This window comes from Typopeltis vanoorti, chromosome 17, assembly GCF_054136105.1.
Source record: "Typopeltis vanoorti isolate ZY-2024b chromosome 17, IOZ_Tvanoo_1.0, whole genome shotgun sequence".
NCBI lineage: Eukaryota > Metazoa > Arthropoda > Arachnida > Uropygi > Thelyphonidae > Typopeltis > Typopeltis vanoorti.
Window position 1 is genome coordinate 103,102,823 of NC_143565.1, and position 58,308 is coordinate 103,161,130.

Here is a 58,308-nt window from a genome sequence, read left to right on the forward strand (position 1 = left end):
CATACCAGAGTTCAAACTTAAATTAAATAACCAAGTAAGAGGCATTGACAATTCCTTTGCACATGAATGTGCAAAGGAATTGTCAAACCCAAGCTGATATTCTATCTAAACCTACAGCAGTGTTTGCATTTAAATTCTGAAATATACTAAGTACCTCTAATTTATTAACTTTGATTCTCATATTAGTTATTGCTACAGGTACAGAGATATCCTCACTTGGGTGATAGACTTTTGAAAAGTGATCACTTAGTAACTCTACTATTACAACTGAATTGGTTACCTCAATATCATCAGCACCCACTAAAGTTATCCTTCTGAAGTCATTCTTCCTTTTACTTGCCATATAGCAGAAGAACTCTTTGGGATTACCCTTGATCTCCTTGGCTAAGGTCTTCTCATAATCTGATTTAGCTTTTCTTATTATGCTGGTACAGGTGTCCCCACATGGGGGTGTCCAATACACAGTTCTTATTTTTCTATTTTTGCAGACAACTTTTCCACACCTCTGACTAAGTCAATCGATGTTTACTTCAGACTTTGCCACTCAATCTCAAGATTTGTTTTCAAACTATTTTACTTTCTTTTCCACCCCTCCAATAATACAATTGTCTATTTGAATCTATAGTTCACATCTGAGAAGCATTTTACTGTTATTCTTTTGATAACTTTAGTATACTTTTTTTTTCACACTCTTAAAGATATTTTGATGAAAGACAATGATTTATTTTTTAGTTATTTTCCACATATATCAAGACAGCATGGTTGGCCAAGCAGTTAGTGTGTTTAAGACACGGTATGATGAGATGTGTGTGTGATAAAAGGACCTCCCAGATGAGTCTTTGACTCCATGAGGTCTTGGGGTAATAATAATTATATATTATAATAATTATAATAATAATAATGTTGAAAACAAAGGTGAAAGTAGGGGGGGGGTGCCACACATGCTTCTCTCCATGGTTCAGTAATGTGCAACTTATTGATACTTTGACTGGTATGAAGGAAGACCATTCAGTTGTTTGTAGATTATATTTGAGATGTATTGTACAAAATTATGCTGATGTAGTGTAGGTTCAAGAGGATTTAAAAATAGATGAGTGAGATACCGTTTCAGTATTGTATTTTATTAAAATACAGACGGAAACTGTACTGCAAGAAGTGGATGAGGCACTGAATATTTGGGTAATATGGCTGAAGTAGACTCTCTAGTGAGCTTTTATATTCACCAGAACTTGTGATTAGTTCTGGCAATAATGGAAAATTGTGAAAATAATTATACGCTTCTTTTGGTCAGTGGCACACCCAGAGGGGGGACCAACCCGAGCACCCCCCCAAAGAAAAGGAAAAAACACTAGAAAAATTTCCATAAATCTTTTCCTAATTAAAATTCATTTTTTTATTTATGTTGTGTGCTACTTATGAATTAGCGATCACTGCAGATGCTCAGTTGTAGGTTGTATGTGATGTGTAGTGTGTATTCGCAAAATGTCTACTCAACTCGCCCCCCCCCCCAAAAAAAAAGGTTAAATCCTGAGTGCACCACTGCTTTTGGTAGTTAATGGGTTATAGTAAGACGGAAGATTTCTTTCTGGAAATTTTCCATCTTATTATAAACATTTTTGATTCAATATAGTTTCATATGGCATTTTTTAACCTTTATTTAAAAGGTGTTTTTATTATCAGATCTCAAGATCAGAAGTATTAGCCACTATGTCCCATTTTCAAACTTTCACAGCTTACTGTTGGAAGGCTTATCCTACTGCCTGAGGAAAACTACTATTAAAATATAAAAACAAATAAAGGTTGTTTTTTTTTGCCAGAAAGACAAATTTTCAGACTAGAACAGCAAAATATGATGGCATAGGCGACTTGCAGAAGTAGAATAGTATGCAAATACTGATGAAAATACAGCAAAAGATGTAGTTTCAATATCAGTTTAGCTTAAATATAAAGGATTTTTTTTTTTTTTTTGTTCATGATTCCCTTTATCAAATTTGAACAATTGCAGGCTTCAAAACATTACATCTTTCCGAAAAGTTCTCATTCTTTGTAAACGGTGATTTAAATTTTTTTTTTTTTTAAATGTTGAATTAGTAAAACTGTGCAAATAAATAAATATATAAAACATACAGTTTTTATTTTAAAATTTATTTTATCGTTGGTTCTTTTTAATCAATAACAAATTGATATAACTGTTGTATATTGCAAATTTTCATTATAGTTTCACGAAATTAATATTAATAAAGCATTACGCATTTCTTTAGCGTCAGCAAGTACTATTGGTAATTTTGTTTTCCCCTCCTAGAAATAATAAGAACAAATATCACTTTTAAAATTAGCAAACGAAATTCCTCGAATGTGTCTTTGACTCCAGAAGAGTAATAATAATGTGCCGTGTAGTAATAGTACCGACGGTGGATTGTGCAGTGTAGGCTGGCTTCCTGCGACAATTGTGGGAATTCTAGGGACGTGTTTAATAATAATAATAATTTAATTTAGTTTAATAATAATAAACCAGCAACATAATCAGTGCTTGATAAAACTATGTTTTAAATTTCACCTAATTTTATTTGAGGGTTATTTACAAGTCACTTAGAATTAACTCCGAAGCATTTTCTTGGACGATAACACTCGTTTGTAATTTAACTATCTAGGACATAACTATTTGTAATCAACGTTAACGAATCCTGTCTCATAGCAGCTCCTGGACTAAATTTTGAATTCTCACATTACGTTATTTTACGTAAATATTCAGATTCTATGAACTGGGTGGTTAGAACTGTGTTTGATACGTTACTTGGAGATTTCATTTAATTAAAATTCGAAATCTTCTTACCTATAGCTATTTGATTATGGAGTAATTTTATTAAAATATATAAAATATAAAATATATAAAATATAAAATATATATAAATAGCAAACAGAATTTTTGCTAATTTAGAAAAAAGAAGGCAAACTGCTTCTTGCAGTGCCGTCAATTGGAAGCGTCTTAAACATAGGAGAATGCTAGCTACTCCCCCCTATTTTCAGAAATACCAGGAGAAAGCGCCGAATATACCCACACCTCTACCCTCGCGGGTAGAGGAAATTTTGACTGTAGCTCTACCGTGCGACAACGGCAGCGGGAGCTAAGATACACATTGTGTGCAACGATAGACACAAACTGGACAGATCAGCCGAGCTAAAGCGATCAATGTTCAGACGTGTCCAATGACACACGCTTCCAGTTTACTTTGCTTGGAAAGTCTTATATATACTCAAGCAAACTGTTCTGCGCTTGCAAACGGTGTGAGGGTAGTTTTTGATATGTTTATCAACTTTACTTTAGAAATTTGTATAAATATTTTAAAAAACAGCGGGGAATCTTTAATTATTTTCACATGGTGAAATTTATTATCATGTATGTATTCAAAATATTTTATATTCTTGATAATATATCATGAATATTTTATCTTGAAAATATCTACGTAATGCTAACGGTATTTGGTTTTGCGTTTCTCGCCAGTACATATTGTCGCTAGTAGCGGCTTGCGCTATTAATACAGATTTACGAAATCTTTTGAAATAAATGAGGCTTCGTAGATAAATAAATACTGCATAAATCAAGCAAAAGATGAATAAACAATTGTGTAGAATGGGAATGAAAGAAATTGTATTACCAAAATGGGCATTGGACGTACTAGCGCTAAATGTATTCAAAGCAAGTTAACACGATATAATATGGGTCTGAAGAAAGGTTAGTCTCCCGTGATGATGAACATTGTGACTGATGGAGACCTACATTACAAGACCCTCAATAGCTAACTGCTTCGCCCATAATTCAAAATAACCAGTAATTCGGTATCGACAATGCCCTTTTGTTGGAAAGATCTGAGTTTGAATCCCGCTTAGGAGGGGAAAAAAACTTTACAGGAACTTTGCAACTGAAGGTGAGTTACATATGTTGGTGGTAGATGAAAAATTTTTAATTCCGCTAAATAGGTAGACCGAACTGAATAACATAATTTGCAAACAAAACCCTTGGCTATGGCTTTAAGTTCTTCGGCCATAGTTCAAAAAAATTACAAACTAAGCTGGAAAATGATACTGCATGAATACTAATATTGATTCTTCGGTATACCAGAATAATTCGTTTGCAGTTTACTTAGGCATTATGAAATACAATATAAGGGAGGGGAAAAGAAAAGAAAAAATCAGTAGGTGGCAGTTTGATTTGTGCAAGCTAACGTTATTGTTTTCTTGTTTGAAAGCAGTTACCAATGTGATTATTCCCACGGTGGAGAGAAAGAGAGAGACAAAGCTAAATTTTACAAAATCTCTGAGAATTATTTCTATCACATGGGGAAAATATGATTTCTGGTATTACCCTAATTTTTATTGATTCAATTAGTCTGAAAGGTTAACAGAAGTAGCGATAAAAAAAAGAAATACCATAATAAACGTACTGTTACTTATGCTGCATGCTTGCTTCCTTGTCGATTTAAAAAGTGTATCTTCTATCGTAGTCTAATTCTGAGATAAGATGTTTTATGAATGATGGCTATAACTGATTGAGGATGAAGCCTTGATTTTTGTCGCATACTGAATCATCTACGTAGCGTCTTTAAATTTTCGAATATAACCGTTGCAGTTGATTTGTGGCATTTTTGTCAGCTGCCATTTTACTTCTTGGTTTTCATGGAGTATGAAAATCTAGTTCGAATGATGGTAATTAGAAACTGTATAGTTCAATGGAAGTGGCGTGCGCGTCCTCAGTCGATGACTAGAGAGCTTTTTCTAAGCCTTTTCTGTACCAATTCTTGAGTTAGTCGAGCCGTCGCACGAACAAGCAGTTTTTTTTCTCCCGGAAAATAAAAAAAACTGACCATAGAAACCACCATATTTCAAACAGTAAACATAGTGCTAGGATTTAGGCGACGAAATGGCGGCACTTGTCACCGGCCTTTCTCCACGGGATGCCGTGTATAATTAGTGATAATCTTGGGCCAGGCATCTCTGATTGGCTATTGATGGAGATTGAATTATCTCCTGTCTCTAAAGGTTAGATGGGGGCTAAAAAAAAAGCCTCGCCTACTCGCTAAAGGAGAATTAAATACAAGATTAATAACGGAAAAACTCACGTAAAAAGATTATTTAATAGTATAATTTTCGCCTGCATGTCACAGGCATCTTCAATACATTTTAAGCTAAAATTAAACAATAACAATAAAAAATAAAAATAAACAATAAAAAAATGTACTGAAGATGCCTGTGACACGTAGGCGAAACTTATACTATTAAATAATCTTTTTACGTGAGTTTTTCCGTTATTAATTTTGTATTTATATGTCTGCTCACGGTATTCTCTTATTAAAAAAAAAAGAAGAATTAACGGCATTAGCTGAGTATTATTATTATTATTATTACAGACGTCCAGGGAGTTAGGGATTCATCATGGAATGCTACATATCACTCATACTAGTTGTCATTTCCCAGAGAAAACTTCCATATATATATATACAGTATATATATATATATATTAGGATAACCAAGCAATTTTATATGCTTGGTTATTTTAGCTCCTAATCCCAAGTATGCAAACAATTAAGTTTGCGCCTGAAACAAAGTTCAAGTCTAAAGATGGTACAACACCAGGGAAGCTCATTGTAAAGGTGGTTAAAGCTTTGATCACTATTCTTAGTATTTTCCCAGTATATATATATATATATACTGTTATGTTATATGATCCTTTCTCTATCATATCATTCTTCATTCCCTGTTTCCTAGTGTCTGCAGTCCACACATTGCCAGTCTATTCTCATAATCTATATTCCACGATCCTTTCCCCCCTCCACAATACTTGCATCATCTAGAAAACCAGGAGATTAAACCTGCGCACAATATATTCCACGTCAGTTTATATCCATGCTTTATAAATTGACTTCCTTCTCCTTACAAGTCATTTTGTTTGTTTATATGAGTTATATTTACAGCCTTTGTTATATGATCCTTAAACTTCAGGCCCCTATCTATCAAAACTACAAGATCGCTAACCTCATTAGTTGCTTCTAGAATAAACCCACCAGTGTGATATCACATTATCTCATCACACTAAAATATGTAACAGTAGTGTGATGAGATAATTAAATATCATCACCCCAAAGTGCATAACTCTTTGGGGTGATGATGATACAATGAACTGGTATATATTTTTATATGTTCATAATTCCAGCCTTTTAAATTTGTTTTCCATGTGCTGCTTGTTAGTCACAACCTGGTTATCTACCTACTTATGTTTGCATCATCAGCAAGCAGCTGTATGTCTCCCATCAAAACAAGCACAATATCATTAATGTACAGATTGAATAGCAATGGACCAAGAAGTAATCCATGGGTACGCTACTGGTCACGGTAATTCTTGCAATCCCCCCATACACCACTTTTTTATAACTGTCAGTCAGCCATCCTCTTATCCAAACAGTTTATAATTCAATCCAATCCCACATCTTTCATCTCATTCAGTAGTCTTCCATTCTGTATTCTGTGCCTTAGCATAGTGAGTAACTTACATTATAAAATATAAGTACTCAAACATGACCTTCCTATATGACCTTTAAAGGACAAGATTCAGTAAGAACCAAAATAGTAATAGATAACAAGATCTTAGAACAGGTGAGTTCATTTAACTACCTAGGATGTATGATCACATATGAAAATAAAAAAGATATAAACCTAAAAATTGCAAAATATTTAAAAATAACAGGTGTAATTAACTCTATATTTAAACCAGACTACAAGTATACCATACATTAGTCCTACCATTCTTATTGTACGGAAATGAAATCTGGACAATAAAACAAAAAGACAATAACAGCAGAAATGAAGTTTATGAGAAAAATTGCAAAATATACCCTATTTGATCACAAAAGAAACGAAGAAATTATGAAAGAATCAGTAATAGAAAAAATTAAAAAATATAAACATAAATGGATGGAACACGTTCAAAGAATGAAAATAGAAAGATTACCAAAACAAGCCTTAAAGTACAAGCCATTAGGAAAAAGAAAACCAAGAGACGTCCTCTTAAATGATTCAACGATGACTTCTAATATCGTAACAGGGGCCTAAATCCTTGATATGCATGATGATGATGACATGACCTTCCATGCAGTTCATTATGAAGTATAATTTCCCCATTTCTGCAAGATCGCGCTCAACAACTTTTCCAATATCTTTGCTACCGCTACGGGATATTAAGGATCGATAATTATGTATATCTTTACGGTGCCCTTGTGTAATGGACTTTTCGTAATTCTTTCCACTTCTGTGAAATCTCTTTGCTAAGACTCAAGTTATAGTTAGATCAAGGACACAGCCAATTCTGTTGAACATTCCCTTAGTATCTGTGTTGAAGAATTCACCTATAGCTGAATTCTATTTAGTTTATGTAACTGCTTTATGAATGCGGATGATATGCAAGTGACAGATGCAAATGATTGTTCCACTAATGAGTGCTCACTTTGCTATGAGCTGTATCCTACCTCATACACTTAAATCATTTAGTGTTGATGTAATATAGTTGCATATCACTTACTCCATTTAGACAGCTCTTAGCAAAGTGAGCACTCACTAGTAGAACAATCTTTCTGCATCTATTACTTGCATATCATCCTCATTCATCAGGGTTTTTTCTTTCACAATCATTCTTTCTTTACTTGCATCATAATGATAGATTTTTTTTTAGTTGTCCTTAGCATTCGTAACCAATGGCGGCTCATAAGAACTTGTAGTGGTGGGCTGTAGCAATAAAAGTTTAACAAAAATCAATATAATTGAAAAATTATATCATTTACTTGCTGAGTCAAGTTATACGCCTAAATACATTTGAATTTAAAAAGAAAAAAAACGTCAATAGATAATTATCTATTTATATTTAATTTCCATTCCTCATTCTTATAGTTCTTATAAGAACTGGGCGATGGACTGAGTCCTTGACTCTTTATCCCGTCATCTGAATGAAGAAAATCTGTGTGGATGGAGTGTTATTGAGCTAAAAAGCTCTAGTCATGGCTGGGTAACGGCAATAGCCGAGCCTCAGTTAAAACTTCATTGGCTACAGCATTACCATTTGTTACCCTGGAAGTCCTAAAAAGGACTTTAGCCCTCTCTACATCACTCATTCTTCATTCTTTTTTATTTACAAATTTATCTATGACATTATCAAGTTTTTCCTGCAGTTCCAGGCGTGAAAATTTTATATTTTGCAAATATTTGACAGAATTCTTCTCTTCGTTCATTTCTACAAAGATATAAATTAAATGCTAGTAAATGAACAATATTTATCTATGATAACCGGCCTGGTTGGTCGAGTGGTCAGTGTATTCGCTTTCCAGACAAAAGGCTGCGGGTTTGAATTCGGCCATGGGTATGGTTGTTTGTGATTGTCTGTGAAAATACTAGTGGTAGTGGGTGATAGATAACGTTGGTGTAGTTGTTAGATTAAGTGGTGGAGAGAGATAGTAGAGTAGGTGTCCTCCCTCGATGAGTCTTTGGACTCCCTGGAGGTGTCACGTAATAATAATAACGACAACGACGTTAATTTGTGTTGTTTGTGCGCGTTGTGTAGCAACGTATTTTGAGCTGCAATGCAATCAGCCCAAACTGCGTGTAAATCACGTGTAACCCCTACTACGTTATCCCCACTAGGTGGCGGTTTGGTGCGGTCTGCATTGAATGCAGCTCCAGCGTTGAGTATACTAGCTAGTACTGATACCAGCCCTAGCCCGCACAGCACATTGACTATTGCAAAATACAACTATTGCTACAAAATGAATTATATAAAATACTATCGAGCGGTATTCTATTGCAAACAAGAAAATAACGGTTTTTAGATAAATATATATAAATTTTAGAAAAATATATAAATATAAATATATTTTTGAGATAAATATATAAAAATTTAAGAACGGTGATAATAATACAGGAGCTTTCATTTATATTGGAGGGTTGCAGCTCTGCAGCGCTTATGGACGAGCCGCCACTGCTTGTAACATTTCTAGCCAGATATTTTAAATTTTATGACTAGTAATCTTTATACAAACGGAATTTCTTCCATTAAGACTTTTCTTTTTCTTGAGAATATCTTGGTTAATGAGATAATTTCACGGCCATTTCAGTACTGTCCTATTTATTTTCGAACACATGGGGTACATTCCGATATTGTACCATTGAAGGACTTTTAAATGCTTCTCATGTATTGTCGATATCTTTTCCTTCCAGCAACCGATACTATGTGACCCAGCCTGAGATTTTCTTCAGCTGGTCATCCACCTAGCCATTTCTCAGGTTAGTACAGTGTGTTTATTTTCAGTCACCAACCGGCGGCAGAACAGTCACTTCCTTAAATTATTATTAATATTATTCGTGACACCTCCAAAGACTCATCACGGGAGGACAACCACTGTAAAACTCTTCGTCTCCACTACTACACAGAACCTCTACTACCAATCATCTACAACGGCATCCACTGCCCACAACAATTAGTTTTTTTGTCTGTAAATTGCGTGTTCTGAAGGGCCGATTTCTTATGTGGGAGAAAAAAAAACCTGGTACCTCAAGTCACACATTCTTTGAGCTCTTCTATACATGCTTTTTAATAAAATTGTCTCCCAATAACTCAATAAATTCGATTGATTCTCGTGAGATTTTATCGCTACTAAATATATGTTCGAATAATTACAAATACCGGCCACTGTATCAGAAACCTTAAATGAGCGTAAACATTATTTACACAGCATATATGTAAAATACTTTGTCACGTGCACCATTTGTTCTAGACAAATGGTGCACGTGACAAAGTGAATTAAATTAAATTAAATTTATTTTAATTTAAGAATGCTGCTGGTCAGTAATCATCAATAATGCTGATCATAATGAGAGAAAAAAAAGGATCTTTCGAGTTGGATAAAGTTGTGGATTACGTTTGGCTGGGGCCAATTTTGAAAACAGCAGAAAAAAACTCAGCTAACGCCTTTTTGTTCCTGTATACGGAGTAGGTGAGGCTATTTTAACCCTATTTAACTTTTGGAGACTGAGTGGGCAGTTCAGTCTCCACTGGTATCGACCTCACAGTTAAACAAGCAATGAACAGAGCAACAAACTAGGTCAGATACGCGCTTAAAGACCACAGCAACCAACAATGGTACAACAATATAGAACAACTAAACAGAGAAGATCAACATATATGGAAAATCAGAGATAGCTGGATATCACTAATTAATCGGTAGGCAGTGAAGGTGGCGGCTAACAAGTGTCACCATCTCGTGGTTCCTAACCCAAACACAATACTTTTAATGTCTGAAAATAGTGTGGGTTCGACGGTCGATTTTCTTGAGTTTATGGGACAAAAAAACTCGAGTTTCAATGAGAAAAAACCCGTTTGCCCGTGCCAAAAAAAAGGCTTAGAAAATGTTCTTCTAGTCAGTCACTAGATTTGAACCTCAGGTCTTTCTTCGTGCGGTCAAGCGCCATAGAGTCCAAACGCCACTTCTAGTGAACCAAACAGGCGCTAAAAACAGCAGAGCTCACTGGTTTCTCAAAAGTGAGATATCTTGGGTACTTAATCAGTGGAAAAATAACTCGCTTGTCTAAGAGGCTTGTGGGTCTGTCAGGAACGAGATTGCCGTCGTCTGAGAAGACTTGTGTGTATATATATATATAGACAAACGGAACTTCCTATGTACAGCAATTATCTGAAGCATTTAATGAAGGCTTTCTCGACTTATCGATCTCACCGAATTATGCTCAGGGAATTAAAGAGGATCAGTATTAGTAGTTCCATGCCTACACGGAAACTACTGATTTCTGCGAAGAATCGGAAACTTCGTCTACAATGGTGTAAGGAACATTGTGACTGCACACAGGAAGAAAAGTCGTGGTACGAAGAGCCACAGTACACTTTGTTCTGTAGTGACAGTAAGCAGAGCGTTTGGGGGAACTCCATGAAGCAATGAACCCAGCTTGCCTTGTAAACACAACTCAAGTTTGTGGAGGTGGTGTCATTCTGTGTGTGGTATGTTCTGTTAGTACAGAATGGATCTCCTAATATTTCTGAAAGGTCGGGCGTCCTTCAAGGAATAGCTGAACATTGTTGTATCAAGTTCATCCTGCAACATTGATTTTTTATTCATCAAGGGATGGTTGTCATGGATAACAATGCTATTGCCCATCGCTCAAGAATTGTTCAGCAGTGGTTCATCGAGCGCAACAGCGACTTTCACCATCTTTGCTGGCCACCACAAATCCCATTGAGAATGTATGGAACATGTTAGAAAAAAAAATCCTCAAGCAGAGTCCTCTTCCATCAATCTGAGCCATTGGAGGACTGCCTGGTATGTTGTAGACATAGATGCGATCCAACATCTTGTGGACTCTATGCCAAACTGCATGTGTGCTACAATTCGGGCTAAAGGAGGTCCAACATGGTATTCAATAAACGTTTGTAATTCAGTGTTTGGTGTGCGTGAAGAACAAAGAGCCATGGCCCCCTTTCACTGTGATGACTGCAGCAGTCCTACAGGGAATACTTTATACCAAGGTACGATAGCGAAAAATTGGAATTTTTAACCATTCTTCCTCTAGGCATGTAATGATAATGAGGTCCTGGGCTGTGGTGGGGCAAACGTTCCCCTGACTTCACCCGATGGTCCAGTTCATTCCACAAATGTTTAATAGGGTTGAGATCAGGGATATTTGGAGGCTAGTTAAGTGTGGTTCATGTACACAAACCACAGTTTTAGCAGCGCTTTATGATACAGTGAAAGGGAATGGTCAGTTTTCGTCAAAACGCTACAAAGTAGGGAGCATTGGATTGTCCAGATCCTTCTCAGAGTTCAGTGTTTGTGACACCACAAACAGATGTCTGAGGCCAAACCAGGAAAAAACAGAACCATACCATCACACTGCCACCTCTGAATTTCATAGTTAGGGTCAGTGGTACACCCAGAGGAGGAGCGAAGGGCCCCTGTCCCCCCAAAGAGAGAGAAAAAACTAGAAAAGTTTCCAAAAATATTTTCCTATTTAAAATTTTTTTTAAAAAAATTTATATTGTGTTGTGTCTTCTATTTCTATACTACTTATGAATTAGCGATCGCAGATGCTCAATCATAGGTCGTATGCGATGTATAGTGAATATTCTCAAATTATCTACTCAACTCTCCCCCCCCCCCCAAGATTAAATCCTGAGTGAGCTACTGGTTAGTGTTACACATTCTGCTAAGAATATATAACATTGCAGATTACCGATGACATGTGTGTAACATTGTAGATTACTTCACATTACCTGAACCAATGTTACACATTTGGTTCAAGTAATGTGAAGCTTGCATATTATGATCTTATCATGGAAGCCTATGTTGTGAGCGTCGGTTCCGAATGTTTTTGTTGCAGATTCGTGTTCCAATCGATGCCCGGAACTCCACATTCAATGTGTCGGCTGACAAATAGCGGATTTTACGTATTATCCTTTGTATCACCTTATAGTCACATCTAGTGAGTGTGGTAGGTCGTCCACTGCAGGTAGCACTTGCATTTGACTCCCTGTGCTCCCATCTCAGTACGGTATCATGATTGTTGTTATTCATACGTTTATTTTTTTTTTTTCAATCACGATATCTCGCGAAACACTAGTTCCACAAACTGCTGGTTGAGAAACCCTAATCTAGAATATCATTAGGTCGCCGTATTAAAATTCCCCTGAAAAACAGCTGAAGACCACATTGTTGCCTCATCTATTAAATTGCAGTTAGCACAATACATTCAGACATGTAGTGCTCTCCTAGCACCAACCGAAACCACTCTTCTGTCGGACTGATGGTGAAGCTTGAATCATGAAGCATGGTGTAAAGCTCAACCTGGCACTTAACATTGCCCTAGACTTGTATACAGCTAGAGAAACTCATTTTCTTCAGCTTCTGACAAACAGCTACAGTACTGGAGCTTTAGTAATGGGTGCTCCCGCTGTGATTTCATGTGACTACCAATTCCCGATTGAGCTGTTACATTATGTTGTTACTCTCAGGCGTTTCCACTTCACAATAACAACTTAGTTCGGAAAATTTCTGACCTGCTCCCTGCCACATCAAAAGTCACTGAGCTCTTGATTATGGTCCATTTTATTGCTCTTTGTCTATGAAGATTGAAAGATCGTATGCTTCCTTTAATACTTCCATGGATAGTGGTTATGTTGTATATAGCTATATTCACTAATATGAAAAGGTGTCTGGTATTTTGATCAGAGTGTATATATATGCTCGAAAAGGTAGAGTACTACAATTAGTGTTAATTGATCTATGATATTTGTGTCTTAACTGATACACCTGTGGTAGCACTATCATTTTTTTTTTTTTTTTTTAATAATCGCTGAATCTCATGAAATTTGCCTCATGATTGTCGTTTGTCCTAATTAGGTCAGGATGAAGACAGTTTGCAGCAAAACTGCAAACAGGTGGAAAGATGGTCAATTCCTTATTGCAGATGGCTTGGAAGTTTGGAGCTTCTTCCAAAAAGAAGGACAAATATTGTTTTTTTTTTTGGAGGAAGGGCTAGGAGAGTATAGATCCCATTTATAGCTGGAAGGCAGTGCCATAACGAGGGTGTGGTGAAAGAGGCGCCCGCCAAGGGCGCAAAACGTAAAAAAATAAAAATATATAAAAGTCCGCTATTTTATATTGTATTTTTAAATTTCGGCAATACGCCGCTTTAGACACCCAAATTCTGCAACACACTGCAACTCATTTTGATGGGGTTAATAGTAAGTATTTAACATATTGCATTTAGTAAAATTTAACTTGTTACATTTAAATTTATCAAAATTTTTGTCATTTTGGGTTAGGGAGGCACAAGTTAGACACTTGCCACAGGCGCTTCATACCCTCGTTACTGTACTGCTGGAAGGTTCGGTTAGATAGAATTAGTGAAATAGGGAGGTTTCACCCTTAAACAAAAATTATGTAGAACATTATGTTTACCAAAACCTCCAAAGCTGTGTTGTACTTTTTTCATGTACAAGAAAACAGGTCCTAACTTATTTTTAGGAATCTCAAAACCACAAAAGAAGTTTTTTTTTATACAAGATCTTTTACAAGCAGCTGGACAGAAGTTATTGGATGATAATTTGATGGAATTTCTGGATCCTTATTCTGGCTTGGAAATGCAATGTTATTGCCCTTGGCTAAGAATCAGGAAATTCCTTTCCCAAGTAGTTGATCCATGGAAGATGGGGTTGTCTTCATATCTTTCACATTTTGTCCCAGTATGGAATATTAGTATAGTAATGCCTTATGTTACTTAGCATCCCTTGGGAATTCTGGCACAATTGCACCGAAATGAAGGTGGAAGAATGCAAACTGCTGTAGACATTTTACTTTCCTTCTCCATTTTAGCCAGATTGCATCAAAGGCCTGAATGGGGCAGATAACTTATACCATTTCAGCAGATTATTCCTTAACTGTTTTACTGTCATCTAAAACAAGTAATATCTCATAGCATCTTCTATACAAAGTGAGCCAGTACAGTACTGAGAAAGAGAGAGTTTAGTTTTGCAATTTAGAAATGGTACTTAATTGACATTCTTTTAAATGATAACACAAATTCCCCTTGGAATTTGACTAATACTATAACAGGGATACCATTAATTAAACTAATGCCAGCAAAGTAGCAGCTTCTAAACTTCTCAAACTTATTCCCCCCCCACACACACACCCAATGAGATTTTATCTTTGGCACTGGAAATTTCAATTCATGATGTTGAGAACTCCAAGCCCCCATTGCTCAGTCAGTATAGATGAAGCCCTTTGGATGGAAAGACCAAGTTTGAAATCCTATCCTAGCAGACAATGCAGTTAGGTTTAACTAACTTATCAAAAGTAGATTCAGATTTCTAATAGGCCAAGTGACTACTTGGCTGTGAGAGGCCATTGAGCCTAATACAAAAAAAGGAAGATGGGTTGCAAGAAAAAATGATATTGCATCCATTTAATATTGTTCCAGTTAACTTTTTTGACCAGCTGTATTAATTTTACTATGGATGGAGTGATTGTTCAGTTGCTCTCTGAAATTCATAACTTCATTTGGTTGCAACTCAATCACATTAGCTCAATCATTGGCAATTCAATTATTATCATTATAACTTTCTGCATTTTCTTTTTTCCAACTGCACCATGAATGATAACCTCCATATGCATGTCCTCCCCGGCTCAAGAAATTTATGACTGAAATTTACTGATAGCTTGTAACATTTTCCACTATTTTTTTTTAAGTTCATTAAATAAATGTAAAATAATTAATGCAAAATAAATATATAAAAATAAATAAATATGGTGTGACCCACACAGCAATTACTATACATGTTTACTTTGCAATTCTTCTAGTAATGACAAAATAAATTCTCACAGTGCAGTTATTGTTACATCTCAAAAATAGCAGTATACATTCTTCCAATACCTTTATCCCTTAAGTAGGTGCACAATTTTAATATGATATTGTCCTAAGCTTAGTTTCATAAGCAAACAACATGAACTAGCTTAGTGTAATTAAAGGCTTGCAAAATTTTATCTAATGAAAATGCTTTTTGATACTGTTATTTAAAAAAATACAATTATCTTACAAAAACAAGTCAAAGACTGGATCATGTGACATTGCATCTGAAGCAAGCGACTCCACTGAGTACTACCTACTTTCTTGTTTAAGTGGATTTTATTATTTGTCTTTCCTACTAAATTATTGTTTATGGAGAAATTATATAAATTAACCCTTTATTATGAATAATAAACAAAAGATCCAAAATGAATTGCGATGAGCTGTGTTCTGGCATACGCATTAAAAGAAAGCATATTTCTCGTAAAACATTTCAGCTACTTAGGCACGATTTTTAGTGAAGATGGTAAATTAAATATGGAAATTGATAATAGAATCAACAAAGCTGGTATGGTAGGAAGTCTACTGAATAAATTTATATGGAGTAAGAGAGAAATTACCCAAAATACTTAATTAGCTGTATACAAGACAGTATTGAAGCCAATTTTAACTTATGGATCTGAAAGCTGGGTCAGAAGTAAAACACTTGACCAAAGACTAGAGACTGCAGATATGAGAGTCCTGAGAAAGATTGGGGCAGATGGCATCAATGGCAATATCATATTAAAAACGAGGATATTAGGAAGGAACTCAACATTGTCAGCATCCAGGAATGCGTTAGCAGAGCTATTCTCAGGTGGTATGGTCACTTAAAGAATGGGAGAGGAAAGATTAGCAAAACAAATGTTTTCTGCCAGGTTGGCAGGAAAAAGACCTAGAGGAAGACCAAGATATAGGTGAATTGATAGTAAAAAGTGCCTTAGAAGACAGAAATATAAGATCTGATAATGTTGGAGTCCTTGACAAGTAACAGACTGATTTGGAGGAAAATTGTAGATAGAAAGTTAGTACTACATGAAAAATTACATCATTACTATCATATCCTATATGCCCATAGAGGGTATATATCAGGAATTTGATGATGATATTTCTGCATAATTAAATGGAATGTATGGTGAGAATGAATGTATTACTTTGTTTTGTCATCAGTCATAATATTTAGTTTTTGAAAACATCACCTATAACAATATTTATATAAAGTAGATTGATTCCTTCATTGGGAGATAAAATGTTTCTGTGGCTAGTAGATTCAAGCTGTATTTCTGGAGCCCTGCTTCCACCTGTAAAATGTCTAGATATGTCTTTGAAACATATACAGATGATGATAATCTGTTTGTATTTAATACCAAAAAATAAATAAGTTATTAGTTAAAAAGTAAGATGGCTAATAAATTAGTATGGTACATATTGATGGAGAGTAATTTGTATTATATTTATATTTTTTTTTACTGTAGTTAATGAAGAAATTTAAATTCATCTTATCTTAAAATCACATACACTCAATAAGATATTTCAATAATATCTCTCAAAAGACATTCACAATGTTTGTGAAAATATGTACATTCCAACACAATTTTTCAAATATGAATTAATTATTATAGAATGATGGTACAACATGACAAAATTTCATGCCAGCTGGGGCGTCGCCCGGTTAAAAATCCCCCCGTTGTTTTCGCTGGGGAATCAGGGCGAACAGCGAAAAGTCAGCTACTGGAACAATTCTGAAAATAAACCCCAACTCAACATCACCAGAGTTAAAGATCGGTACTATCAACGTAAGAAGCCTGAATGGCAAAGAAATGGAGCTAGCTGAGGAATTAGATAAGTACCAGATCGACATAATAGGGGTGACTGAAACAAAAAAGACCAAAACTGGTGAGATCTTTCTGAGCAATAAATACAAAATGTTATATTCAGGCAATGACAATCAAGGAAAAGAAGGAGTAGCCATAGTATTCAACACAAAATACGAGGCTAATCTTCTTGAATGGCAGTCAGTCTCAAGTAGAGTAATGTGGGCAAATATGAGAATGGGGAACTGGGCAATGAGACTTATTTGTGCCTATGGTCCCACAGAAGGTTCTACTAAAGTAGAAGTGGAGGAATTTTTTGAGGCTTTAGAAAAAGCAACTGACACAATGAAAAATTGGTCCTTGTTGGGGATCTAAATAGCAGAGTAGGAAATGATTGTGAGACATACAAAAATATTTTGGGAAAATTTGGAGAAAAGAGCAAAGCTAATAATAATGGCAAATATCTGTTGCATTTCTGCTCAGGACATGGACTGGTTATTACTAACACCATGTTCCAACATAAAAATGTGCACAAATTCACATGGAGAGAAGAGGCTAGGAATAAGAAAAGTCTCATTGACTATGTTATTGTTGATAGTGATGTTTTCTCCCTGGTGCAGGACACCAGAGTGTACAGAGGATTTGAAATTGGAAGCAATCACTATTTAGTCTTCAGCAGGATAAAATTGAATTTCATATTGAAAAGAATAACATGTAAGAAAGTTTTAAAGCGAATAAAAGTTGAGCAGCTCTCAGATGTGAACTGTAGACTAAAATACAGAAAGATTATTGAAAAAAAAATGAAAGAGTTTGAGAACAGGAATCAAACCTTGGAGATTCAGTGGCAAACTCTGAAGAAAACATTGAATGATTCTGCCAGAGAGGCATGTGGTGAGGTTGTGTGCAAAGATAAAAAAATCAGAACTCCATGGTGGACACAGGATGTTAAAGAGGCAGTGAAGGAAAAGAAGAAAGCATATCAAAAGTTCCTGGCAAATAAGTCAGCTTTTACTCTTACAGAATACAGAGACAAATGTAAGAAAGCTAAACAGTGTGTAAAACTAGCTAAACAAAAGTCATGGGAGGACTTTGGCAAGAATATAGAAAATAAATATCAAGAGGGTGGCAAAATATTCTGGAGGTTGTTGAAGAAGCTTAAGAATGGAGGAAAGAGTGCTATAAAAGGAATTAGAGATGATAAAGGTGACATGAAAATGGGAGAAAAAGATATTCTTGAAGTATGGAGTAATTACTTTGAAAAACTGCTAAATGAAACAAGCAGTGATGACAGCACTGTGGTAAAAAATACTGACCAGGCATGCAGTCAGGAATACATATCCATACTTGAAGTAGAAAAAGCCATCAAAGGCTTGAAATGTGGAAAGGCAGCAGGAGTAGATGATATTCGACCAGAAATGCTGAAGTATGGTGGTACAAAAGTCTTACAGTGGCTGCACTGCATAGTTCAGAAAGCCTGGACAGAGGGACGAATTCCCGATGATTGGAGTAGAGCTCTCATAGTACCCATATATAAAAAGGGAAATAAAACTGCATGTGAAAATTACAGAGGTATTTCCCTACTGAGTGTTCCTGGCAAGATCTATGCAAGTATACTTGAGAAACGGTTGAGAAGAATTGTGTAAGAAAAGCTTGGTGAAGAACAAGCTGGATTCAGGCCAAATAGAGGCTGTCAGGATCGGATCTTCACTTTACGACAAATAGTCGAGAAAGCATGGGAATATAACAAAGATCTGTATTTAAGTTTTGTCGATTTGGAGAAGGCATATGACAAGGTGCCAAGAGAGAAGCTATTCAATATGCTTCAGTTATATGGTGTCAATGGGGCATTATATCAAGCAATACTTAGTCTTTATTTGAGTTGTAAGTCAGCAGTTAGAATTGAAGGAAGTACAGGAAGATGGTTTAATGATAAATCTGGTGTGAGACAAGGATGTACATTATCCCCTCTGTTATTCATTATCTATATGGATCACATTATGAAGGAAAGTGGTATTAAACATGATATCAAAATTGGAGATGTTAATGTCAGCTCTTTGCTTTATGCGGATGATGTTATACTTCTAAATAAATCCGCTACAAGTCTGCAAGATTCTCTGACTAAATTGAATAGCTGTTGTAATAGATATGGTATGAAGGTCAGCAATAAAAAGACAAAGACAATGAAAATAGGCAGAATCATTGAAAATGTCAACTGTGTTGTGAATGGAGAACCTGTGGAACAAGTAAAACATTTCAGCCATTTAGGCACGATTTTTACTGAAGATGGTAAATTAAATATAGAAATAGACAACAGAATCAGCAAAGCTATATGGTGGGAAGTCAATTGAATAAATTCATATGGAATAAGAGAGAAATTAGTCAGAACACTAAATTAGCTGTATACAAGACAGTGTGTTCAAACCAGTTTTAACTTATGGATCTGAGAGCTGGGTCAGAAGTAAAACACTTGACCAAAGACTAGAGACTTCAGATATGAGAGTCCCGAGAAAGATTATAGGCGTGAACAGATGGCATCAATGGCAGTATCATATTAAAAACGAGGATATTAGGAAAGAACTTGACATTGTCAGCATCCAGGAATGCGTTAGCAGAGCTAATCTCAGGTGGTATGGTCACTTAAATAGAATGGGCGAGGAAAGATTAGCAAAACAAGTGTTCTCTGCCAGGTTGGCAGCAAAACGACCCAGAGGAAGACCAAGATATAGGTGGATTGATACAGTACAAAGTGCTTTAGACGATAGAAATATGAGATCTGATAATGTTGGAGTGTTGACAAGTAACAGACTGATTTGGAGGAAAATTGTAGATAGGAAATTAATAATGATGTAATTTTTTTCGTGTAGTACTATCATATCCTGTACACCCCTTGAGGGTACATGGCAGGAATTTGATGATGATGATGATGATATTATTTGTATCCCCATTTTAGATTTAATCAACATCAATACCAAAAAGAAGTGTCTGTTGGCACAAATAAAAGTAATGTCAGCCATTTGTGAAGAGAAATATTTGAATCATTTTATAACAATATTATATCTGTGAAACTGTAATGTTCTCATGAAGAATTTACTGAAACATTTCAACTTATATGGCGAATAATTTAAAGTGCAAAAATAGCAAATATCACTGAAGTTGTATATCTATAAGAAATGCAACATCACATAGCCAATTAACAGTAAATGGTTTTAGCTGAATTTCTTTTCAGTTTCTTAAGAAGAGATACATGATCTTCCAAACTGTTGAAGCCTAAGCATTTGTCTCCAACTCAAAACATACTGCACAATAAAAGATAAGCTTTATATGAACATTTGTCAAAAACTGAAGTAATTCGGTTCCCTCAACTATATGAAACTTAAGACAAACTTGAAATTAACAAGGATGGAAATGAACTGCAGTAGCATCATTCTTGTATAGTGATGTCATTCATTATCATAGTAAATGATTAAATTTTGACTTTGTTTTTTTATCACTTATAATATATTTTTGTGTCATTTTGAGTTATTCCTAAATTTTGCCACTAAAAACAAGATGACCTGACAAAGTTTTAAGATTCCAACCAAATGTTTTCAATAAAATACACCCAGCCAGAGCAGATTTATATACATGCAGAAGAATGAAGAATAAATTAATCTAATCAGAGTTGAAATGTTTTGTAAAAAATGAACCCTGAAATCAATGAATGCTTATAATTTCGTTTTCTCAGCTTGAGTACAAAACTGAGCAGTGTTCAGGATTAAAATCAATTGGCCATATGTTGTAGGTGTTTGGTTTACACAAAAGTAATCAAAATAATACTAAAATTATATAAAACAAATGAATATAGGAGAAAAACTCTAAATAATAGGTAAATGAGAAAGGGTACCACTTTTAATAACTTCATCAGTGAAAGTGAAATTTAATTAAAAGTGCCAATATCTTATCATTTACAATACACAAATTCCAGAGTTTAGCTTTCTAACAAAACAACAACAACAAAAAAAAAATCTGAAATAAAAATTTTAACTTGTTCGAAGCATTTTTGCCTGTCGCTTTTCTTCAAGTTCAGCCTGCTGTTGTGCAATCACTAATTTCCTTTCTTCAAGGAAATTATGATATTCTTCTTCACTTAAATGATTAACAACTTTGATTCCACAGGTTCGTGCACTATCTATTAATAATTGACATACATGTTGTAAGGGTACACAATCAAACGTAGGATCTTGACTTTTGATTAATGCTATTTCATAAATATGTTTAACTGTTATTATTCCTGCAGTTTCAGATTCTACAAAGAAAATATGAAAAGTAAAATTATATTAGATATTTAGTTCTTAATGCAAAAATAGTCATTTAAGATAATAAGAAAAACATACAAAGTAAATATCTACAATATAACTTTTCAATATAAATACTATTTTTACCATTGTTCATAACAATCTTAACAAAAATAGAGGGCTTTTTCTTAAATAAAACTTCAAAATATATCCTTAAACCAATGAATGTGATTAATGGATTTCCTGGTAAGTATCCTCAAGGGATGTAAAGGATAATCTAACAATATTAAGTGATAATCTAATGAAATCACAGTGATAATCTAACAATATTAAGATTTCATTACTAGTGCCCTATCAACAATTTTTTTTAATTAATCAAGCATCTAATAAATCACTCCTAACTCAACCACCCAGAACTCAGGCTTTGAGTCTTTTTGTCCTGCAATTTTTGCATCAAACTTCCTTTTTTGACAAATTATGGACTCTACAACCATGTCAGATATAATTTTAATTTCCTGACATTTTGACCTTCATATTAAGGTCATCATCTGGAGTACACACACACACAGAGACAAGCTATATTACATTTCACACAGTATGCTAAAGAGAGAATGATATGATCAACGGTTATTCTACTGGCCTGACATCTAGTGAAAAATTAGATTAAATTAAAATAAATGAAATAAAATAACTACATCAAATCAAAGCTATATTCTATTTAAGATAACATCAGGGAAAATTTTTTTCTATACATAGTTTTATTACTGCAAAAATGGTGTCCTAATTTAACATGAGAATTGTTATATTAGATTTAAGATCCTGGTTTACCTATAGTCCTATTTCTAATTAACTCTTAGGGAGAAAGGTTATATGGGTAGAATATGTGCCTTCCATATTCTTGGGATTTTTAGACCATCATTGTTAAGATTAGGATGGTTGATAAGAATTTTTCACAGGCCTTCTTAAATTTACGTTCATACTGCGTTTTGGTGTGATGTAAACAACGGGTGCTTTTCCAGTCAATTCTATGTAAATTATTCAGGGCATGATCAGACAGGCCAGCTTCACCATAGTTATTAAACTTAATGTGACATTTATGTCCCTTTTGTCTGATAGGAATTGTGCATCCTGTTTCTCCTATATAGGGCAAATTACAGGTGTGTAGTGAATATGGCATACTCCAGGATGGGCCAGCAGAGGAAGTGGATCCTTGAATGAGTTCGGTAAGTTTTTTAATTTTGCAGGAGGTTTAAAGGTGGCTTTAAGGTTGTATTTCTGTAGTATTCTGTTTATTTTATCTGATAGTATGGAATGGTTACAGTTTTATTGTAGTCTACTTTACTTTTGTTTTTAAGTGAGGTCTTGTGAATTTTGTTGATAGTATTTTGGCTGTAGCCATTTTTAGGAAGGTATTGCTAATAACTTTTAATTCATCTTTAAGTGCTTGCTCATTGGAACAAATCTTCAAAGCCATGCTTTTTAATGTGTTAATGACACATTAAAAAGCATGTTTTTGTGTTGGGTGGTGGTAGGAGTTTTGTGTATATATTGGCCAGTATGTGCAGGTTTCCAGTAAACACTAAAAGAAGGATTTTGCATCAAACATGTTTAGTCATTTTCCATTCTGGTTATGTGATTATGCCATCTTTCTTAAACCTTGCTAACATATCTGTAAATACTTAAAAAGTAATAATGTTTTCATTATAAAATATATCTTCATTTTATGAAATTGGTTTCACCTTTAATACAATCACTACCCTAATTTCCTTCAGTTCACTCAATATCTGCAACCTTCAATCAATTGATTTATTTCTTTCTACCTCACCTCTCAGGGTTTATATATTACCACTGATTTGAAAACTGCCATGCAGTGCTCTTTTGGCTGATGTCTCTTGGTCCATGTAAATTTATTAAATTGGATACCTAAGGCAATACTAAATTTGACTATTTATGGAAAAAGAAATTATCTACTTCCATGAACCAGCACTCATATACTAAAAACTGTGTCTAAATGGTTAAAATATTTTTGTTGTTCTACAGGTTACAGAGTGAAACTGGTGTTTCTCTCCCCTCCCCATTGTTTTGTGTGTTTATTACTGATTTTCATACCAAATTTGTTACAGTCATGTAATTTCATAGAATTACAAGTTTAAAAGTAGGACATCATCTACATAAAATAAAAAATGATTTCATATCAAATTTAATAGATTAAATCAATTAAGAATGTGATTCACAGAAATTATAAATAAACAGTGGAGACAGCACACAATCTTGGCCTTACATATAATTTAATATTGAACCATCTTCTAAATATTCTTCAATTATATTACAACTTAAGTATAAACTATATACTGCTCTGTATAAAATTTCATTTGCACCATATAATTTTAACATTTTGAACAGCTTGTCCTGACACCTTGTCATTTATCATCCCAAAACTGGCAATATTTCTGGTTAACAGAGATATTGCTAGAGGTCTATAAACTTCTGAATGAGTGTTATAGAATATTGTCTGATGAAATTTTTCATTATATGGAAGTTGGGTGGAGAACACAGGGGGCATCCATGAAAATTAAGTTTGTTTGAAGTTAAGAAAAGGGTAAGAGCTAGATTTTTCTCTCACAGAACAGTGAGTGAATTAGTTTGCCTTTAGGGGTAGTGAGTATATCTAGTGTGAATGAATTTAAGAGAAGGTATCAACTGGTTTGGGTGATTTTTAGCTTCTCTTGATGATTCCTTGACTCCCTTGAAGTCTATGATAATAATAATACTTATATTTTTTTTACACAATCGAGACAAGCTCTATAAACTCAAAGAGCTTGTCTTGATTCTCACCATGCCCAAGGTGGGATTCAAACCTACAACCTGACAGTTGGAGAGTGGATCAATCAGACCAGAATGTCCTTAATGTTTTAGAATTTTGTCACATTTACTTTATACTTCATAAAATTCCAGTTAAAAATCAGATGTTCTATGATCTCTCTCTGTACATGCAATTCACCCCTCCCTGATACTAGGGAGATGCTTCATCTCCAGCTCCATAATTTTTTCTTGTGTTTCATCTGCTATGTTTGTGTGTGATATCTAGCACTATCTTGCTAAAAGGAGCATATTTTTAACTAACCAGTGTTGTCAGTTGGTGTTTTTGTGGAAAAACATGCCCTCAGTCTAGTTTTAATCACAAAGGTTGGTGTTGACGAAAGCCCATCTAGAACCAGTTCTAAAAAGATGTTCCGTAACAGACACAGATCTCAATATTCTATGAAGCACAACATGACCATGTTTACAAGAATACAGAGGCAAATGCCAACAACTGTCTTCTCCTTCAGAGTGCTCATTTTAAAGCAATCAGATGGCAGCCAATAAAAAGAAAGCCATTCAGATTGATCCATCGTCAGCTATACTTATTTTCCTCCTCCGGTGCTTTCAGAACATAACTTCAACATGTTAAATCCACTTTTATCTCTAATGGTTATAATTTTTTTTAAAGGCCATTATTATTTATTATCTTTTCTTACTGAGAAGATAATAAATAACAATGGTTTTTGGTCTCAGTCTCTTCAAGAAGATATTTGAATGTATAGAATGGAATTCTTACATTCAAGGTTTATCAGACAAATTAGAGCTCCTATCCTTTCACCATCTTCTCCGTCAATACAATCTTGTTTATCACTCTTCACCTACTCCACACACACTTTTACTCAACTTCAAGAAAACCAGGTTTTTCTCTGACTTCCTGCTATTCTATAAAAACTTTGTTTTCTATTATATGAGATCCTTTCACTACCCATTATATATCTATATTAGGAACCAATATTTTCATGGTTGCCTCAAATGTGATAAAATCAGTATTTTTAAAATTAAATATTCTATATTTAATCAAAGAGAAGATTTCCCTACATTATTTGGTTACAACTGTGCTAGAAATGGTACCATCATAGCTACATATATACATCTATAATAAACACAATAGTTATTGCACCCTGAATAATTAACTAACTTTTACATTTCTATTTCTATACTATTTTATGAAAAATCATGTGTAGAAATAGAAACGCGATTCTTTTTAAAAAGCATCATCCCATGTCCACCAATATTCTGTGCCATACACTGCTGTTGCCTTGTCAGCGATAACAGCCAAATGCAAAAAAAATCACTAGCTTAATCGAATGATTTCGGTTTTGTGACCACATTTTTATTAAAAAAAGACTGTGAAATGAAAAAACACCCAATGAAAAAACCAGGAGTTTATAATATTCACTGTTCCTGTGGCATCTGCTATGTAGACCAGACTGGGAGATCTGGAGAAATCTGCATGAGCGAACATCAAAAGGACTTAAAAAAAAGAGAGAACATAAGTCTGGTTTAGCATTTCACACAACTTCTACTGGTCGTGATATACTCTGGGACAGAACAAACATGTCCTACATTAATAAAAACTGTTTCACAAGAAAATTCAAAGAGGCAGCAAATGTGATCAAAATTCCTAAGCAATGCAATAAAAATCAAGGTTTGATTTTAAATCAAGTTTGGTCAGCGTTTATCAAGAATTTACCCAGTTCAGACCTCAGACAGAGTGAAAGTGAACCACAGAACGCAACATCAAATAGCATTGTTTCCAGCTAACACATATTAACGGTTATATAGATCTGTTATTCGATTTTATAACGAACTTTTTTGATGTTCATAATACCAATAAATGAACTTCTTTTTTTTCGTAATTTCTTATAGTTTGTGCTTTAAACTGTTAGTTATCTTTACCCCTGAAGATGTTAGTCTGACAACTAATGAAACTTATTAGGTTTGTTTTTTAGTACTTGTTTAGTTTAAAAAAACAAGTACTAATTTTTTAATAAACACATTTTTAATAAAAATGTGGTCACAAAACCAACATAATTCGATTGAACTTCTTAACCACAGAATCCTCGTCATAATCACTAGCTTGTTACTTTGAAATTAAACACCATTCTACAGGTTCTGAGATCACCAATATGCCATGTTGCACACTGTCACTGCCTTGCCATAACAATGGTCAGTTGAATAAATATGCATTTTTTTTTAATGAGGAAAAATATGCAGACAAGTCACGTGATTCTTTTTAAAAAGCATCACCCCATGTCCACCAATATTCTGTGCCATACACTGTTGCTGCCTTGTCATAACAGCTGGATGAATAAATGTTTTTTTTTTTGTTTTGTTTGAATGAAGAAAAACATGCAGACCAATCATGAGTTTTAACAAGTATGAATTTTGTATGAATATGCTTGTATAAACTATAATACATTTAATATTAAAAAATTATTATTATTATTTGACACCTCAAAGGAATCCAAAGACTCATTGAGGGAGGGAACCTGCTCTACAACTCCATCTCCACCATTCAATCACCAACTGACCACAACTACACCAATGCCATCTACCACCCACCACTGGTATTTCCACAGACAATCACAAACATCCATTCCCACAACAGGATTCGAACCCACAGCCTTTTGGCTGGAGAGCGGATACGCTATCCACACGGCTAACCAGGCAGGCTTTGTCCATAATTTTTAAATTTTAAATTATTTGTCCATAATTTTAAAATCACACTCACTAAGCCCAATTTATTTGTATGTAATTAAAAACAATATTAATTAATAAAAAAACATAATCTGAATTACCAGCCAACCATACATACAAAATTATCATGTCTAAATGTGTAGGAAATTTTTCCACTTGAATCTTCAAGATCAGACCGTTTGTTGAGAATCCATCACTTTGAAGTAAGGCTTTATCAGTGTTTTCAAGGCAGCACTTTCTAATTTTTTTATTTGGTTATATTGTTTTCCAGTGCCAATATACAAACACCTTGATTCTTCCAGAATGACGATACTATTAAAGAAGGCAAAGAAAACGTTTTACACACTTCAACATATTTTGCACCCTATTCTAACTCATGAATAATTTTGACTTTTTTCATGAATTGAGAGACAATTTCTTTTAGTAGACATGTTTCAGATGGAATGGTTTATTTTTAACTTATTTTACAGTCGTGGCAGTGTTTGGATCAGGTTAGATAGGAGGAGGACTGAGGGCTAGACAGTGGAGAAGTAGGTAGAGAGGGGACAATTTGCAAGGGCAAGATTATGTTATAAACCAGCCCATAATCTGATGCAGGTGGTCATGAAACTTGGTCTATTCCAAGAACTACCTGAGCAATTAAGAATGTTTGCATAGTCACCAAACTTTGTACAGTATATCTGTGTAGTATGTCTACTATAAAAGTGAACAATTGTATGGGAATATGCATAAATTAAAATTATGGCTTTTTGCTAATTACAGCCATGATCTTGTTATTTCTGCACTCGTTACAACAAAGTACGACTGTATATATATCTAGCCTATAATGTAATAATATTTTTCATTTTTTACGTAATTCAGATAACAAACATGGAACTCTTTTCTCAAGCCACTTTAGACCTCCCATCTATAGACCAGAACACATCTATGAATATAGAGAAATCTGAGCCCACAGCCTAATCAACTGGAGAGTGGATACAGCCAACCAGGATGACAAATTGCTTTGAGCGTGAATAGAATATGCTACTTTGTTTTCAAATAGTAAAAAGGAAATGAGAACTAGATTAACATCAAATCAGCATTATCAGGAACACTTGATAATTTTTGTTTTTTTAAATAGAAAATTACTTAAATGTTTATTTTCACATATCAGAAGATACAGATTGCCCATGATGCGAGTTAAAAATTTTGCTCTAAAATTTTCACTCTGGTATCTAGAGAATATTCAAGAATATTCATTTATCGCTTTAAAATTAGATAAGAGATAACCAAAAGGCTCAACAATGAAAACATGTGAACTGCTAGTATGTGACAGAGTGGCATGGTCTAAAATACACTAAGGTCCCAACTGCATAAATTTAAACAAAAGATAAATTATATCATTAATCGTTAAAAAAATATATATATATACACGTACACACACACACACACACACACACACACACACACACACACACATTAATTAAGGAATGCGTGAAGAATTATTTCCCATAAGAGCATTACCTTCTGACAAACATTTCTTATGGACCTTAATCTTTTTCCAAAGGATGTAGTTTGGTGTAGATGGTATGGTCTGCTAGCCCAGACTGATCTGGCTAATGGAATTTAATGTAATCAATATGTTCATCATCATGAACATATTGATGATGAACCAATCTACCAGTTGGGTCAAAGAATCTGATAGATTCTAAGTTTATCCTTTGTAGAGCTCAAATAAGCAGAAATCTCATTAATAAAATGAAAAGACACATGAATACCAACATATCTAAACAATTTGACTACTCCCTGAGGAACAATTATAACAAAAGGAATGGTAACATGATGGATGACCATTTCTTGGGAGGCAGATGGCAAGGAAGTCCTACAAATATGAATGACTGTTGACAAAGTGGTCTATCATGTTACCATTCCTTATGTTAAAGGTGTTTCTGAGGGAACAGCAAAACTGATTGGATCAATTGGCCATCATATGTCCTTTCTTCCTATTAATAATATTTCTGCTTTTTTTTTTTTTGGACTCTGCAAAAGATACATCTGCCTTTAGTCTACCATGGAGTTTTATCAAATTATGCCATCATGGGCTATCACACTTTGGCAAACTGAGAGTCCGTGGCTGTTCATCGTGATAGACATATTGATTGCATTAAATTCCATGAGCCAAATCAGTTTGGATTACCAGAATATGACATCTCCAAAAACATTAGGAAATATATATATATATATATATATATATATATATATATATATATATATATATATATATATATATATATATATATATATATGCTAAGCAAAAAAAAGGATGGGCAAGCACTACTGAATACACGATCATAAACGCAATAAATGCATACTAATATGAACTGTCATTTTGTATTTTGGGATGATAATTTCCCATAACTTGGCAAGGATGCAATCATCAGAATTAAATCTTTGTCAATTATTACATAACTGAATAATTCACACTTCAAAACTGAGTTAGAGGTGTTCATAATAGAGAAAAACTTACTTTGCCTGTCAGGATAAATTGCATACTTTCATCATCATCATTCAACATTATACTGTCAGTTTTTACCTTATTCCTTTACTGTTTGTACATTGCTTTTCCAAACTGAAGTTTTGAATAACTAAAATGTACAGTTTAAGGCATAAAACTCATATGCAAGATTGCTCCTTGTGATGCTAAAAAATGTTGGCCTATTCCTGGGTATTACAACGATTTGAGTGTTTTCCTTTCAGTAAGATAACAGTAACAAGTACTGCCATGCGCAAACATTGAACATAAGTTAAGCAATTTAAATCACTTCTGCCTGAAAATACTGCTGCTTATTATAAAAAAAAAAAAAAAACATTTGAAACCAACACCCCTTGCCTGCCACTCTGATTCCAGTTGTGAAATTATTATTATTTTGTAACACCTCCAAGAAGTCCAAAGACTCATCAAGGGAGGGCACCTATTCTAACAAATCTCCATCTCTACCAACTATAACTATCATTGTCATCTACTGCCCACCACTAGTATTTTTTTGTGTATGTTCTGAAGGCCGATTTGTTTGTATGTAGGATGAAAAACTCAAGTTTCTGGGAGAAAAAACCCTGATACTCTGTATGAGATTGGCTAACTCACCTTCAATTGAAAAACCCATATAAAGATTCTTCCCATCACAATAACAATCAAACTTAGGCTTTTTCCAATCGAATGGCACAACATACCATTGTTCTTCCAATTGTACTACAGAGGCGCTTAAAAAGTTCCTCTAGTCAGCAACTACAAATGAATTAACGATGCTCTCTTCTTCTTCAGGCAGTTTAGCACCAAGGAGTGCAAACACCACTTCCACTGAGCTACACAGGGTCCCTTGAAATGAAGTGAAACTGTAGCAATGCTTGCCTGAGAAAGACCTACCAGGAACAGATGGGACAAAATGGATTGAATACATTCACGTAGAAAACATGAGCAACAATATGCATAAGAATTAAAGCCAGTATGTATGAGAAATAGAGCCAGTTTCTAAGCACACAAATTAAGGTACAGATAAACAAATATCACAATCAAAAACGGAAAGCTTTCAAGTCAAAGACAAATTCAGTTTCCATCATAGACAACCTCATCTTCTGATACAAACTAAATGTTCTGATGACACTGCTTCCATATTAATCTAATTTTCATTTCCTTCTTCTAACTTTAAAAAAAAAATAATTAAATTGAAATATATATCATGGCAGGAGTCTTGGTAGCTTAGTCGGTATAGACAAAGCCATTTAGTCAGAAAGACCAGGGCTTGATTCCCGTCCATGATGTGAGGAACCTTTATCTGGTCTCTTTCGACTAAAGGTGAGTTAGCCATTCTCATATGGAGGTAAAGAGAGTTTTTCACCCAGAAACTCGGGTTTTTGGAAACAAACCAGCCCATGAACACATGCATCTACAGACATAGGACACACACCAGGAGGCAAAGGGCTAATCAACTTATCCTCGATACGGTAGCAATTAAATGAATAGAAAATCCTCAACACTGCAAGATAAAAGAGGAGGGAAGGAATAAGAAGAAGAGGATATATCATGGCATACTCTATTCACTTTCAAAGCAGTTATACCCAAGCTTATTTCATATGGGTTATACATAAATTCAATTCAATTTGCCAGCCTGGTTGGGAAAGTGGTTGACTGCTCTCCAAGGAACAGTCTGCAAGTTCTACTCCTATCATGGATGTGTGTAATTGTCTTTAGGTGAAATATGAATTTCAATGGATAAAGTTAGTCCTGCTCTGCATTCCATGTTTGTTCTTTAGAGTGGGGTATCTAAATTATGTAAAAAATAAAAAAGTATTAGTATGTTTTATATTATATATATATATATATATATATATATATATATATATGTATATGTATATACTTATAAAAGCACATGACTCTTCTGCATGATTTTCCTCATTAAAAAAAGAATACAACAAATGTATATTTACTCAATGCAACAAGAGAATGATACCATAAAGCACAGCATAGTGGTAAACATGATTTTTTTTACCATTTTTATAAAAAATTATAAAAAATGAAAATTTTAAAATTCTGCTAATAAAAATAAATCATTACTGTATACAGATAATTATAAGTTATAAGCCAAATGGAATTTTTGCCAGTTTTAAGTAAAGTATCACAATGTTGCAATAAAGTATTATTTTGAACATATATGTTAAATAATAAAATCATAATTATATACTTTTTCTATATGATTTAAAATTTTTTTTATTTAATCATAAAAATGGATCATCAATTCAAGAGAAATGAAAGAATAAAAATAAATTACACGCATACTCTTACCAGAATTCATTGCTCCTTTAAGACATCCTGCAGCTTGTTTCAAAAAATAGCTATTAGGAGGTTTATGAATTACCAGTTGATAACTGCGATCAGGCTATTAAAAAAAATATAATGGAAAAATATGAAAGAAAATATTTTTTTTTATTCAAGATTTTATAGGAAAAATTCAAAAAGGAGACATAATACACATTTTCCATGATAGATAAGAAATTGTTTATTTATTTATCAAACATGTTAGGGGATCTGACATAAAATTAAAAAACTTGAAAACTTCCATTTACTAAAATTCATGTAACTCTCAATTGTAATTATTTATAGAATCTTGCCAGTTTGCTATTTTCCTCAGGAGAATGAATTGCAATTCTGTTTGTCGTTCCAAACATAGCAGAATGAAAAACAGAATGAAACATGGAATATCAAAAGATTTAATATTAGAATTAAAATATTAAACAAAACATTAACACTTAATTCTAATCGAAACAATTATCCTCTTAATAACAATAAACAATAAGTTTCTAAACAGAAAAACATTTTCATAGCAGCAGCAGCTCAATAATCAAATCTCAAATTGAGTGGCACAGAGCCATTAAGAATCACAGCTTCAGTGAGAGAGGAAAAGAAAAAAAAAACTTTTTTTTTTTTTTGCTCATTTTCTTGGAAGGAGAGTGTCACTACTTGAATAACTTTCCATTCCAAATCTTCACCTAGATAATAACTGGACCTCAGTGTTTTGGGTCTATAATTACACTTAGACAATATATGACACTTTCAGCTGTTTCAAAGCTTACTCTCATGGCTAGCACTAATGGTTTTGGATTGAGAAGCCTCAGCATTTTTTGTTCACTGCTTAAGGACAATTCTCTGGCATGGAATATCAGATCTCAAAGGCACACATACCATGATATAAACTATCCTCCATGAAAAATCATGGAGATTGTTTGGACAAAGTGTATATTGGTATTGGTTGTTATAATCAATATATGAGATTAAGTGAAAAACAGGAGGATAGGCTTGGGGGGGTATGAAAAATTTTCAAGCATATGTGGTCATAGTCTGGTTAATTATTAATATAAAATAAACTATATTTACTGCTTTTCAACAACTTAGTTGTGGAGTATCATCATCCACAATATATTCCTAAATCACTTCAATTTCTATACTGTATACTGTAGGTTTTGCAACTTCTGGTTTGCATGTGTGACTAATATACCTAGTTTAGCTATAAATGACTATTACAACTTGAACAGTACATAAACCTTTAATCTATCAGTAAATCATTTACAGATTTCAGCACATACAAACTACATGTATAACATGCATATAGCAACATTCAATGTTTGAAATTTCCCACGTTTGCTTTTATGCACACCCGAAGTTTGGAGGCCACACATCAACGGTGACATGCACAACATCCAATGGAATGCTACCACTGTTCACTTCAAATCCAGCTTCAGCCTGGCAATGCTGGGGTGTCATTTCTTGCACGCTACTTTCTCAAGCTCCGACCACAATTTGAAGTCCAATGAATAAGATCGGGACTTCCAGGCAGCCAATCAGATGGTGATATGTGGTCAACAGTGGCATTGCATGCCCATTTAGGTGCATGTGGCATACGCAACCTGTGCCACAAAATTCACGTTAATTTGACCATATGATTGAATTTTTATTGATGTATGAAAGTTTTATGAGTACATAGCGCATCAGTGATCATCTGAATCGGTCCAATGCAATTAATTGTATGATAACTTTGAATACTTTAATTTATCAGTTAATATAATTTTAAACATGGAAAGCATAAAGGTCAAATGAACAATAGTTATGCTTCTTATGCGGTATTTATGTGAGAAGCACAAAGAGTTTACACTGCATGGTGAGATTAGATTATTATTGGCAAATGCTATGACAGGAGATCTGAGTGAGAAACAGATAATTTGAATTTTTATATAAATTTTTAATATGGCTGTATAATATGCACAGAAATCAGAAGTAATTATTTGAGAAATTATTATTTTTCTAGACTGAACCAAAGAATGGGTGAAATAACTCATTTTACTTATTTGTATGCAAATTCCAACCTCTTCAACTATAATCATACAATCTGCGAAAGCTCTGGCAGAAAACAATACATTTAGTAGATTGTCAACACTGTTTAATTTTGTTTAATTAGTCAACAGTGTTGACAATGTTGAGAGAAACAGTGTAGTTCGCATGCACTTACGGACATGTATAATGCAATGCATTATGGGAAGGGTCACTACCCAGACTGCTTTCAAGCTTTATTGAGGTCTCATCAGTGGGAGCCATACCCAGAAGTGATACCAAAGCAGAAAACTTTGTTTGCTTACGCTTGGATAAAGAATTAAACGAAGAATATAATTTCTTGACATCTTTAATTTATAGTATAACCAAGTGGAAAAACTTCTAACATCTACCTCTAATCCAGAGTATTTTAGTAATAAGGTGTGACACATTTTGGCTACTTGTATGTGGAAATATGACTTCTGCAGTACTTCAATCTTGGTATCACTTATGGGGTCTGGCTCCCACTGATGAGACCTCAATAAAGGTTGTAACCAATCTGGGTAACCTTTCCTATAATGCATAGCATTATGGACTACTAAGGCAAGTGATGTGAAGTCATTAGCTTCTATATATGAGTTACCCAGTACTGAAAATACTTCAGGGGGCAAACTTTGTTTGCTTACACTTTGATAAAGGATTAAACCAAGTATATAATTTCTTGGTATCTTTAATTTCATTGTCTTGTTATTGCTGATTTTCATACGAAATTTATTACACCAGTTATTCAATTTTGTCAGGGAATCTTGCAGATTTGTACTGGATTTATTTAAAATAAATCATCTGCATAAAGTAAAGAGCATCTTCAATTTTCATATCAGGTTTAATATCACTTTCCTTCGTAATGTGATCCATATAGATAATGAATAACAGAGGAGGTGATGTACATCCTCATCTGGCACCAGATTTAACATTAAACCATCTTCCTGTACTTCTTTCAATTCTAACTGCTGACTTACCATCAATGATCTAAGTAATGCTTGATATAATGTCCCATTGACACCACATAACTGTAGCATTTTGAATAGCTTTTCTCTTGATACCTTGTCATATGCCTTTTGCAGGTCTGCAAAACTTAAATACAGATCTTTGTTATATTCCCACGATTTCTCAACTATTTGTTGTAAAGTGAAAATCTGATCCTGACAGACTCTATTTCGCCTGAATCCAGCTTGTTCTTCACTAAGATTCCTTTCCACAATCCTTCTCAACCGTTTCTCAAATATACTTGCATAAATCTTACCAGGAACACTCATCAGGGAAATACCTCTGTAATTCTCACATTCAGTTTTATTTTCCTCTTTATATATATTGGTACTATGAGCTCTACTCCAATAATCTAGAATTCGTCCCTCTGTGCAGGCCTTCTGAACTATGCAGTGCAGTCACTGTAAGACTTTCATACCTCCATTTTTGCACATTTCTGGTCAAATGTCATCCACCTTCCACTGCCTTTCCATATTTCCGGTTTTTGCTGACTTTTCTACTTCAAATATGGATATGTATTCCTGATATTGCATGCCTGATTGAGTGTTTTTTTTACCACTGTACTGTTACTGCTTGTTTCATTTAGCAATTTTTCAAAGTAATTACTCCATACTTCAAGGATATCTTTTTCTCCAGTTTTCATGTCACCTTTATCATCTTTAATTCCTTTTACAGAATTTTTTCCTCCGTTTGAGATTTTTCAACAGCCTCCAGAATATTTTGCCACCTTCCTTATGATATTTATTTTCTATGTTCTTACCAAATGCTTCCCATGACTTTTGTTTAGCTAGTTTTACACAGTGTTTAGCTTTCTTACATTTGTCTCTGTATAAGTGCACAAGCTGACATATTCACCAGGAACGTTCAACATGCTTTCTTCTTTTCCTTCACTGCTTCTTTAACTTCCTGTGTCTACCACCATGGAATTCTGATTTTTCTCTCCTTGCAGACAATCTCACCACATGCCTCTCTGGCTGAATCAATCAATGTTTTCTTCAGAGCTGGCCACTGAATCTCCAAGGTTTGGGTCCTATTCTCAAACTTTCTTGAATAATGTCTGTGTATTTTAGTTTACAGTTCACATCTGAGAGCTGCTCAGCTTTTATTTGCTTTAAAACTTCCTTACATGTTCTTCTTTTCAGTATTTAATTCAATTTTATCCTGCTCAAGACTAAATCACTTCCGATTTCAAATCCTCTGTACACTCTTAGTGTTCTGCACCAATGAGAAAACATCACTATCAACAGTAACATATTTGAGATTACAAATGAGATTACTACTTTGAGGGAAATTAATTTATATTTGTATTTAGGTCAATAAACCTTCTTGCATTCTAACATTCATCATACTCTCTTGATCATAACCTTGTAAATATTTTATAGTAGTAGCTATACAAGGCCAAATTCCATTTGATTACAACAGTTGTAATTGTGCTACCTTATCTATTAAAAAAAGGAAATAAAACAAACTGAGAATTCGAGGAAATTTCCTACTGTGTGTTCAGTTAAGATTTATAAAAGCAAATTTCATATCAGGCAAAGAAAATTTGTGAAGGAGAAACTTGGAGAAGAACAAGCTGGGTTCAGGCTAAATGAATTGTCTGGACCATTTTTTTTGAAATTTATTAACAATAAGAAGTATTACAAATGAAAATATAATATAATAGATGCAACACGTACTAAACAATACAAGTGATAATAATAGATAATAAAAAGTAATATTAGATAAAAAATATCCTACAATTATTTTTAAAGTGGTAATATAGAGATTGAAAGTTAAAAAAAGACTTAGGAATAAAAAACAGAAAATGGAAATAGATTAGAAGGAACTGTACGTGTGTAACCAAGGGCCATAGCCATACTAAATACTATAAAAATACAAAATATAGGCACAATATAGTCACTAAAAAATGAAATGACTGTATCTATGAGGACACATACATACAGACATAATAAATAACATTTAGAGTAATTTTCTGTAATATACATTTAAAATAAGTCAACATTATTTAGTTCCACGAGTTAGTCTCTCAATCTTTTTCTAAAAGTGTATACTGATATTATTATTATTATTACATCACACCTCCAGGGAATCCAAAGACTCGAGGGAGGGCATCTACTCTACGTCTCACTACTCCACCAACCTTCATCCTCTAACACCAATGCCATCTACCGCCGCCTACCACCACTAGTACTTTCACAGACAATCACAAACATCCATGTCCACAGCAGGATTCGAACTCCAGCCTTTGGGCCGGAGAGCAGATACGCTAACCACTCGGCCAACCAGGCCGGCGATTATTGTAGCTGCTTGTTGCCAAGTGTCCAAAGATGTGTGAAAAATTTCTTTGTTTTAGGAACTGCCAACAAGTTCTGGCCACAACATAAACCACAGTCTACATTATATACCAAAAAATTTATTGTACAATGTTACCAGGGTGTGCTGATAAGTTGTGATAATCATCATGAAGGAACTGAGGTAGACCATGTAACGTACACATTATTCTACATATTTTCCACAAAGTGTTATACACTTGTTACAACGCTGCTACATCGCTTGCAATCCTCTGAGAAAAAAAAGTCTTTCCCTTGTTTCTCAAATTGGTCTATTTTTGTTCTAGTGTTTATAAGAATAAGAATTTTTCAGCCTCCCCCCTTCCCATATTTCTTACATATCTTCTTCTTTTTCAGATTCCATCAGAAACATTAGATGTAAATATTGTATTTTCCGGTGTATAAGACGCACTTTTTTCTTTGAAAATAGGTCTGAAAAACAGGGTGCATCTTATACGCCGATACTCAGTTTTTTATTACTTTCATTTCTGGAAATGAAAGTAATAAAAAAGTAATAGAAAAGTTTTTTATTACTTTCATTACTTTCATTTTCTCTGTTCAGAGTTACGCAATTTCTTTCTTGCTTCCTTGCAGTGTGTGAGAGCATTCCAGTTATGTAGAGTTCAGTGGATGTGCATGCGCTGTCATCAACAATCACAGCTGTGTTCCTGTTCGTTTAAACTTTCCAAATGTTGTCGTGGTTGTTGTGAATGGTGATAAATTTCTGCTGTTAAGTTTTCTCTAAATTTCTTGGCAAATTATGGGTAAAAATGTCTGCATTGCTACAATATTGCATACAAGTTACGTGTGATTGCGTATGCTAAAGAACATGGAAACAGGACTGCAGAAAAGCATTTCGGGCCACCCCCAACTGAGAAAATGATAAGAACTTGGCGGAATCAGGAAGAGGATCTAAAAAAAGCAACTCACAGTAAACATAACCTATGAAGTGGAACTGCAAAATGGCCAGAACTGAATACTTGGATTTTAGACCACAGAAAGTAGACTTACTTATTACTTCATATTTGAAATACTGTAAATTCATTATAATATTCAGTGATAAAGTTTTTTCCCTAAAAAATGTGTATAAAAAAGAGGGTGCATCTTATACGCTGGAAAATACAGTACTTTCCATCAATTCCTTATCCTTGCTACTGGTCTTAGTTCAGCAGAGCTCTTCATCTCACATTCTATTCAAATCGAGATCCTCTATGGATTTTTAGTATGGCTGCACTTCCTCTTTCCTTGTGGATTCCATTCCAGGGCTGTGTAACAAATTTTTTCATGATCTTTCCAAAGTTTATGTCCAATCCATCTAAATTTTCATTTTCTGATTTCAAGGTTGACTTTCTGCTGATCTGTTCTTTTCCAGAGGTCTTCGTTAGTAATAATTTGTGGCCACCAAATTCAAGCAGACATCGGTTTATAAATGTTTGTAGTTTTCTTTGTATTTCCTTAGAAACCAGCCATGTTTTTTTGCATCCATATAAAAGAACTGATTTAATACATTGCATTAAATATTTTTAATTTTGTATCTGTGTGAATATTTTTCATTTTCCATACTATACTATGTTTAGCATATGCACTTCTTGCCTTTTGAATCCTCATGTCAATATCTCTAGTTGCTCCTCCATCTGCAGATAAAACACTGCCAAGATATGTGAAATGTGAAACGGTTCAGATTTTTCCATTTTCAGTTGTACTTGGTGCCTTGTTGTTCATATTGATTTCCATTTCTTTTTTTTGTTGTTGTTGTTGTTTGTATTTATTTTCAAGCCAACTTTCAGTGATTCTTCTTGTAATGTGGTTAGTTTGTTTTGAATATTTTCATGTCTGTGAGCAATTAGACATACATCATCTGCATAGTCTAGATCATCCAAAGTTTTATTTATTTTCCATGATATTCCTTTGGCATGTTTCATTGTTGTCTGTTCTAGAACTTGATCTAGCACCAGTATAAATAATAAGGGAGATAGCAGACATCCTTGTCACATGCAGTTTGAAAGGGTTGTGATAGATATTATCATGCAGCACCTAGGAATTTGTTATATCCTTTCTGTATGAGGTTTATTATCTTCTGTGGCATTCCTTTGTTTTGAAGTGCATTCCACAAACAATCTCTAGCAATGGAATCGAAGGCTTTTTCATAATCCACAAACAGCAATCATCATCCGCATAAATAAATTTATGCGGATGATGTTATACTTCTAAATAAATACGCTACAAGTCTGCAAGATTCTCTGACTAAATTGAATCACTGTTGTAATAGATATGGTATGAAGGTCAGCAATAAAAAGACAAAGACAATGAAAATAGACAGAATCGTTGAAAACGTCAACTGTGTTGTGAATGGAGAACATGTGGAACAAGTAAAACATTTCAGCTACTTAGGCACGATTTTTACTGAAGATGGTAAATTAAATATAGAAATAGACAACAGAATCAGTAAAGCTGGTATGGTGGGAAGTCAATTGAATAAATTCATATGGAATAAGAGAGAAATTAGTTGGAACACTAAATTTGCTGTATACAAGACAGTGTTCAAACCAGTTTTAACTTATGCATCTGAGAGCTGGGTCAGAAGTAAAACACTTGACCAAAGACTAGAGCCCGCAGATATGAGAGTCCTGAGAAAGATTAGAGGCATGAACAGATGGCATCAATGGCAACATCATATTAAAAACGAGGATATTAGGAAAGAACTTGGCAGTGTCAACATCCAGGAATGCGTCAGCAGAGCTAATCTCAGGTGGTATGGTCACTTAAACAGAATGGGCGAAGAAAGATTAGCAAAACAAGTGTTCTCTGCCAGGTTGGCAGCAAAACGACCCAGAGGAAGACCAAGATATAGGTGGATTGATACGGTACAAAGTGCCTTAGACGATAGAAATATAAGATATGATAATGTCGGAGTCTTGACAAGTAACAGACTGATTTGGAGGAAAATTGTAGATGGGAAGTTAGTAATGATGTAATTTTTTTCATGTAGTACTATCGTATCCTATACACCCCTTGGGGATACATGGCAGGAATTTGATGATGATGATTAAATTCACCCGCCTGTTCAATTATTATTCTTAAGATGTCAATGTGGTCTATACATGATCTATCTGGCCTAAAACCAGACTGCTCTCTTCTCATGCCTTATCTAAATATTAAAGATGCTTGAAAGAATAATTTTGCAGAAAATTTTGCTAATGACACATAGCAGGTTTATGCCTCCAATTATTAGTTTCCCAAATCTCCTTTCTTTGGTATTTTTACTATTATTCCTGTATTCTAATCCCTAGAAAATGAATGTCTCTTTTTCCCAGATATCTTGGAATAGTGGGTAGAGCATATCTGTGATTGTTGTCGTGTCAGATTTTAAAACCTCTGCCAGGATTTCATCATGTCCTGCTTTCCCATTTTTCATTTCTTTAATAGCTCTTGTTTATCTTCAATTTAGATGGTGGGCTGGTATAAAATTTCATCTACTCCTTTTACTTCTGTTTGTATTCTATCACTGCTATTGTTCAAGAATTTGACTAAAATGTTGCCTCAACCTTTCCAATTGTTGTTCTGTTCAGCGGCGCACCCAGAGGGGGCAAGGGGCCTGGGCACCCCTCAAAGAAAAGGAAAAAACACTAGAAAAATTTCCAAAAATCTTTTCCTAATTAAAATTCATTTTTTTTTATTTATGTTGTGTGCTACGTATGAATTAGCGATCACTGCATATGCTCAGTTATAGGTCATATGCGATGTGTAGTGTGTATTGCAAAACATCTACTCAACTCGCCTCCCCCCCCAAAGATTAAATTCTGAGCGCTCGGCCTCCTCCAAGATTAAATCCTGAGTGCGCCACTGGTTCTGTTGACACTAGAATTTTGCTATTGAGATTCTTCGCTGGAAATTTCTTTTGCATGGCAACTCCAGAAAGTCTTCTTATAATACTGCGTAACTTTCTACTGTTATATTTGTCTGCAGTTTGTTGTGCCCTTAATTCCAGTTCTTAAAACCATTGCCATTTATCTTTTTGAGCACTTCTCTTAACTTTTTTATTTAAAATCTTATATTTATCTTTAAGTTAATTTTCCTTTTGGGAAGTATTTCTTGCACATAATTTCAGCCTTTATTTTTTCCTTTCATCCACTAGTCTCCAAGTTTCCATCAATAACAATTTTTCTTTCTTTCTTTTAGCATATCCTAAAACATGTTCTGCTATATCATTAAGGACTTTTTTTTTTTAACCTTTTTCCATTTAGCTTCTATATCATCATTCTTTATATCCTCTCCTCCTTCAAAATTAATATCCATATTTTCCCTTAACTTTATTTTAAACTCATTGCAAACTTCAGCATTTTGTAATGTAGCAATATCAAATTTCTGTCTATTGAATGTGTTCCCCTGATGATTTTTTCGAACATATAACTGCATAGATGCTATTATTAGGTGATGATCTGAGCCAACATCAGCACTTCTTTTATTTCGGACATCTAATAACATTTTCCTGCACCTTTGGCTGATGGCAATATGATCTATTTGATTCTGTGTTTTGCTATCTGGTGACAGCAGGTTACTTTATGTATTCTCTTATGCGGGAAGATTGTGCCACCCATTACTAAGTTACATTTGCTACGCAGTTCCACCAACTGTTCACCATTTACATTCTCTATCCCAAACCATGCTGGCCCATTACAAGGGCATACTCGTGAGAAGTATGCTCTTGTTACCATGTGTCATTATCAAGGTCTTATCAAGCAGACTGCAAAACTTTTCTTTTTCTTCAAAGGGTGCATTCTCAGTTGGGGCATAGCACTGAACAACTCTTAGTCCTTTCCTTTAGTGTTACACGGTGATCAGCATTCATTTTAGACAAATTATGGACTCAACTATGTTAAAAATAATAATTTTAATTTCCCAACAAAAACAATCTTCATATTAAGGTCATCATCTGGAGTATACACATATATATACAGAGACAAGTTATATTATATTTCACACAGTATGCTAAAGAGACAATGATTTGATCATGGTTATTCTACATCAAAGCTATATTCTATTTAAGAGAGCATCAGGGAAAATTTTTTCTATAGATAGTTTTATTACAATCAAAAATGATATCCTAATTTAACATAAGAACTGTTATATTAGATTTAAGATCCTGGATTACCTATAGTCCTATTTATAATTAACTCTTAGGGAGAAAGGTTATGTGGGTATGTGATGATTTGATGTAAACTCAGGTATAAGGCAAAGACGTGCAATCTCTGCTGTTATTCATCATCTACATGAATCATATTACGATGGAATGTGGCATTAAACATAATATCCAAATCAGATACATTGAATTCAGTTCTTTATTCAGTTCTCAGTACTTTACTAAGTATTATACATAATTGCACTCCTAAATAAATCCAATTTTCAATGGAGAATGCAGATTCTAACAAGTGAAAAATTTCAGCTATTTAGGCACAATTTTTAATGAAGATGTAAAATTAAATAAGGAAACAGAATAATCAAAACTGAAATGGTGGGAAACCAGTGAATATATTTGTATAGGATAAGAGAAAAATTAGCCAAAAAAACACAAATATACGAACGTGTTCAAACTAATTTCCTAAAATAAAGAGTCAAAAGGCTTCAGTTTGGCAATGCAAAATTATATAAGTGGATATTAGATCCAGCATTATTTCAAAGCCAAATGTAGAAACTATGAAAGTTTCATATAAAAATAAGTTGACCAGAGAGCTTACAGGAATACACTCACCGGCATTCATGAGTTGCCTTAGTGTGGATTATGTAGAAAACACAGGTGCAGGCCAAGCGTCTATATATTTGCTTTCTATTAGTCCATTTTGATAAGGTTTCATTTGCCCGACAGCTGTTTTGAACTGGTTGGTTCTCTCAGAGACCAGGCAGAAACCTTAAGAGAGCAATAACTCCTTAACTGAGCAATAATTCAATACTAAGGAACTTGAAATGTTGGAGAGGTGTATTTTTTGTAAGCGGAAACTTTCATAGTTTCCTACATTTGGCTTTGAAATAATACTGGATGTAATATCCACTTATATAATAGTGTTCAAACTAATTTTAAGTTCTGGGTTCTTGGAGTCGTTGGATCTACTAAAGTTATGAATCTTATGCTAATCTTCTAAATAACTATATAAGATGTTATATTAAATTAATAATGATCATGAAAGGAAGGAATAATTATAGTATTCAACATTAACATAAAGATAATCTTAAATGGCAAGCAATTTCAAGCAGAGCCAACTGGGAAAATATCAAAATGGGAAATTAGACAATGAAGTTTATTTGTGTATATGGTCCTGCAGAAGGGTCTATTAAGTAGCAGAGAAATTTTCAGCAGTTATTAGAGAAGGCAGCTGATAGAGTAAAAGCTAAAAAGTTAGTCTTTGTTGAAGATCTGAAGAGGAGAGTAGGAAATTGGGGAGCAAGAAGCTACCCCTATATAGCAATGGAGTAAACTGTTGGATAAACTGAATATTATTATTCAGGCCTCCATGGAGTCAAAAGACTCATCGTGGGAGGTCCTTTCTAAGAAACACAAAGTCTATCATACCATTCCTTAAATGCATTGATAGTTCTCGCTCTCACCACTCCATCAGGCAATGCATACCATGGTTCAACCACCGTCCATGCAAAGAAACCACTCCTCACCCTCTTGCTCACAGTGTCCTTTAGTAACTTCTAGGGATGGCCCCTTGTCATGACTCCTTCCTGCTGTTCAACCAAGCAAAAGAGCTCCCCAGTGTCAACCCTGTAACCACCTCTCAACAGTTTAAGTCTCAATCATATCACCCCCCCTTCTTCTATCCACCAAACTCTGCAGTCCACACTTCCTCAGCTGATCCTCATAACTAACATTGTACAAAAGATGTTGAAAGTTTATTTTTCACTTGGTCAGAACTATAATAAATTTAGTTTAATTCTTTATCCAAGTGTGCGCAAACAAAGTTTGCACCTGAAGGTATCTTCAGGACTGGGGTAAAGTGGTACAATACCAGGCAACTCCTTGCAAAGGTGGAGCAATCTACCAACACTCCTATCTCAGTATCTCCCATAATGCAAAACACATCTCCTTGCAGATATGTATAATGTTATGCATTAAAGGAAGGTTCACTACCCAGACTAGTTTCGACCTTTAGTGAGGTCTCTTCAGTGGGAGCCAGGCCTAAGTGGAGTGGAGATACCAAGGCAGAAGCATCAGCAAGGTCATCTCCTCCTATAGGAGCTGCCAAACGGTGTGCCACCTTTTTATTAAATTACTCTGCATTTAGAGAAAGATGTTGAAAGTTTATTTTTCACTTGGTCAGACTATAATAAATTTAGTTTAATCCTTTATCCACGTGTGTGCAAACAAAGTTTGCGCCTGAAAGTATCTTCAGGACTGGTATGTACCACTTTACCCCAGTCCTGAAGGAAACTAAAAAATAAATAAACTAAACCAAATTATGGGAATGTCATTATCATGGAAATCATTATGTGGAGAGAATGATTTTATGTTCGACCAGTTCAGACTTATCAGCCATATGAAAGGATGTGCCTTACTTATACGGACATCCTTTCATATGGCTGATATGATGAACAGACATATATTTCGCACCTCGATTTTTTTTAACTTTAATTTTTTTGGGGGAAAAAGGGCAAGTTATATTTGAGTTGATACGGTAATGCAACAGTCTTTCATGCTGTATCCTGTCAAAAGTCTTAGCAAAGTCTAAAAGAATCATGGTGTAACCATACCCTTGTCTAATTCAGTGCTAACAATTGCTGTGTATAGATTCTCTCAACCTGTTTCTGAATGCAATCTCTTACCAAGTTTTCCAAAATCTTCACCTGCAGAGATATTGATAGGTTGATAGACATATCAGTCTTTGCACCATCTCTTGTGCAGTGGGATTATCATACATTCTTTTCATTGCTGTGGTGTCTTTCCTCTTCTGAGGCTCAAATTATATATCCTGGTTGAAGAAATAACTGTTTCATTTGAACATTCTTTTAGTATCCGTGATGATATCCAATCAGTCCCTATTGCTGAATTTATATGCGAGAGACAACCTGCATTTGAATGAGGAAGGATGTAGGCATTTGGAGAGATTGCTGTTCTGAACAAGTCAGTGTGTTATATAAGACAGTTATATAACTGTGTTATGCACAGTTATATAACACAATATAACACAGTTATGCTAACCATAACTGTGTTATATAACACAGTTATATAACATTATTGCTCTTACACACAGATTCTCACCATTCGATTTAGTTTTTCTGACTCTGTGTTAGGTCTCGTACCAATTAATAATTTTTTAAGATCATTGATACCAAACACATTCAAGTGTAGGCTGTCCCTCTAATACAAATCCACTCTTCCCTCAAACTTGCTCCACGCATCCAAATACTCACAATTATTCTTTCTACACATCTCATGGATCAATCGTTTGCCATCACAGCCCTTTTCTTCTTAATTCATTTCTATCTATCTCTATCTAGCTGACACACTATTTTCACTTTCTCACTCTTCCATCTTGCTTCTTCCAACAATCCTTTCTCATACCGTATTTATCACCAGATAAATTGCTTGTTCCTATCAAAACTACTATCCCTTTTATTTTTCTTTCCTGCTTTTCAATTACATTTGTTAAAATTTTGATTTTAGCACTCAGAATACTGGAAGTAATCACATGATGATCAATAGCATGTTTAATGATTACTGATAATAATTGATTTTACTTATCTGATTATCTGTTGTGAAATCTTACTTGATTCAAGGCTTTTTTTTTGTTTCTCCTTTGCTGTTTAACCTCCTTCTGATGACTAATTGCTTTTCAACTTTTTCCAGTTCCCTTGTTGTACATCTAATGATATGCTTTAGTCTAGATATTTCCATCATTAACGTCTGTAAGGTGCCGCATCCTCTTTTGTTTCTGAAATGGCATGATTCCATTCACTGGGGCAAAACACCTTGTTAACAATTTGGTTATTATTTCTCTTTGTTCCTGCTAAATTGTTCTTGCGAGATTTTGGTGCCATTTTCAGTAATACTTTAATATTAAAAGTATTACAGCAAAATATCAGGAAATATAGCAAATACTATAGATATGAAAATCAGATTTAAAACAGATTAAAATCACTAATTTCAGAGGAGCAGCAAACACACATGACCTTCCATCATGTAGCCTTGTACCAGACTGTATATGATTATATTTTCTTATATTATGTTTCAAATTTTCTTCACTTTTGATATTTGTCCAGAATCACAAGAAAAGTGAAGGAAGTAGTAATATTTTGTGCATAACTGAAGTAAATAAAAACTGTTTATACTCACATTAACAGAAATTCTGCAAGGAAGAGGTATGCCTTCTTTGATATCAGCAGTTCTTTCATTAAAATCTTTACAAAACTGGGCAACATTTATTCCTCTCTGTTAAAAAGGAAAAATCAGATGCATAAATCATCAATATGGTTTAAAATTTACACCATATATAAACAATATTGAATAATTACAACTTCCTCTTTTGTTTTTGTACCTGTTAAATATTACATTTAATACTACTAACTCTTGTCAGTATTACTGAAGTAATATATGAAGGCAAGCTGAAAAGTAAATGATTGTTTTTGGGTAAACTAGAAATATTTAAGTACATTAATTGTTATTATTGTGTGCCTCCATAGCTCAGTCAGTTTTGACAATGCCCTCCAATTGGAAAGACCTAGGTTTGAATCTTGTGTAGGATGCAAAGAACCTTTATTATGACTTTTAAATGAAGATGAGCCAGTCTTGTGATGGTTCCTGCTAAATTGTTCTTGCGAGGTTTTGGTGCCATTTTCAGTAATACTTTAGATAATACTCTAGCAAATACTATAGATATAAAACAGATTAAAATCACTAATTTTACAGGAGCAGCAGGGTTTTTCCTCCTGTAAACTCAGTTTTTTTTCATCCCACATACAGGCAAACTAACTGAGAGGACATATACAACTGACAAAGTTGTATATGTCCTGTTATGTTATGTTATTATGTTATTATTGATATGTTATGAAATCCAAGAATACCTTGAACAGTTATGGATGCTTAAGGGCCCTTATTATTACATAACACCTCCAATAAATGCAAGAACTCATTGTGGGAAGGCACTCTACTCCACAACCCCCACAATACATATCCTGTTCATTGCTCACTAATAGTCTTTTTTTTGCCTGTAATCTGCATGGGTTATCTGGCTGTATGAGGGATGAAAACCTCAGTTTCTGGAAGAAAAACCCTGCTAACTCATCTTCAACTGAAAAAAGTCTAAATGAAGATTGCTCTTGACATGACAACTACTAAATTCAAATTCCATCATTCTTCCAACTGTTCTGCAGAAGTGCTTTAAATTTTATATTTAAAGTTACCTACAGGTAGATACACATAAAATTGAGTATCTACCTGTAGGTAACTGATTGATTATTCTGGATACATTTCTCCTAATATTATTAACATTTGATCTCCATGGAGTCAGAGACTCATTGTGGGAGGTACACACCATCACAAAGCTCATCCAACTGTGCCTTAAACCAATAGTGCACTCAGGGTTTAATCTTGGGAGGGGGGGGGGAGTTGAGTAGACGATTTGAGAATACGCACTACTCATCGCATATGACCTATGACTGAGCATCTGCAATGATCGCTAATTCATAAGTAGTATAGAAATATAAGACACGACACAACATAAATAAAAAAACAAAAAGAATTTTAATTAGGAAAAGATTTTTGGAAAATTTTTTAGTGTTTTTTTTCTTTTTCTTTGGGGGAGCCAGGACCCCCTGGCCCCCTCTCTGGGTGTGCCATTGCCTTAAACTGATTCAATTCTCTACATTCACAACACACTCAGACAATGCATTCCACTCACCAACCACGCTAATTCATGTGAGAAGATTCACATTAATCTTCTCATGAAAAGAACCTGCTTCTCATTCCTCTGTACAGTTTCCAGGGATGGCTTCTTGTTCCAATCCCCCTCTATCATTTTATGCAAAATCTCTACCATGTTAAACTAATAATAACCATGTTTCAATCATATCTCACCACCCCCCTCCCCCTATTCACAAGGCTTTGCAATTTAATTCTTTCAATCTGTCTTCATACTCCCCATTCCAAAGACCACTGACCACCTTTATGAATCTTCTCTGGACCCTTTCTAACATATCCTCATCACCATGAAACCCAGTAACCAAATCTGTGCACACTGAAATACTGAAAGTTTGGGGTGAAACGTTTGGGAAAATACATGATCATGACTTCTGAACCAGTCTTTGATATATTTTTTTGATTTCTTATTGATGTTAAAATTATATTCATATAGGTGTCCCTTTAGATGACCAAATAAATAAGTCACTTGAAATGGATGATGTACATCTAGACCAGATGGAAGTAGCAAGATTGTCCACCAAACTTGGAAATTTAATGGAACATATTGTGAGAAGCATCTAAACTAGCCACAATATGATAAGGTTATGACTGGAAAAAACATCCCCATTTTTTTTTGTCCACATGATGATTTATTCATCTACTTTTGGACTTGACACTTCTGGGATTGGATTTTGCCTCACAAGATGAACTCAAGTTTCATCAAGAGAAATAATATGAGGAGTGTTTATGATATTCCTCAAAAAGACATAAGCAACTATAGAAATCTTCTGTCATTCTCATAAATAGCCACTGTACCCATTTGGAACAAACTTTTTTTTTTTTTTAATATTGTATCCTTTTGTGGATGGGAACCATATATAAAAATAAAAAAGACCACAGTCACCTGTCTTCTCTTGGATTCTACATGGACACATACTTCTCTTTGATTTTTATCCATCAGACATCCCTCTGATCTAGCTCCATATCCATTTGCTCCAATTTACATAAAGTTCCATGTGGTATCTTGTCTAATACTTTTGCAAAGTACAGCAATATAATACATGGACCAATAACAATGCTTCCTCTAATTTTTTTCTGGCAAAAGTGAGTATAAAAAGACATGCACAAGTTTCCAGTCTTAGACTCAATGTGTGCAGTAACCTATGCTTGAAATAGCAAGTCACAACTCTTAACTTGATGACCAAATTTGTGACAAAAACTAAAATTGGTGACATCTTTGTTTTAAGATCTTGCATTGCATGTTAAACATTTCTACACAGTGATATTTTGAAGGTTTAATACACTAAAATCACTAATGTAATATTTCTCATATTAATGTTGCCCTTTTTTGTCTCACTATAACCTGTAAAGCTGCTGGAACTAAATTAATTTGCTTAAACCCATGTAGTTACAGAAACCTTTTACACAAGTTTGAATGACTGTACTGTCTAGGCAGTAGACACTCCTCAAAACAAATATGCTTCTGCAAAGGTTGGTCGATTGGTAGAGCCTCTGCTACTAATGGCTCACACAAACAGTTAAGCAAGTTTGAGCATGGTTAGTTGGAAGGGGATCAATCATTCGATGCTGTTGCCACACTCCCTTGATGAGTCTTTGGATTCCCTGGAGGTGTCACATAATAATAATAATAACTTACTGATATTAGCATCAGTTTGCCCATATGGTGCAGGCTAAATATAACTAATTAGAGTGTATTAATTTAGAATGGGTTAGAGTAATATTGGAGTGGTCTCGAGACACTGGAGAAATTACTAAATAAAATAAGTGACAAATTTGATTTATCATATAATTCGTTTTTATAGTATGTCCAAAAATTATTGACTCTAAATCAGAAATTTTGTGTGAGCACTCCCTTTTTTGACCAATGTGTGTGCACACAGTTTAGAGGAAACAGTGCTGATAGCCCATCCAACAGCAATATCTACATTGAGTCTTTGCAGTATCCTAAGCACCTCCAGATCATATACCTCAATTCTAACATCAACCTTATCACACCTATCACTGCAGTATTTACACTGAGATAATATACCTTTGCAAATCAATCATTCAGTAATTCAATTATTCCTTCTGCTTCTGTCACTTAGTGAAAGAACTCTGGAAGTTCCTTCAGCCTAATTATTTAGTTTCCTCTCATAATCTGATTTTGTCTTCTTTATAATGATGATCATCCTTCTTGATTCTGCTTTGGAGTGCTAATGAACTTAATATTCATTTTTTAGTTTATATTCACTTCACAACTTTTTTTTCTTTTTGTTAATGATGCTACTCATTCATTTAATTCTCATCTGATTTATCCTCTTGACCTTAGTTATGCACATCTGATACCATGTCCCTACTTTTAGCATTATTAACATTGGACCTACATGAAGTTAAAAGATTCACTTTGGGAAGTCCATACTCTCACACAAAAGGATCACTGAACCATGCCTTAAACTCATTTATAGTTTCTGCATTCATCATAGTTAGGCAATGCATTTCACTCAGCCGCCCCATTCCTTGCAAAGAAACTGCTCCTCACTCCTGCCTTATATAATTTCTGAGGACAGCCAGTTGTTCTGACCTTGGCTACCTCTACTGGATGAAAAATCTCCAGATTAATCTGGTAACTCCTCATCAGTGTGTGTGTGTATTTTATACATATACATATATATATATATATATATTTCTTTTTTATGTATTTATTTTAATGTAGTTCCCACACATGAAAGGTTTTTATAACCAACAACGTATTCGTACTGTGGGCAGGCTAAGTATTTTTCTTGTATTTTTTATTAATTTTATTTATTTTTTATTTTTTTGTATTATTGTATCATTTATTTTTTACTTAGTATGGAAACCCTGCTCTAGAAACCAGACATGAGACATTTAGAAGCCATTCAGGTTGCCAATAAGCTGGGCATACAGGCATGAAATTCATCTCCCACCTAAAGATATTCACAAAATATCCATGCTCATGACTGGATTTCAACCTGCAGCCTGTTGGCGGGAGAGCATATACTGACCACTCACGCCAACCAAGCTGGCAAGTATGTCTTAATATGCCCTTATCCTTACATATCTCAACATTATTCCTTCTTACAGAAAGTAGTTCAAATATTCTACATTGACAAAAAGGCATCGAGCATTACTTTTTAACTTAACCTTGTACAAAATAAAAGAATGAAATACTGCACTTTAGAACAAAAGATTTATTATAATTATTCAAATGATAAAACTAATCACAAATTACAAAAGACAACAATAAATCACATAAATAGACAACTAATGAAACTTTGTGAAAAGGATACAGTTTCTTCAATAACATATTAAACTGAAAATGTGATAGATATTCCACAGGCATCTTTTCAATACGTAGTTATCAAATAAATATCCACAAGTCACCAAGGTTAATGAGGTATATTCAAATTATGATTAACTCCACTCAGTATTTGCATATTACCCTCTTTAAAAAACCTGTCCAAGCTAACTTTAGTCATAAGAAAGATTCTTCCTCTTCTATAAAATATGCAGATCCTATCAGTAACCATGTATTTTTAACCCATTTGATAATAAGTTTGCAAATTTGATAAATAGGATAAATAAAGAGATAATTTATCATTTTAAACAAAATTATAAATACGAAACGAATAATCTTTAGCAGAACTGGAGGACAACTGTCAATCCCAAATTTAAGCAATAGCAAATATATCATAGGATATATTTGCTAGGATAGCAAATATCCTAATCTTACTTTAAATTTACAAAACTATATATAAAAAATCATTCAATTTATTATTACGCCATTTAATCATTTGAAGAGTAAAATCTTTTTTCATCTCTCATGTCTGTAGGAGAAACAGTGTTATAAAGACTGCTAAAGAGCAATGAGTACATTGCTAATTTTTCTTTTTCAAATGATCATTTTTGTCTCTGTTTAGATTGAGACATATTTATAAATCATTCCACTTATGAGTAGGGCTTGACATATTCTTCCCCACTTGCACATGGCAAGTAAATTTTGTAAACTATTTAGCAAGCAGCTGCAGAATGGACAAAATAAAATATTTTTTAAATGTAATTCTAAAAACATTTCCAATCATGGTATGTACCACTTATCATTTTTTGGAATTCCTACTGTCTTTTTTTTTTTTTTGAGGCAGGGGGGGGGTACATTTCTTGCAATGTGAGTAGGTTTTGCTTGTTGAACCCTGCTTGATGAGTATATTTTTGAGAAATAAAAACAATGAAATTAAGTTTCCTAGCGTAATTGAATATGAAGTCACTTCACTGTTTGAAAAAGACCTTTCAATTTTCATATTGATGTACTACTCTAAACTTTTATACTAAGTCAGTGTTAGTATTAATACCAAGACTCCATGGAGTTTCTATTCTTCATTCCTATAAGTGTTTAATTTGTTAAAACCATAATGATGTTCTCCACTCTTACTCAGCAGACTCAAGCTGCCTAGCAATGAATATCAACATATAACAACTGATCATATCTAATTAAGCCAGCTCCACAGCTTAGAGATTTTATTTCGTCAATCCAGTTGACTGAACATAGCACCTCTGCTTTCTACCCAACAGGCTGTGGGTTCAATTCCAACTATGGTATGGAAATTTGTTTCTATACCATCATTTTTAGTTTTGAAATCAGCACTGATGGATTTTCTAACCTTGCAAAGGTATGTAGCCTTAAAAAAATAAATAAAAAAAAAACCCTAATTTTGTGTAGCAAAAACTGAACAAAGAGACCAGGAAGAACCCTCTGTCCGAAATGGGAAGAATGTATTAAAATGAATTAATTGTATTAAAAAATTGGCAATAAAATGTGCATAAACACAAAAAATAACATTATTGGACTAACTGTTCACTGTGTTACACATAATCTGTCTATAAATAGGAATACACATCTGCATAGTTTTATTTTCTTTTTTTCCTGTTAACATAAAACTTTGGTTCCAAATACAAATTCAAATAAAAAAAGGATCGCCTCATATCCTATTTCTAGTTTTAGATTTTTTAATTTTCAACAATAACAAAAAAAAAAAAAAAAACTGTTTGCAAACGTCTATTGACAATGTGGCGGAAAACACATCAATCAGCAGAAGCAATAAAATTCTATGGTAAGTATATGCACGTTATTAAATGTTTACATACAATTGTAACCCATATTCACGAATTGCATACAATTCCTGGATATGGAAGCTCGAAAGTCATGCTAATGCTTCTGGTGCTTTGACTTCATGTCCATGTTTTTTTTTTGTTATACTAATGTCTCAATATTCTTGTGTGAGTGGACTAAAATCTTAATAAGCTTCACCTCACTCAAGATTCCCACTAGTTGGACACCCCTGATAAACGGATTTATTCGAGTTTCTAACCAAATATATTCTTACTTGTCCCAATTGTGGTCCAAGCGGTGGACCTGCAGCTGCCATTCCTGCTGGAATATATACTTTTAATGGAGTGGAATGAATAACCTGCGAAGCAATTTTTTTGGCTAATTTAAGTCGGGTCGCAGAATGAGCCATGCTTATTCCTGTTTACTTTAAGAAGTAAGAAACAGTAGCATCCCCAAAATTAACACACAGCGTGTAGCGAAAACAACAAAATGTGGACTGGTATCGCCCTCTATATTCATAACTCCTAACAATAATTGATCTTAATAATCCAATATGAAATAATAATTATAATAAAAGAAGTAAATGCAATTATTAATTTTAATACTAATCTTAAACTAATGTTAAGAGATAATTACCTGAGACAGCATGTGATGGAAGGGACAAGAGATTCTAGAGTGTTATATCTGGTCATAACATCGGAGAACATATCAATAAGTAATTTAGTTACAATGTCTCCACTAGGGGAAAGCGATCATGTGGTCTTGACCTGGGAGATTGAAAGACGTGCTGAATATTCTATTAAGAATGGGTATATGTGGAATTACAAGGCTGGTGATTATGGCAAGCTGAGAAGTCAGCTTTCAGCTGTACTATGGCATGAGAAATTCAAGGGGAGAGAGATGTTGATGGTGCGTGGGAGATTCTCAAGGAGTATTTGAAGAAAGCTGTATCACACTTTATTCCCAGAGTCAGAAGGAGAAATCAAGTAGGAGTAAAATGGATGAATAATACTATTAAACAGGAGGTGCAGATAAAGAAAAGGTTGTGGAGGACGTATAAAGAAAAAGATGATGAGCGTTCCAATGAGCAATATAAGATACAAGCAAAGAGAGTAACCTGTATGGTAAGGAAAGCCAAAGCTAATTATGAGAGGAAGCTAGCTGATGAATCCAAAAGAAACCCTAAAGAGTTCTTTCGCTATGTGGCTAGTAAAAGGAAGAATATCCATGGAAAGATTACTTTAAAAAGTGTTGATGGTAGGGAAATTACTGAAGCTAATCAAATAGTTGAGTTGCTTAGTGATCATTTCGCAAAAGTGTACCATCTTCGTTGTGATAGTGCAGTGTCAGATGTGCCATTGACTGATGAGAGTATAGAGATAGATGAAATTGAGGTGCTTAATATATTAAAGAACCTTAATGCTAACACTGCCATTGGGTTAGATGGCATATCGGCCCATGTGTTACGAGAATGTGCAAGAGAATTAGCAACTCCTCTAACCAGAATGTTTAATTTAAGCCTCAGTTCTGGTAAAGTGCCAACAGAGTGGAAAGAGGGGGAAATAGTTCCATTGCACAAGGGAGGCTCTAAGACTGAGGTTGCAAATTATAGACCAATCAATATATCTGGAGTGGTTAAGATTTTGGAGAAATTGGTTAAAATTAGAATTCAGGACTGGGTGGACAACAATATGATACTTTATAAGGGGCAACATGGTTTTGTGAAGGGTAGGTCTTGCCTAAGTAATTTGCTTACTTTCTATAATAAAGTAACAGTGGAGTTGGATAAAGGAAATCCTTACTCAGTGATACTGCTTGACTTTGCAAAGGCTTTCGACAGGATTCCACATGGAACTCTGTTACATAAATTAGAGCAAATGGGTTTGGATCCGAAGATGGTGATTTGGATTAAAGGATGGCTGGCAGACAGATATCAAAGAGTGGTTTACGGAGGAGCTGAGTCCAGGAAAAGGCAAGTGACTAGTGGTGTACCTCAGGGCTCAGTTCTTGGTCCTCTATTGTTTAATTTGTACATCAATGATAGTGGAAATACCTTGAATGGAAATATCCACTTGTTTGCTGATGATGCAAAATTGGGAAGAGCGATAATCAATTCAAATGATGTGGATATTTTACAGGATGACTTAAATAGGATGACGGTATGGACTGAGGTAAATGACTGTCATTTCAACATGGCTAAGTGTAAGGTGATGCACTTCAGGAGGATGACATTGCATGCTGTTTACTATATTAACGGAACTGAACTGCAGGAAGTTGATGAGACAAGAGACTTGGGAGTTATTGTGGACAGAAAACTTAAGTTTAAAGGGCATATTGCAAAGATTGCCAAAACATCACATCAAATTACATGGTTGTTGAGGAACACACTAACAAGCAGGGTTAGGGAATTTATTGTTCCACTCTATAAGGCATTAATAAGGCCACATTTGGACTATTGTGCACAGATCTGGTCGCCAGGATTTCTTGGTGATGCGGAAGTGGTGGAGAGGATTCAGAGGCGGGTTACAAAGATTGTTGCAGGTCTGTGGGATGTTCCCTATTAGGATAGATTGATGATCTGTGGGCTCCAAAAACTAGCTGATAGACGTAGGAGAGGAGATATGATAGAGGTATTTAAATTGTTAAAGGGATTTCACAGGATTGATACTGATGATATTCTTAAGACCAGTGCAGGATGTGAGAGAATGAGGGGGCCAACCCTGGAGATTGTGTAAGAGTGTGGTTAACAAGGGTGTTAGGACTAGATTCTTTACTTGGAGGGTTGTGAATGGGTGGAATGCTTTGCCAGAGGTGGTTGTGAATGCTTCAACTGTGAATGAATTTAAGGAGAGGTATGACAGGGATTGTGTAAATAATGGTTAGTGTGTAAATGTCGGGTCTCCCGCAATGAGTCTTTTGACTCCATGGAGACACCGTTAAAATAATAATAATAATAATAATAATAATTATAACTTTTATTCACTGAAACTTTGACTGGCATATGAAGGATGAAGAGGCCATGCAGGTCTTTGAGTTTCTACACTATGCAGGGAGGAGTTTTAACTCCTGAACAACTATTGGTTAATTGTTAACTGATGTGGCTTTGATGGATATCAGTCCCGTGGACTCTGATCCCTTCATCGCTATGAATGATTCCCGGTTTAAAGGAAGAAAGTTTTGAGCACTTGGCTCGAACTATTTAGGGCTGTGTTGAAAGATTTCAATCTGTGATCAGGGCCGCCTTTGGGCGTTTATGTTTCCATCTGTCTTTTTCATCGTAATCTGATGACTCACGAATGAGTAGGTTAGGATAGAGTGATGCTTGAGTAAAGTACTTGGTTGCTATCTGGAGGAGAAACGTAAGTATATCTGGCAGGTTTCCGTCTTGATGGAGGATGGTGTTCCTTACAGACCACGGGGCATCGAAGATCATTCGGAGGCATTTAGTTTGGATTATTGTAATCTTTTGATGTTGCTAGGAGAGGTGTGGCTCCACACTGGTGAACCATAAGTCAGTATGGGTCTGATGATTGCTTTGTATATTCTTAATTTGTTTTCTGGGCTGACTTGGCTTCTACGGTTAAGCAGAGGGTAGGGTTCAGCAATTGCTGAGTTTGCTTTGTTGCAAGCATGAGAGATGTGGGAGTTAAAGTAGCGGCGGTTGTCTAGTTGAATACCTAAATATTTGGTGCTGGATTTCCATAGAATAGTTCTGTTGAAAAGTTTGACTTCTCTGTAGTGTGATGTCTTTTGTCTTGTGAAGAGAATGGCAGTACTTTTGTCGGCATTCACGGCTATTCTCCATTTCCTGAGATATCTTTCCAGGTTTGCTGCTGCGGTCTGCAAGCACTATGTAGCTAAGTATGGCCTGAGAGATCTACTCAAAATTGCCATGTCATCCGCATAGTAAGCTGTGGTGGTTGATGTCGTGTTATGGGCGTCAGTAACGAAGATGTTAAAAAGCAGCGGGGAGAGCAACGAGCCTTGAGGAACACCTGCAGTGATTCTTTTCAAAGAGGATTTGAGTCCTCTCAACTTGACCTGAAATTTCTGGTTTTTTAGAAAGGAGTCGATAAGTTTGATAAGGTAGAGCAGAACTTTGGCCATAAATAATTTATAGATGAGGCCTTTGTGCCAAACCTTGTCAAAGGCTTTTGCTACATCCAGAAAAACAGCACCTGTATGTTGTCTCCAATTGAATCCAGTAGTGATAAATTCGACCATTCTGTGAACTTGATGTGTAGTACTGTGTCTGGTTCTAAACCCAAACCGCTCCTTCGGTACTGTGTTGTTATTGTTCACCACATCCTGAAGTCGATTGAGGACGATTTTTTCTGCAATCTTTCCCAAGCATGAAAGGAGATTGATCGGTCTGTAACTTTGCGGCAAACTGAGGTGCTTCTCCCAGCTTATGAATGAGGACTATATCTGCTTGTTTCCATCGGGTTGGAAAATAGTTTAGTCTGAGCATAGCATTTATGATTGCTACCAAGTGCATGACAGCTTTGTGTGGAAGGGCCTTGAGTATTTTGTTGTTAATTTCATCTGGACCAGGAGCTTTTTTGTTGTTGAGCTTCCTAATGATTGAGTAGACCTCTTTAGGTGAGGTAGGACAGATATTTTCGCAGTTGCTGCTGGAGCGCAGTACGGATTCGACGGTGAATTTTCTCTATGAAGATCAAATCCGCATGCACATAATTAGGACTGCACTGAAGTTGAAGAGCATCAGCGAGGGCTTCTGCCTTTTCATCGTCCCTGTAAACTATATCTCTTTCTCTGTGAATGGAGTGGATGTTGGAACGGTCCATACGGATAGCCTTTGCCAACTTCCACAACGATTTATCTTCAGTTTTCAGTGAACAAAGTTTTCTTTCCCATTGTAAATTTCTGTGATCTTTTAGTGCATAGCGAAGTAAGTTTGATGCTCTGTTCAGCTCTTAGCGATCTTGAGGAGATAGCTTGTTATGAAAGCGACGTCTAATTTTATTTTTG

At 34.6% G+C, this 58,308-nt stretch overlaps 1 protein-coding gene across 1 annotated transcript; it reads right to left on the bottom strand.

The window, feature by feature from the left end:
• Positions 1-21,007: 21,007 nt before the first annotated feature.
• mRpL11 (mitochondrial ribosomal protein L11) lies at positions 21,008-53,769 on the bottom strand. Its single transcript, XM_090407378.1, has 4 exons — positions 53,591-53,769; positions 46,629-46,724; positions 31,899-31,992; positions 21,008-21,528 (listed from the first exon to the last, which is right to left on the bottom strand). Exons 1-4 carry the CDS (start codon positions 53,723-53,725, stop codon positions 21,263-21,265), a joined length of 591 nt encoding a protein of 196 aa, XP_090263504.1. The 5' UTR covers positions 53,726-53,769; the 3' UTR covers positions 21,008-21,262.
• Positions 53,770-58,308: the final 4,539 nt, after the last annotated feature.

What these genes read in the sequence shown, in the direction of transcription:
- mRpL11 (XM_090407378.1), bottom strand. Translation starts at nt 53,725, where the DNA reads ATGGCTCATTCTGCGACCCGACTTAAATTAGCCAAAAAAATTGCTTCG. An exon ending in TTGGACCACAATTGGGACAA is followed by an intron (nt 46,725 to 53,590) that starts GTAAGAATATAT and finishes CCTTTTTAACAG; the next exon opens with AGAGGAATAAATGTTGCCCA. An exon ending in TAAAGGAGCAATGAATTCTG is followed by an intron (nt 21,529 to 31,898) that starts GTAAGAGTATGC and finishes TTTTCTTTGTAG; the next exon opens with AATCTGAAACTGCAGGAATA.